Genomic DNA, 71,060 nt, shown 5'->3' on the forward strand with positions numbered 1-71,060 from the left:
CCGATTTGACACACTGAACTCTATTTGAGAAGTAGTTGGTGAACAGGATGTTTTTGTGCTGGTCAAGGGCAGTCAAGTCTGGGGTGAACCAAGGACTATATCTGTTCTTAGTTCTACATTTTTTGAATGGGGCATGCTTATTTATGATGGTGAGGAAAGCACTTTTAAAGAACAACCAGGCATCCTCTACTGATGGGATGAGGTCAATATCCTTCCAGGATACCTGGGCCAGGTTGATTAGAAAGGCCTGCTCGCTGAAGTGTTTCAGGGAGCGTTTGACAGTGATGAGGGGTGGTCGTTTGACCGCGGACCCATTACGGACGCAGGCAATGAGGCAGTGATCGCTGAGATCCTGGTTGAAGACAGCAGAGGTGTATTTAGAGGGAAAGTTGGTCAGTAGAGGGAAAGTTGATCAGGAAGATATCTATGAGGGTGCCCATGCTTACGGATTTAGGGTTGTATCTGGTAGGTTCCTTGATAATTTGTGTGAGATTGAGTGCATCTAGCTTAGATTGTAGGATGGCCAGGGTGTTAAGCATATCCCAGTTTAGGTCACCTAACAGTACAAACTCTTAAGATAGATGGGGGGCAATCAATTCACATATGGTGTCCAGGGCACAGCTGGGGGCTGAGTGGGGTCTATAACAAGCAGCAACGGTGAGAGACTTGTTTCTGGAAAGGTGGATTTTTAAAAGTAGAAGCTCGAACTGTTTGGGCACAGACCTGGATAGTATGACAGAACTCTGCAGTAGATTGCAAATCCGCCCCCTTGGCAGTTTTATCTTGTCGGAAAATGTTGTAGTTGGGGATGGAAATTTCAGAATTTCTGGTGGCCTTCCTAAGCCAGGATACAGACACGGCTAGGACATAAGGGTTGGCGGAGTGTGCTAAAGCAGTGAATAAAACAAACTTAGGGAAGAGGCTTCTGATGTTAACATGCATGAAACCAAGGCTTTTACGGTTACAGAAGTCAACAAATGAGAGCGCCTGGGGAATAGGTGTAGTGCTGGGGGCTACATGGCCTGGGTTAACCTCTACATCACCAGAGGAACTGAGGAGGTGTAGGATAAGGGTACGGCTAAAGGCTATAAGAACTGGTCATCTAGTGCGTTGGGAATAATGTACAGACAAGGGTATGCTAGGATGTGAGTACAGTGGAGGTAAACCTAGGCATTGAGTGACGATGAGAGAAGTTGTGTCTCTGGAGGCACCAGTTAAGCCAGGTAATGTGTGGGGGGTGGGACAAAAGAGCTAAGGCATGTTGAGCGGGGTTTGGGGCTCTACAGTGAAATAAAACAATAATAACTAACCAAAACAGCAGTAGACAAGGCATATTGACATTAGGGAGAGGCATGTGTAGCCGAGTGATCATAGGGTCCAATGAGCAGCAATAGGTGAGTCAGGGAGCCGTTCGGTAGTTGCTACTATGCTAGGCGAGCGGGAGACACGGCGATTCAGAAAGCTAGCGGACGGGGTCTAGCAGATGGGTCTTCGGCGACATCGCAACAGAAAAGCCTGTTGAAACCACCTCGGACGATTACGTCGGCAGACCAGTCGTGATGATCGACGGGCCTCCGTGTCGGAAATAAAGGGTCCAGGCCAATTGGCAAAAAGGGTATTGTAGCCCAAGATTTAGCTTGCTAGCCAGGAGATGGGCCTAGCTCGAGGCTAGCTCAAGGCTAACGGGTGCTTGCTTCGGGACAGAGGAGTTAGCCAGCAATAGCCACTCGGTTGCAGCTAGCTAGCTGCAATTATCAGGTGTAATGGTCCAGAGCTTGCGGCAGGAATCCGGCGATGTGGTAGAGAAAAGCAGTCCGATATGCTCTGGGTTGATATCGCGCTGTGCAAACTGGCAGGTATTGACCGAGCTGAAGCTGGCTGGTGTCCGAGCTCAAGGTGAAGACCGCTAGCAGTGGCTAACTGACTACTAGCTAGTAGCTAGTTAGCTGGCTAGCTTCTGATGGAGGTTCCAGTTATGAAGTATAAAAATAGCAGATCCGTACCACATTGGGTGAGGCGGGATGCAGGAAATTATATTCAGTTCGTAGATGGAAGGTGAGATTAAAATATATAAGAAAACTAAAAAACTGACTATTTACACGGGACAAGACAAACACATGTCCAACTGCTACGCCATCTTGAAAGCATAAATAAATTACATCAACTTTAACTGACATGATTTCATAATATCACAGCCATCATTCCTCAGAATACACCATCAAGAAACCCTTGAAACCATAAAGCCACAGCAAATTATTGGTAAACAGTCTGTGGGTGGCAATGGGGAACAAAGACCCCGTACTGTCCGGAATTTGGAAAACAGCAATAGATTGAGAAATACCCCCCCTCCCCACCACACACACATTTATATCCCCGAGAGGTGCACCATGCCATTTGTCCATATGCACTATGGCAATCCGCTCAGTGGTTCTTCACATAGTGCTGATCATCGCCTTGAATGGTAAGGCATGTTTATATTCTATAACACACTCACTTCCATTAGCACCGAACTGACTGCACCATGCAGACTAATATTGAAGTATAGTACTAGTTACGAAAAGTATATTTGACAAATGTTAATGCTTCTGCATACAGCTCTAAAGGCAGTTCATATTCTATTTGGCAGTAATGAATACTGACAAACCATTTGTTGTAAGCTGTGCAGATACAGTAGCAATGCAGAGCTATAGACAAAAACTATACCAAAAGTATTCTCTACTTTCTGTTCAAAGGCACTGAAGGGCGCAAGGTGCCGAAGGTGGGTATTGTTGGTGGAAGAGAGGCAGCTCGCAACTCTCGTCCATACATGGCTTCCTTACAGTCCCGAGGTCAACATATCTGTGGAGGAGTTCTGGTGAGAGAAGATTTTGTCCTCACTGCTGCTCACTGTGACGGGTGAGAAGTCTCTCAGAATCTCTCAAACGAATTTATTTCAATGTTGTTGTTTTTTTATATTTTACTTTTTTTGACAATAACCAAAAAGCATACATAGACAAAAACAATAGACAACTTAACAATGACATACATTTCAACAAAAGTGAATGACATCACACTTGCTCAGACCCACATTTTCCCACTGTATCCACACCCAATGTTGTTTCCAACGCTCTCAAGACTCTGCCTCATATGACTTCAGATTATGTTATGTTGTTTCTTTCTGTAGCCAGAATGTTTTAATATTTAAATAAAGCATGTGATTCTTCCATTCTCTTAACGTTGGAGTATCATTTGACTTCCAGTATTTAAGTAATAGCTTATTCAATATAAGTGACAAAAATAATACTGTCCAACCCATTGGGTATCTCATCGCACCCTCGAGGATATGCTATGTCTTGAAATATGCCAATAGACGGATTAAAAGTACCTTTACATTGTAAAACTTCTGACAGACAGCTTTCTAACTCCGCCCATAACTTTTGGACTTTATAGCACTCCCAGAAGGCAATAATGATTGAGTCATTGTTAAGACATGACTCTGCCATTGTGCTGTAATTTGTGAATTTTGTCTCTTGTATAATAAATTCTCTACATTAGTTTATACTGGATTAAGAGTACATTTTTGTTAACTGTAATTTTCGTTCGTTATGTTCCAACACTCCCATCATCTGGTGCCAATATCAGTTATTTTTAAGTCTTGGTTCCAATAGTTCATATTTTTTTTCTAAGCGATTGCCAGTTAGATAGGCTCTCTGCAAGGTTTTGTACATCTTATCTATCATACAAGTATCTTTTTCTGACTCAAATAGGATTCCCTCAACATTGCTCTGATGTCCAAAAGCTTTCAGGTGGACATTTTGTGATATAAAACTTTTAAGTTGCATATATTTGAAAATGTCTACATTGGTCAGTCCAAAATGCTTTTAATTCTGTCATGGAAATAATTGTATTTCCTATTACCACATAATTTGCGGTTTCTATGCCTTTAGTTTTCCATGTGGGCCAATTTAATTAATCGGTGAATTCTGAAAAGCTATCCAAGGGTTGTTCCATTGTTTTTAGGGAGTGATATTGGTTCTTGTAGAATCCGTTTCATGTTCTTCCATATTGTTATAGTGTTCTTAACTATGAAGTTGTTAATGTTCTTAGCTTTATCCTTTGAAAATAGACATGTGAATACATTCTGGGGATGAGCATGTGCATCTTCAATATGTACCCAATGTTCCTCTTTAGTGCATTTAACTATATGTCGCCAGTAAAAACCTTGTGTGCCGAGTTGATACAATTCCAAGTCTAGAAGGTTAAAACCACCCTCAGACTTAGGAAGATGTAAAACTTTCCTTTTTAATTTATGAGTTTTATTTTCCCATGAAGTGAATTATGACGGAGTACACTTTTTTTTTATATATATATATGTCTTTGGGGAGGTAATTGGTATTACTGAAAATAAAATTCAAAAACTTTGGGAACCATCCCTGTCTTGTGCCCCTTTCTAAAGCAAAATCATCAGATAATGTATCATTTGTGTATAATTTAGCTTTAGGATATTTATATAAGATTTTTATGACATTTATTATTTCAACTTGAAAGTTGACGGCTTCCAAAGTTTTTCATAGAAAAGACCATTCAAGACAGTCGACAGACTTTTCGGTAACAACAGCCATTATTGATAAATCTACATCTTGTTTTTTAGCATATCGTATACCGAAACATGTTTGTGTTTATTTGTAATAAAACTTGTTTGATTAATATGTATCAAGTCTGGTAAGACTTTTGCCATTCTGTTGCTTATGACTTTTGTTATTATTGTCACAATTTATTAAATGTATGGGTCTGTAATCAATCTGCAAGGGACACTCCAGATTCTCCTGGTTTTAATCTAACTGAGATAATTGTTAGATACATGGAACTAGAAAGCACTGAATTGAGTGACACGTGTTTTGATTTGATTATATAGGGGCGCTACATTGTCTCAGAGTGTTATGAACAATTCTAATGGAAAGCCATCTATACCTGGTGCTTTTCTCTGAGCCAATGCTTTAACATTGTCTAATATTTATTTTGTGCAGATTTCTAATTTTTGTCTGCTGATAGTTGCTTTAGAGTTGTTGAGTCTAACAATACTGTAGGATCAATCCAAATGTTATTACACCAGTCTGTCAAGGTAAATACACAAGTAAATTCTTTCATGTACTGATTTTCAGGCGTTACAGGGTGGTTCTTGGGGCTCACGACTTGTCAGAGGATGAAAATTCACAACAAAAATTCAATGTGGCTAAATACATTCCACACCCCAGGTTTGGGGCCAACCTGGAGTATGATATCATGCTTCTCAAGGTGAGTGATAACCAGGACATAGTATCACTATGGAGATTATTGTTGGCTAACTTCACTGTAGGTTTAAAATTCATAAAAAATACATACAAAATAATGTATATAATCATAGCCTATATACACTCAGTGGCCAGTTCATTAGGTACACCCATCTAGTTGCCTCCATAACAGCCTGAATTATTCGGGGCATGGGGTTCAATCGTTGCTCAGTTGGTATCAAGGGACCTAACGTGTACCAGGAAAACATTCCCCAAACCAGTACACCCCAGCCACCAGCCTGTACTATTGACACCAAGCAGGATGGGTCCATGGACTCATGGCGCTTATGCCAAATCCTGACTCTGCCATCAGCATGATGCAACAGGAACCAGGACTCATCGGACCAGTCAAAGTCTTTCCACTCCTCAATCGTCAAGTGTTGGTGATCGCATGCCCACTTGTTTTTATCTGATAGGAGTGAAACCTGGTGTGGTCGTCTGCTGCAATAGCCGTGACAAGGACGTATGAGTTGAGCTTTCTGAGATGCCGTTCTGCACACCACTGTTGTACTGTGCTGTTATTTGTCTGTTTGTGGCCTGTCTGTTAGCTTGCAGGATTCTTGCCAGTCTCCTTCGACCTCTCTCATCAAAGAGCTGTTTTCACCCACAGGACTGCCGCAGACTGGATGTTTTTTGTTTGTCACCATTCTCTGTAAACCCTAGACACTGTCGTGTGTGAAAATCCCAGGAGGCCGGACATTTCTGAGATACTGGATCCAGCGTGCCTGGCACCGACGATCATACCACACTCAGTCGCTTAGGTCACTCGTTTTGCCCATTCTTACATTCAATCGAACAGTAACTGAATGTCTCAATGCATTTCTGCCTGCTTTATATAGCAAGCCATGGCCACGTGACTCACTGTTTGTAGGAGCAATCCATTTTCGTGAACGGTGTGGTGTACCTAATAAACTGGCCACTAAGTGAATATTTACAACATAGCTGAATACATACAGATTATGTATACAGTGTGCTATCTCTGTGATCTTTCTTAGTTGAGAGGGAGGGCCACCCTGAACAGAGCAGTGCAGCTGATCCCGCTGATGAATGGTTCGATGGCTGAGGGAAGCCTGTGCACCACAGCTGGCTGGGGGGACATAGATGATAACGGCACCCCACCAGCCAAGCTGCAGGAGGTCAACGCCACCATCATATCACCCAGAGAGTGTGGCCGCCTGTGGAGTGGTGTCAACATCTCCAGGCGCACGGTGTGCGCAACAGGCCCCAGAGCTTTTCAAGGCTTCTGCTCGGTATGACTGCACTGTTACAGGCTATAACTCTCTGCAATTAGTTTTCCCTGGTCAGGACAGGCTATTATTGGCTATAACTAGATTAGAGTTTCTCTTGGTCAAGGCACAAACTATGATACATGACTCAACCGTTTTTCTGTATCACAAAGGAGAATGAATTTAAATGCATTGTTTGCTATTGCAGGGGGATTCAGGAGGTCCGTTGGTGTGTAATGGGATGTCAGCGGGCATCGTCTCTTTCTCGGGGCAGATGTGTGCCAACCCTAGTACCCCTGATGTGTACACACGAGTGACTTCGTACAGCCGATGGATTCAGAGGGAGTTAGCTAGAAACCCTTAAGGTTTTGGGCATGTAAACCGCCAGTTTGTGCTTACACAAAATCTCACTATATGACTTATTAGGATTTAATTTAGAGCAGGGTTGCCCAAAGTCTTTGTTGAAGTGCTAAAGATAACACTTTTCTCTGATTGCGTGTTCCCTTGTTGCTATTCTTATTAAACGTCACTAATTTCAGCTTGTGTCTCACTTTGGAGTACTTGAGTTCCCTAAACGATTTAGTAAAAAACAATGGTTCAACATTGGTCCATATATCATTTCTTGCCTTGGTGTTCAAAGACTAAAAACAATCTCCACTGATTTTTTTGTTGATGTAAGGTAAAAACAACACAATGTGACAATAGGACACACAGACTGTCTACTTAATTTAGGTCATTGGTCACTCACCTGGTCTGGCTGGTCAAGCAGTAGCCTCTGGATAAGCTGACCAATGTTGCTGAAGTTTGGACACACTATTGGCTCCAGGTTCCAGCACATCTCCATTATAGTGTACCTGAGGAGAAGTCAGTGTCAGAAACTGCAGGTTGTCAGATTATGTCATTGATTGCTGTAATTGATTAGTTCATCATTCCTGCTTCATTTTCTGTCTCAAAGCATAATGTACTTACATCTCTGGAAGGGCAAAGTCTGGTCATTAGACATGTGGCATCCCATCTTTGATAATCTTGTAGAATCGGGTGTCCACCACAACATTAGGGTATGGGCTCTTACCTACAAAAGACAACATCAAGACATGCACTTCAAAATGTTTCTTTGCTCACTCACATATGTTGCTTCATCCAACAAAAGACAGAATTTTGCCATCTTTTGATAGTGTAACCCACCCAGAGAGATTTCCCCACAGCAGTATGTCATCGGACCAGACTTCACTTCAGTGGAAGACGGGCCTGTGAACACAATAAAGATCAGTACCCTACACACCACAGAGATCAGTACCCTACACACCACAGAGATCAGTACCCTACACACCACAGAGATCAGTACCCTACACACCACAGAGATCAGTACCCTACACACCACAGAGATCAGTACCCTACACACCACAGAGATCAGTACCTTACACACCACAGAGATCAGTACCCTACACACCACAGAGATCAGTACCCTACACACCACAGAGATCAGTACCCTACACACCACAGAGATCAGTACCTTACACACCACAGAGAGCAGTACCTTACACACCACAGAGATCAGTACCCTACACACCACAGAGATCAGTACCCTACACACCACAGAGATCAGTACCCTACACACCACAGTATAAGCATTCAAGGACAAGAACCTTTCAATGATTTATTTATTTATACAGCGTCCTACAGCATAGGTCTACCTGCAACATACCTCTACAACTTTCAGGTGTCATCTGTCACTCATAATAATTGATGTGCCACTGTTTCACCCAGAGGTTCCACCCAAGTAGCCTACCATTTGTTAAACCATACATTTTTTGTTAAACCAACAGGGTCTTACCTTTGATCAATATCGGTGGACTGTTCACTAAAACGAAACCTGAGGTCACCACCACAATGACAACAATTCCCATTGTTCATTGCTCTCACGTTCACCTCCCTCTCTACTTTCATCACCCCTCAAGGTTCTATGGGGGCTGTAGTTTTTTCTCTCATGGAAGTATCCTCCCATTTTCCATAGGTTTCGCGAGGTTTGTATGGGCGGCAGTGTGCATTTCTCTGCAGGAAGAATTGAATATTTTTGGGATGAAATTCGTGTACAGGTAATTTAATATTTTTGATAGAGAATATAGGCCATCGGTGTATAGTTTATTTATCGGGGACATGGACCCACATTTACATTTGTGCCGAACAACAGTATTGTAGAGTTGGCATAAAGACAATGATTTTTGATAACATATTACGACCAAACAGTGCCAGTGGCGCGTATTGTCCATGTCTCATCAGCAGTGTATGCGATATGTTAGATCTTGAAACATTGACGATTCAATTTTGAAACAATCGTTGCGACGAATTCAAATAGGCTGCAATCATTTCTGCATGTTTGTCTGATACAGTGGAGGCTGACGTATTTTCTTGAAGTTGAATAGCACATCTCTTGATCTCTCATAGCCAACTTGCAATCTATGACTTTGTTGTTCCTGAATAACGATTGTGTCGGTTCAAATAGTGACATAATGAATTACTATAGATTATGACATTTTGAGTAAAGATATATAACTGCGGCAGTTTTGTTCCTTTAAAAAATAAGTGCATTCTGCATTGATTGCAGTGACCTCCATCGATGCAATGCATACAAGGAAATGACCAGGAAGTTATTCAGACATGCTAAGCTATTGGCTGCTCTCTTTGTCTGTCTCAACCACTGCTTTACAGCTCAGTCGCTTTCCAGACTAGTATTATTTTTCTGAAAATGGCTGTTTCTCTCACAGAATTTCTGAGCATCGTTGTCTGTTTGTTCCTTCAGCAGTATTTGAATTTTTGGAGGGATGTCCAAGAAAAGGGGCAGGTATGTGTAAATATGTAGTTTTCTATAATTATGTTATCATAACATTAACACTTGGAGATTTTCCTCTTTCAAGACTGTTAGAGAAAGCTGCACGTAGGTAGGCTACACTTACAAACAAATATGATTTGCTTAACTATCCCCCAGAAAGCGGAGTAGCGGGGAGCTGAGTGATTCCACAGTGATGACCCCTGACCCCAACAGTCTCCTGGGAGTAAGAATACAGCACAACTGGAGGGAGAAGGGCAACCAGAGCAAATGGAAAGGCACCGTCTTGGACCGTCTCAGTGTCAACCCCTCACTATTTATGGTCAAGTACGATGGGTTTGACTGTGTCTACGGCATCGAGCTATTCAAGGACGAAAGGGTGTCTAATCTACAGGTCCTGACAGAGAAAGTTGGTGAGTGATGTGATGGGTTCCTTTTTTAGTTCAGGCGTCACATCTTTTCAGAGTAATGCAAAAACGTCATTTGGTTTGCACAAGTTATAACATATTGTTATTCTATATCTGATACTGCATGATCAGACAGAAGGGACACAGTGGCTATGTGATGTTGGTCTCTGCCTTGATGACATTTATCTGCTTCCACAGTCAACAACAAGATCAAGGTTCCTCACGGGGCGGAGGAGTTGGTAGGCAAAGCGGTGGAACACCTATTTGAGAAAGAGGATGGAGAGAAGAACGAGTGGCGAGGCATGGTCCTCTCCAGGGCTCCCATCATGACTAACTGGTATTACATCACCTATGAGAAGGACCCCGTGCTCTACATGTACCAGCTGTGGGACGACTACGCCGATGGAGATCTCAGGATCTTACCTGAAGCAGGTACTGACCATTTCTCAGCTTCAGCATCATCTCCACCTGCAGCAGTGTTCAGATACTTCTCCCTAAAGAAAACAGGAGGGTGGTTATAGAGTAGAAATTGTTTGGTCTTTACACACTAATTATAAGATGATGGTGACTTTAGGAGTGTTGTGGACAATATTTTCTGTGTTTGTTCTTACTCGTCCTACATGACTTGTCGAAATGACAAATATTTCTATATTTGAATACATATAAGCATGTTGGTTAAGATAGCATCTTTTGATAATGCCCCAAAGTAGATTTGAAGAACAGACCCCTAGCATTGATGTTATTCATTGTTTTTCTTTCTAGAAAATAAGCACTTGCTTCCGGCTGACCGAAAGCCCGGCGAGGAGACTGAGAGCTTAGTGGGGAAACAGGTGGAGTATGTTACTGACAAAGGTGTGAAGCGAACAGGCCTGGTGATCTATCAAGTCCCTGCCAAGCCTTCCGTATACTACATCAAATACGACGATGACTTTCACATCCATGTCTACGACCTGGTCAAGACCACCTAGAAGGACACTTGATTGCTCACTCCATTGCTTACTTTTCACGTATCCTCCTCACTCTCTCTCCATCTCTCTTAAGGCCCTGGACGTTATAACAGTTAGCTTTATTATTCAGGAAGTGCAATCTTTTAATCCACATTTAAAACTAGTTCTATGGTATGCACTGCAGAACTGTAGCAATGCTATTGTAGGCCACTAGGAGGAGAGTGGGAACATGTACACTTGGAAGGACCTATTTAAACCTCCTCACTTCTTCAGTTACCCCATTTGGTTGTTGTGCTGCACAGTAGATTCACATCTTGGACAGTCCAGGAGTGCACCTTGCCCTACAATGACAGACTTACTGTAAAGTGCAATAACGACCGCGTTTGAATTGTCTCCCACATCCTGATGCTCAATTATCTTTATTCAAAGCTGAACTGAATTATATATTATAAAACTAATAGTAAAATCTGGCCCCGATAGCCATTCATATGTGGTCCTTGAATGACCAAACAGCAAGCATGATGTATAGGTGAATATTTGTAGAGACTAGTTTGAGCTGTAGTGTTCAGTGAAGCCTTTGAAGGAGAAATGCAATAAGCTGTGATGCCCCTGAAAGTCTCATTTTTTTGTTGTTTTTAAATACTGTCTTTATTAATAGGCAACTATGTTTGATTTATGTGTCAGTCAGTTCATAGACAATCATTCCTTGATGAACCCACAGTGCTATCATTGGATTCATAGTACTGGGTTGCACTGGCCTAGGAGTACTGATGGTTCAATCACTAGTTTGAACATCCAAAAATTATTCATAATGCTGAATCAAGACTTGTTAGAAACAAGGAATACAGGTCTTCGTAAAGTTCAGGCAAGTTTTTCCTGACCAGACAAACCTGATTAATTTGTAGAGATTGGGAAAAGGCCTTAACAATACCTGACCAGGTTCAGAATCCCAACATCATCAGACTATGATTAGCTCGAGTGGAATAGAGGCAGTGCTTTACACTACATTCTGATCTTGAATAGAAAACAAACATAAAGTGCCTTCAGGCTGATCATGTCGCCATACTGTATATATTTGCTACCCGCTCACAATTTTATTCCATTTACTGTTAAGACCACTATTTGGTCAGTATTAGTCAAAGTAAAAAATGCTTTAATGAAAAAGTGTAAAATGCTGCATACCAGGTTTTTGCTATTGTCTGTTTGTATAAGAGGATATGTGCAATGTTTGGCAGTTAATGCAGTATAAGACTATTTCCTCCAATCAAACATCCATGACCGTTGATTAGTCTCATTCAAATGTTGATATTGTAGGGTGCACTTTAAATTACTCACATAAATATGCTAAAGATTTGGCACATTGTCTTTTTCTGTCAAGATACTTTTTTTGTGCAAGAACAAGTGGCATATTGCAGCATCGGTATATCATAATGTTAAAAACGCATGGAGAAAAGAAAAGTTATAACACGCATACAGTATTTAATCTAACTTTTGTGTAGTGTATTGTAAATGTATGCTGTTGTGATTACTCCTGTTATATTGTAAATATCCCATTGAAATACCAGCTTGAAAGTCTATCTAGAACTCTCACCTAGAGAAATGCAGCGAAGACTGCATTCAAAAAGCCTGCAGCCTGGCTGGCTTCACTTTTTAATCTTATTTTAAAGGCTTGGGAGCTACAGTACATAATGTAATCCCAGGAAGTCCAAAACACCAATGTTTTGGCTAGAAGTATTTAGATTTAGTCTCCTGTCCTTAATCTCACTCCAGGGCATACAGTGCATTCATTTACACAGTGCATTGGTCCATGGTGTTCGTAAGGTTCATTCTATTGATTGTCAGATTTGCATGCATCACTTGAATGCAGCCTTGAGTGCATTCAAGCATATTGGTTATTTTGACAGTTGCAGAGGTAAAAAATCTTGTGGGAGTCTTTGCAGCCCGATTTTACTAAAATGTTTATGTAGAAAATGTGACTGTAAAAAAAACATTGTCAATGCTTCTTTGCTACTTGTATCACCACCAGTTGTGCTGTGGTGTTTCTATGTACAGTAAAATGAAACTCCAAAAGATTGTGCACTCTTCTGTTATCCTCCATCTTTCATTCCTCCCAGGTCTGGAAATGTAGCAATTACCAACCCATTTGTGTCATTATTTTCATCATGAGTAATAAAGTTAGGTTTTTTTGCATATCCTTTTCCTCTGCCATTTTTCACCTATTCAATATAGGAGGTACAGTATGATTTACAGTTCTTTCATTTAAATTTGACTGAACTTTTACCAATGTACAAATTGTATCATGTAATACAGACATGACCTTACACCCAAGTACCCCCAACATTACATATTTTAGTTGTGGCCCCAGACAAGCACACCTGATTCTACTTGTCAACTAATCACCAAGGCCTTGACAATTTGAATCAGGTGTTTTTATCCGGGGCTACAACAGAAATGTGTGCTGTTGGGGGGTACTCGAGGACCGGAGTTTGGAAACGCTGTCTTACAGTATACATAAAACAGGGTTCTCCAACCCTGTTCTTGGAGAGCTACTGTCCTGTAGGGTTTAACGCCAACCCTAATATAGAGCACCTGATTCTAATAATTAGCTTGTTGATCAGCTGCATCAGCTTAGTTACAACTGGGGTAGTGTTCAAGGATAGCCTCCAGGAACAGGGTTGGAGAACCCTAACCTAAACATATTCAGTTCAACAGACAACATATCACACCAAATGTCTCCCCACTGACATGTTTAGATTTATTTTACACTCAGAAAATGGTTAAATATCTATATATACACACACACACACACGACATTCTTTCTGTATAAAATATGTGTTGGATCATGATGGGATAGGTTGGGAATTGGGTCAAAGCCAGAACAATATATTATCGGTCTTAAATACAAATCGAAAATGAACAATGTATACACACACACAAGACATGATAGCACTAAACATGTCCATCAGGATATGATTACATTTCTCTCTTGGGTGCAGGTCTTGCTGTGGTACCCAAGTTCTGTCATAATTTGACTAAAAAAGTAGGGTAAAGAAGATTGTCATCTGCTCGTGTTGACAAATTGCTGTCAACACAACAAAATGCAAATATTGAGTCCTGGCATTATCAGCAACTAGACTAAACAAAAACATAATTGGCCTAAACCTAATTCCACAAATGTTACTGTACCACTGCATTTTTTGTAGTTGATGTGCTATGCAAAGCAAGCAAGTGACTTTTACAGGAGGGCTGTATGTATTTGCACCAGTTACTCCAGAGGATTTGGTTGTGATTACAAAACAGAAATTTGGTTCTTAAATGTCTGCTAGTTGCATGATGTCACTCATTTGGTGAGGTCTTTCAGGTACTGCAAGCCTTGGTTGGTGTAGTCACCCACTGCTGTAGGGCCCGATGAGAGAGCAGATATGGAGGACTGCACCCCTGGAACACAATAAGACAAAAGCTCTTTAACATAGCTCAGTTTTAGACTTGGAAGTCCTTTATGAATCAGCGGTCAACCATTTCTTACCCGAGTTCCACGCTTCAACAGGGGCGAATCCGATTTTAGGGAAAGCTGGAAGCTAAAAGAAACAGTGTACATTTTACCTCCCTCACATATTCTCACTTACCTCATACGCCATAGCGCATTGTTCTGTCGGTCAGAACCAGCTAAATCAGTACAATAATGGCATATTTACCTCAAAGCCAAAGTACTTCACCCACTCATTCACTGCAGGGGGAATGGCAGCTTTAGCTTTTCCTAGGACCTCGGAGCCCTGCTCATTTCCCCCTAATAGTCCAGAATCATAGGCAACATACAAAGCACCTCCTGCAATGGTCACCTTAGTGGCCAACCTGTAAGAGAAAAAGATAGAAACACTGGGATGAAACAACTTTATGGATGGTAAGAAGTGCCTCGTTTTAGATGACAGAAATACAGTGTTAAGCTGACTACTCATATGCACATAGTCAATTCATAGCAACATCATGGTGGATAAATTATCATGATGCAATTTGTTGTAGCTTATCGAGCTAGCTAGCAAACAAGCTGCAGTTTGTGTTGTTAGTTAGGTAACATTACATCTAAACTCAGAGGCGCAACATCACAAGACCTTCGTGAATGCTTATGAAACAGACCAAGCAGATGCACATTTTACAGTGAGTGGCCTTTATTGTCCCCAGCACAAGGTGCACTTCTATAATGATCATGCAGTTTAATTTCTGGGATCTTTTATTTCAGCTCATGAAACACCGGAACAACACTTTACATATTGCGTTTATATTTTTGTTCAGTGTACAGTACCAGTCAAAAGTTTGGACACACCTACTCATTCAAGGATTTTTCTTTATTTTTACTATTTTCTACATTGTAGAATAATAGTGAAGACATCAACACATATGGAATCATGCAGTGAACAAAAAAAGTGTTAAACAAATCAAAATATATTTTATATTTGAGATTCTTCAAAGTAGCCACGCTTTACCTTGACAGCTTTGCACACTCTTGGCATTCCCTTTTTGATTATTATTTTTTCTTAACTTTAGTTAAGTTAGTAAATATTTTCTGAACTCCATTTCTTGAACTGCATTGTTGGTTAAGGGCTTGCAAGTAAGCATTTCACGGTAAGGTCTACACCTGCTGTATTCGTCGCATGTGACAAATAACATTTGATTTGATGGCATGAACAGTTAGACCTGATTACGTGTTTCTGCACATGAGCTTATCTTGCCAATGTCGCCATAACGTTGCCTACGAGCGTGACCTGTGATTTCTATTGGAGAAGCAGTTTCATACTGTACCGTCGTTGGTTACATGTAACTAGCTAGATGGCCAGGAGATCTGACCCGCTTACAGCTGCACTTAGGGTTTGAACATTAAAATTCATCGTTTGCGGTATGGTTTTGGGAAGCATAAGGAGCGTATTGTTCATATAAGCAAAAAATATATATATAAAATTGATAAACACCTTGATAAGAGTAGGGCTCGCGTTCCCACACGGCCATACAGTGCATTCGGAAAGTATTCAGACCCCTAGACTTTTTCCGCAATTTGTTACATTACAGCCTTATTCTAAAATGGATTACATACATTTTTTCCCTCATCAAATCTACACACAAAAACAGGTTTTTAGAAACATAAGCATTCAGACCCTTTATTCACTACTTTGTTGAAGCACATTTGTCAGCGATTACAGCCGCAAGTCTTGTTGGGTATGACGCTACAAGTTTGGCACACCTGTATTTGGGGAGTTTCTCCCATTCTTCTCTGCAGATCCTCTCAAGCTCTGTCAGGTTGGATGGGGAGCGTGACTGCACAGCTATTTTCAGGTCTCTCCAGAGATGTTCGAACGGATTCAAGTCCGTGCTCTGGCTGGGCCACTCAGGGACATTGAGACCTGTCCCGAAGCCACTCCTGTGCCGTCTTGGCTGTGTGCTTAGGGTCATTGTCCTGTTGGATGGTGAACCTTCATCCCGGTCTGAGGTCCTGAGTGCTCTGGAGTAGGTTTTCATCAAGGATCTCTCTGTACTTTGCTCCGTTCATCTTTACCTCGATCCTGACTAGTCTCCCAGTTCCTGCCGCTAAAAAACATCCCCACAGCATTATGCTGCCACCACCATGTTTTACCATAGGGATGGTGGTAGGTTTCCTCCAGACACGACGCTTGGCATTCAGGCCAAAAAGTGTCAACTGTAATACCTTATATAGACAGGTGTATGCCTTTCCAAATCATGTCCAATCAATTGAATTTACCACGGGTGGACCCCAATCAAGATGTAGAACCATCCCAAGGATGATCAATGGAGACAGGATGCACCTGAGCTCAATTTCAAGTCTCATAGCAAAGGATCTGAATAGGGATCCTTTTTGTATTTTTATATAAATGTATAAAAATTTCTAAAATTCCTGTTTTGACTTTGTCATTATGCGGTATTTTGTGTAGATTAATTTTTCCCCCAATCATTTAATCCATTTTAGAATAAGGCTGTAACGTAACACAATATGGAAAAAGGAAAGGGGTCTGAATACTTTCCGAATGCACTGTATCTCCATGTTATGACTTGTTTATGGAAAACAGACCGAAGACAAGAGGCGACCACCTGTGCTAATTAGCTGTCTAGCATGCTCCGAACATCTGTGTGTAAGCATAACTCTGGAAGTGTAGTTTCGTCAGATGGATGGGTTGGTTGTTTAGCAACAAAAGCAATGCGTACACAACTATGGGGCAAAACAGATGGGGTTGGCTTAGATTGTTGACAACATGTAAACTATATGTTTATTTAAAACAAATACATTTGCACAATGAGCATTTGTTGTCTCAAATACATTGTTACAGTTGTTGGTTAGCTAGCTAGCAAATTTTTGCATCGACATGAAATCAGTCAACACCTCAAAACAAGACATGGTATCAAGAACAAGACGAAACTAGCTCAAAACAAGCCACTTACGATTCCCCACGTGGCAGTTTCTTGTAATTGTTGCTAGCTATCTGGCCATCCAGTATCACAACACACAGACTTCTGCCCCATTGAAGCGTGTGCATCATTCCCCCCCATTTATAGCTTTATGGATCTGTGCAAAACTACTTTTTTTATTTGAAGGATTCTCGCTGATGAAAGATAAGGGTCACATGTTTGTTCGAAAGCCTTATCGCAAGCGATGATTGATGTTTCTAAACGGTAAAACACTGCATCGGGTTTGTAGTTCACGAGGCAGTTGTGGGCGAAGGTAATGGCTGAGAATTGTAGGGAGAAGGAATACAAAAGCTCTCCCTCGCCCTCCATTTGGCAAATCTGACCATAACTTTATCCTCTTTATTCCTACTTACAAGTAAATACTCAAAAAGGAAGTACCAGTGACGCGCTCAATACAGAAGTGGTCCAATGAAGTGGACGGTAAACTACAGGATTGTTTCACTAGCACAGACTGGAATATGTTCCAGGATTTATCCGATGGCATTGAGGAGTTTACCACATCAGTAACCGGCTTCATTAATAAGTACATCAACAACATTGTATGTACAGTCACTGTTGGAACATATCCCAACCTGAAGCCATGGATTACAGGCAACATTCGTTCTAAACTAAAGGCTTGAACTGCCGCTTTCAATGAGCGGGACACTAATCCAGTCGCTTTTAAGAAATCCCGCTACGCCCTCTGACGAACCATCAAACAAGCAAAGTGTCAGTACAGGACTAAGATAGAATCCTACTACACTGGCTCTGATGCTCGTCAGATGTGACAGGTCTTGCAAACTATCACGGATTACAAAGGGAAACCCAGCCACGAGCTGTCCAGCTAAATACATTCTATGCACACTTCGAGGCTAGCAACACTGAACTATGCATGAGAGCACTAGCTGTTCCAGACAACTGTGTGATCACGCTAGCCATAGCAGATGTGAGCAAGACCTTTAAACAGGTTAATGGCCAGACGGATTACCAAGACGCATACTCAGAGCATGCGCTGACCAGTTGGCCTGTGTCTTCACTGACATTTTCAAGTAGTTACCCGAAATATCTGCATTGACCCTTTTTGCACTAATCTCTTTTGACTCATCACATATGCTGCTGTTACTGTTTATTATCGATCCCCTATCCCTACCTTACGGTAACTAACTCACTTTTGTAGATCGTGCTGGTCCGTACAATTGACCTTATTTTAGCGCCCCAAAAAAGTAATACTTCCAGATCAACTGTAATATCAATTCCATTGTAAATGCACAATTTCTCCCCTTTCCAACAAAAATCAATGATGAGACCTTCATGAGGCCCATCTCTACATGATTCAAGAAGGCAATGCGCTCTGTCGGGTCTTTTTAAAAATGTCGGGTGGAGAAGTAAAACCTATTGCGTGATAGTGAAATGGAGAGATATGTCGTGTGTGGAAACAGCTTTTTTCACCTGATCTGTCCAATTTATCACCTCTAAAATGTAAATAAAACACTATAAAGAGTTCATATAAATGTGTCATTCCATTCCTATTGAAGGTTTGTGTCGAATTTGAATCGGGTTTTTTGGGCAGTGCTCAAGTTATCTTCAGAAGTAAACTGCAGCTTTTTAGAGTCATGATGGCTTGCAGTGATGACGCAAAAAATGACTAGGTAACGTTATCCCCCTTACCCTGTCCCTTTCTTATTTTTAAACTGTGAGAGAAGCGCTGCACCTGGTAGAGAGGCTGTAAGACAGAGAATTAGTTGCTTTACGTTACGTCACGACACAATTTAACGTACAGCGTCGTAAGGGTCCGTTTTTCAACTATTCTCCAATACTATTGATACATTACCATGTCAATCAACGCATGACAAGAAACGTAGTTCACACCCCAGATGTTGATGTCAACAGGGTCATTAGTTTTCTTTGCAGCCTCGTTTGCGCAAATTTGTACGGAATAGGGTTAGTCGCCGTTAGTAGGTTGTGTTGTTTCGCTAGCTAGTTCACGACAACAGAGTAACTATAACTAGCTACCCAAGTTCAAGGCAAATTTCAACCTGCTTCAAGCTTGCCAGATTACTTGTTAGCTAACGTTAGCTATACTAATGTTTCTCGTGAGTATGAAATGGAAAACTTACTTTAGAACAGGTAAAATCTTGCCAGCCATAGTGTCACGGGTATATCAATGTATATTTTTTTATGAACGTTTATTTAGTTGCAACAGCAAGCATGAAATGAATGAGCTCGACCACGAATAGCAACCGGCTACATTGAAGGGCAAACCCTGTGACACAAGATGTGTGTCAATAAAGTTTTTTTTTTTAAACATTCCGAGAGTAGCTGATTCGCAAAGATATGAAAGACATCAAAATAAATATATTTAGAGACCGTCATTTTCCAAGCGATTTATATTTATCCTACAAATAAAATATTTTTTCTAGATTTCGACGAATAATGGATTGAATAGGTTCGTGCTATTTGACGCTGCGGACCGGCTGCTGATCATGAGGAGGGGAGGGAAGGGGGATGAGGATTTTTTTGTTTGTTTTGTTTTGTCCATTTCAGAACACAAAAAATTACAATAAAGCTCTATCAGAGCGATACAGTAGTGAATGAATTAAATTTTTTTTTTTCCCCATCGACCAACTGGGTGCAAACACATGCTTACCAACTGAGCTACAGGGAAAACAAATGCATAGTGCATGCATAAAAATAATCCAGGCACAATAAAATCAGAAACAATTTATGACAGTGACAATAGACCCATCTGCATAGCTTGCTGTTTGGGTTTTTAGCTGGGTTTCTGTATAGAACTTTGTGACATCTGCTGATGTAAAAAGGGCTTTATAAATACATTTTATTGATTGATATTAAATAATAATAACAATAATAATCATAATGTTCTAATTTTATATAATGTTATAATTTTATTGCACTTTATGATGGAAATGACAGGTTGTGTCGTTGGTGAAACCTACTTGATTTCACTTATCATTTAGCTGGCTGCATGAATCCAAATCCAATAATAATACCTCGCCCTAAAAAAAGGATACAGTATGAGGGTCGGTTTTATGATACTTGGATTTAGGGCACAATGGTAGGCTGTCTCAAGTACAAAAGACTCCGCCTGCTTCAAGTTGAATTAGATAAGCCTCTTATAAAGGACGTTTTTTTCACCAACAAAAATGTGTCTATGAATTGTTATTGCTTATCCCGTGAAGTTTCTGAAGTGCAGAGAAGCCTGAGAGTATAAATCTAAATATCTAACGAGGGGATTTTTAAAAAGTTGTTTGGCTCACAACAAATAGTAGTTGCATGAAACCATTGAGTTGGTTATAGCAGTCGCAAGATGAAGGCTTTTACTAAACTCTTAATAGTTGGTGTTATAGGTGCAGCTTTTGTTGCTTTCCAATGGAGTGGACCCACTTTTGATCCAGGTAAGATATGTATTTAGCTTCACAATCCTTGACAAGTCTGTGCAACCTTTTGTTGGCTACAGGCCATTATGATCACATAATTCGTAGGTAGGCCGTCATTGTAAAATAAGAATTTGTTCTTAACTGACTTGCCTAGTTAAATAAAGGTTAAATTAAATTGAAAATGAAAATGACAGCCCCTGAACCAGTATAACCTCAGTGGGTAGTTGTCAGCACTTCAGACAGTTGTGACACATTACAGACACATGATATGCTATTGATTTATGAAACCTCAAATCCTCGTAATAATTCAGTTTCACATAAATTGCACATAAAGGCAGTATGCTGTTTTATTAATTTGTCAGATGAATACAGATGGAACCAGGCTTGTGACTTTGAGACAAAAAAATACGAGCACATTAATTATACAAAACACATCCCAAGACATTATGGTAGATGAAGGCTGCTAGAGAAGTGTTAAGGTTTGGCAACAAAACTACACAATCAAACTGATATAGTTGGATTCGGGGCTAAACCTCGAACAGGGAAAGGTTCAAATGGTAATAACATCTCACGTGTGTAAGCCACACCGTGCCCCACATCACCACAAGTACAGTATTGTATTTGTCAAAACTGAATGAAATCACACTTTGGTTTGTAAAAAAGGTACTGTGATAGCCCTTGATTGTGTGTCTAATTGTTTATCAATTTCCTGATGGTGAGTCTCTTGTGACCTTATAAGAGGACCTTCTGTTTTTAGAGCATATGATATCCTCACATGATCAAATTGGATTGAATGATGATCCAGTTCATGAAGTTCCACTGTTTCAAAGTGAATCTAATGCATTTTAGGTAATATGATGTTGGCCTTTCCGGTTTTGAAATGCCTTGCTGCAAAGTTATGTTTAAATTGTATATCATTTGCGAGAAGCTTTTTTATAAGTACATTGGAAATGCCCCTCACTACCAGTGGTGTGTATTCATGGGGGCCAAGGGAAGCCCCCCCCTTCATAATTTTCCTTCAATTCGCAAGAGGGTGAATGTATGCACAGGGGAAATCATCAGAGCGAGCGAAACAGCGCCCTCTATCTCTCTACGTGTAGGTCATCTATCGGATGCTGTCTGGTCCAAACGAGTATGACATTGTTGCCGCCCTTAGCATTGAAAGCAAGGGAAGACAGCGAGCATTTGGCATCCCTTGACAAAAAAAGTATAAAAAAGATGTACCAATCGGTGTTGATCTAATCTGAGCGAGCTCAACTGTGAATGGTCCTGGCGCACCAAAAAAAGGTGGATTTGGCATCACTCCTATTAAATCCCATTGAGAGCATAGGTCATTGACAGAACAATTTGAATCGTTGCATCTCCTTGTGTTGTTGTCCTCATGTAGCTAAAATTGTCCCTTTCCTAAATTAGCCATGGATGGAGATAGGGATTTGGACTTTTTTAAATTCTGGTTTTGTTTAATTCTCCGTACTGGCCAATGATTATAATTTATTCTAATCCATCCATTAATTCCTACATTGTTGTGCCCCTGGCCTGAGAGGGTGGAAGTTCAATATGTAGCTAGATCTAGAAGGCTGATGTTAACGAGCTAACGTTGCCCATGAATGGAAGTTAGGTTAGCGAGCAAGCATTTTAGCCAGCCTAGGACAACAAAAAATAAAAGAGTGTACTGCATGACAAAGTGATGGACCGTTTCGTCAACATGAAAGAGGGCAGCATGGCATTGGATTTTCTCAACAAGTAGGGTGAGTCAACATGTTTTTCTACTTGCATGAACGCGCACGCACACACACACACACACACACACACAAACACACACAGAGAAATCAGAACCATGGACAGCCACGTCATATTAATCTTACGTTGATTGGACTAAATCGTTTTTGGTATATTTTAGTTGTCACTGTACTAGACTAAGCAGAGGGGATTTGATGATGAGGAAATGATGCTGGAATAGTGGAGGCAGTGCCTGTTTTCTTTGCGTGACTTGCGGTAACTCCGTGGTTCTAAATCAATAGAGTGGTCTGAAAATGTCGCAAACATTAACTTGCTTGACCATGCTGTAGGTCATGTAACTGTCTGTTACTGTACATGCAAATTGCTTTCTGGACGGGGCAGAGGTTGTTATCCTGTTTTGTGAAAAAACGAATGTGGGGTTGAATTTATTCTGCCACTGTCTTCTTACTGTCTCCGCCTTAAGACCTATATATCACGGTTCGAAAGGCGTAGAAATTAAGCTTTTAGAGCAAACAACGCAATTATCACAACACATACAGTGCATTTGAAAAGTATTCATATCCCTAAACTTTTTCCACATTTTGTTACTGCCTTATTCTAAAATTGATTAAATTGTTTTCCCTCATCAATCTACACACAATACCCCACAATGACAAAGCAAAAACAGGTTTTTAGAAGTTGCAAATGTATAAAATAAAATAAACGGAAATATGACTTTTACATAAGTATTCAGACCCTTTACTCAGTACTTTGTTGAAGCACCTTTGGCACCGATTACATCCTCGAGTCTTCTTGGGTATGACGCTACAAGCTTGGCACACCTGTATTTGGGGAGTTTCTTCCATTCTTTGCAGATTCTCTCACGTTCATTCAGGTCGAATGGGGAGCGTTGCTGCACATTATTTAATCTATTTTAGAATAAGGCTGTAACGTAACAAAATGTGGTAAAAGTCAAGGGGTGAGAATACTTTCTGAATGCTCTGTAGGCATTATTTTAATACTTTTTTGAATATTCGATGAGGGTTGTTGACATCAACCGCCTTTATTCAATGGAGTGATGCTATGCCACTAGCGTCATGCTGTGAATATGCAAATAAGAATTTGTTCTTAACTGACTTGCCAAGTTAAATAAAGGTAAAATAAAAAATCTTGAGACAAATCCGACATAAAGTGTTTTTTCTCAAGGTTGCGGGGATGTCACGTGTTCTACTTATCAGTACGTAACAACCTATGCATTATGAAACTTCTATTCAATTAAATAAACCATGTTGTTGACCAAGTTCGACACTCTCATCGACCTCCATACAAATCTCCTTTCTTTGTGGGCGGAAAAACGCCATCTGCTGGAAGGAGACAGATTTTCCGCTGAGATGGGCCTCTCTTCTTCCTCTATGGTGGTGTGAGCCGAATCAGGCTGAAGTGGTACTCCCCAAGCAAGCAGCGTGACATCCTTTTCATGTTCAGTAAAAATGTTTCTCACCACAAATTAGCCTTGGGTTTGTTTCATAACCAGAAAGCAGCAAACTCTGACACAATCTAACAATGAACTTGATTCATACATTTTTAAAGTACTAATTCTCTGTGGCCCATAATCAATGTTCCCACTGTTACTACTCATGTAGATCCAGGGTGGTGCACATACCTTTCAGGGGGAAAGTGCTCAAACTGAAAAAAGGTAATAAAAAATAACTTTATAATATGAATTATCTTCTAACTCAATATATAGTGCATTCGGAAAGTATTCAGACCCCTTGACTTTTTCAACATTTTGTTACTTTACAGCCTAATTCTTAAACTTGTTTTTTCCCGTCATCAATCTACACACAGTACCCTATAATGACAAAGCAACAACAGGTTTTTAGATAAATAAATAATAAAACAATTATACATTACATTTACATAATTATTCAGACCCTTTACTCAGTGCCTTGTTGAAACACCTTTGGCAGCGATTACAGCCTTGAGTCTTCTTGGGTATGCACACCTGTATTTGGGGAGTTTCGCCCATTCTTCTCTGCAGATACTCTCAACCTCTGTCAGGTTGGATGGGGAGCGTTGATGCAAAGCTATTTTCAGGTCTCTCCAGAGATGTTCGATCGGGTTCAAGTCCAGGCTCTGGCTGGGCCATTCAAGGACATTCAGAGACCTGTCCCGAAGCCCCTCCTGCATTGTCTTGGCTGTGTGCTTAGGGTCGTTGTCCTGTTGGAAGGTGAACCTTTGCCCCAGTCTGTGGTCATGAGTGCTCTGGAGCAGGTTTTCATCAAGGATCTCTCTGTACTTTGCTCCGTTCATCTGTCCCTTGATCCTGACTGGTCTCCCAGTCCCTGCCGCTGAAAAACATCCCTACAGCATGATGTTGCCATCTTCATGCTTCACCGTGCAAACTCCAAGTGGGCTGTCATGTGCCTTTTACTGAGGAGTGGCTTCCGCCTGGCCACTCTACCATAAAGGCCTGATTGGTGGAGTACTGCAGAGATGGTTGTCCAGAGGAACTCTGGAGCTCTGTCAGAGTGACTTGGTCACCTCCCTGACCAAGGCCCTTCTCATCCGATTGCTCAGTTTGGCCAGGCGGACAGCTCTAGAAAGAGTCTTGGTGGTTCCAAACTTCTTCCATTTCAGAATGATGGAGGCCACTGTGTTCTTGGGGACCTTCAATGATGCTGACATTTTTTGGTACCCTTTTCCCCTGATCTGTGCCTCGACACAATCCTGTCCAATTTCTTCGACCTCATGGCTTGATTTTTGCTCTGACATGCACTGTCAACTGCGGGACCTTATATAGACAGGTGTGTGCCTTTCCAAATCATGTCCAATCAATTGAATTTACCACAGGTGGACTCCAATCAAGTTGTAGAAACAAGTTAGGATGAACAATAGAAACTGGATGCACCTGAGCTCAATTTCAAGTCTCATAGCAAAAGGTCTGAGTACTTATGTAAATGGGGTGTTTATGTTTTTTATTGTTATTACATTTGCAAAAATGTCTAAAAACCTGTTTTTGCTTTGTCATTATGGGGTATTGTGTGTACATTGATGAGGGGGAAAATGTATTTAATCCATTTGAACAAAATAGTGGGAATAAATCTAATTAGCATGTTACATTGCATAAGACAGGTTACTTAAGGCAAAAAATAGACTCCTATGGGTCTCCCAATCACAGACGGATGTGATGCCGCCTTGGTTCGAACCAGGGACTGCAATGACACCTCTTGCACTAAGCTGTGCTTTAGACCGCTACGCCACTCGGGAGCACTGTTTTGTATGGTATTCATTTGTTGATGTCCATCATCCATTTCATATGATATGTTACGAATTACAATTCGTACAGTATTTGCAATAAGTATTATACACTGCTCAAAAAAATAAAGGGAACACTTAAACAACACAATGTAACTCCAAGTCAATCACACTTCTGTGATATCAAACTGTCCACTTAGGAAGCAACACTGATTGACAATACATTTCACATGCTGTTGTGCAAATGGAATAGACAACAGGTGGAAATTATAGGCAATTAGCAAGACACCCCCAATAAAGGAGTGGTTCTGCAGGTGGGGACCACAGACCACTTCTCAGTTCCTATGCTTCCTGGCTGATCTTTTGGTCACTTTTGAATGCTGGCGGTGCTTTCACTCTAGTGGTAGCATGAGACGGAGTCTACAACCCACACAAGTGGCTCAGGTAGTGCAGCTCATCCAGGATGGCACATCAATGCGAGCTGTGGCAAGAAGGTTTGCTGTGTCTGTCAGCGTAGTGTCCAGAGCATGGAGGCGCTACCAGGAGACAGGCCAGTACCTCAGGAGACGTGGAGGAGGCCGTAGGAGGGCAACAACCCAGCAGCAGGACCGCTACCTCCGCCTTTGTGCAAGGAGGAGCAGGAGAAGCACTGCCAGAGCCCTGCAAAATGACCTCCAGCATTCCACAAATGTGCATGTGTCTGCTCAAACGGTCAGAAACAGACTCCATGAGGGTGGTATGAGGGCCCGACGTCCACAGGTGGGGGTTGTGCTTACAGCCCAACACCGTGCAGGACGTTTGGCATTTGCCAGAGAACACCAAGATTGGCAAATTCGCCACTGGCGCCCTGTGCCCTTCACAGATGAAAGCAGGTTCACACTGAGCACGTGACAGACGTGACAGAGTCTGGAGACGCCGTGGAGAACGTTCTGCTGCCTGCAACATCCTCCAGCATGACCGGTTTGGCGGTGGGTCAGTCATGGTGTGGGGTGGAATTTCTTTGGGGGGCCGCACAGCCCTCCATGTGCTCGTCAGAGGTAGCCTGACTGCTATTAGGTACCGAGATGAGATCCTCAGACCCCTTGTGAGACCATATGCTGGTGCGGTTGGCCCTGGGTTCCTCCTAATGCAAGACAATGCTAGACCTCATGTGGCTGGAGTGTGTCAGCAGTTCCTGCAAGAGGAAGGCATTGATGCTATGGACTGGCCCGCCGTTCCCCAGACCTGAATCCAATTGAGCACATCTGGGACATCATGTCTCGCTCCATCCACCAACGCCACGTTGCACCACAGACTGTCCAGGAGTTGGCGGATGCTTTAGTCCAGGTCTGGGAGGAGATCCCTCAGGAGACCATCCGCCACCTGATCAGGAGCATGCCCAGGCGTTGTAGGGAGGTCATACAGGCTCGTGGAGGCCACACACACTACTGAGCCTCATTTTGACTTGTTTTAAGGACATTACATCAAAGTTGGATCAGCCTGTAGTGTGGTTTTCCACTTTAATTTTGAGTGTGACTCCAAATCCAGACCTCCATGGGTTGATAAATTGGATTTCCATTGATTATTTTTGTGTGATTTTGTTGTCAGCACATTCAAGCAGGGCGGAAATCCCAGGGGGGACGGGGGGGACACGACCCCCCCCCCCCATCCTGGGAAAAATATGATTTGTCCCCCCCAATATATCACTGAAACATAACTATGTAATTTAAATAATATTAATAATACGCAATGAAAGCAATTGTGCTGATTACAGACACTTAATAGCGCGTTTTTAAGTTTCAAAAGATTGCGACCCCCCCGCCCTTTGCCTCACAATAGTTTGATCCACTGCCAGTTCCTTAGCTTGCTATGTAACTGCCGTGAGGTTCATCCAGTCAATCACGCACACACACACTAGCTGAATATGCAGAGCTAGCGCGCAAATATTAACTATTAAGCTAGCTAGTACCTATTCCATTTATGTGGCGTCGTCAAAGATGGAATCAGCATGCAGATGATGTAAGTTAGTGCTTCAAAGTCCCTGTGATAAGGTTAGCGATAAACTGAAGTCCAAAATGAACAGAACTACACTCTCTTCTACCATTGTCTTAAATATATTTAATGGTCTGTCACGTCCTGACCAGCAGAGGGCGTATTGCTTAGTCTAGGTCAGGATGTGGCAGGGGGGTTTGTGTTTGTTAAGTGTTGGATTGATGATTGGGACTTCCAATTGAAGGCAGGTGTGTATAGTTGCCTTTGATTGGAAGTCCTATATAGGTGTGTGTGTTTGTCTTTGGGGTTGTGGGGAATTGTTCTGTGTTTAGCCTAGTGCCTTACCAGACTGTCAGTTTGTCGATCGTAATTATGTTTGTTATTTTGGGTGTTCATTTTGATAGTTAATAAAAGTCAAGATGAGCCTGCACATACCTGCTGCGTTTTGGTCCTCCTCTTCTCTCCAGTACGACATTTTTAAGGATGAGTACGACTTATTTTATGACATGGTCTCGTTGCAAAAGCTAAATTGTCGCAAGGGAACTTTTATTTATTTATTTTATTTCACCTTTATTTAACCCGGGTAGCAAAGATTATAGCAAACACCACTGAAACTGAATTGGTGCTCGCTAGCTTTGCAAATTCAGCTATTGTTGGAAGCCAGCCAAAATGAAACAAACTATTAAAATTACAAAAGGTTGCAGCATATGTTGTGTAAATGGTGAACTCATACAGCTGTCAACTCTTGTCATTTTAATCCGTTTCACATTTGCTAGCAACCTTTTAGATCGAAGCCCATATAGAATGATTGAAGATGATAGAAGCCCATCTCCTACTGTAAATAACCTTCACACTGTGTGTGTAGCCAGCCAGCCAGCCAGGTAGAAAAATGGCAGAAAAATAAAAGACGGACATCAGAGTATTTTTCAATACACCAAAACGCATAGTAAGAACCCTAGTAGCCTAATATCTCAAAGACTAGTTGATAAAATGTTCATAAGAAAGAAATGAAATTCTAATGGAAATGTTTCACAATGATGTCATTAGGCAGAGCAGGCAACTGATGGCACACAGACAGCAGAGTTGGGGACAGACTGGCAGAGACAGGGAGTCTCAGGTAAGTTTGTTGAGTCTTTGTTTGGCAACATTATGAAAGGTTCTCAATTTTTTTGACTTGTAAAATAGGAACATAATTGGAAAATGCCATGGATACCCCCACTCTCAACTTAAACTGGTGACTGAACTAAGATTTGTTAAAGGCAATGGTATTGCTGTTGTGATTAGTTGTGTAGTTTTGGGTACCGGTAGTTAGGAGTACGGCAAACACCTTATTTCTTTGGTTCCTCAATATACATTTACCATATTACAATGTAGGCTATGTGTTACAGCACTACTTTTGGTGTCCCCCTCAGGAATTGCTCTTGAGAAAATTTCATGTAATTGTCCCCTCCAAAGTGGATATCAGATTTTCGCCCCTGCATTCAAGTATGTAAAGAAAAAAGTATTTAATAAGATTATTTCTTTCATTCAGATCTAGGATTTGTTGTTTAAGTGTTCCCTTTATTGTTTTGAGCAGTATATGTTACGAATTCAGTTTTTTGGGGGGGCTAACGTTAGCTAGGTGGCTAGATGGCTAACACTAATGTTAGCTAGATTGCCAACGTTAGCTAGGCTAGGGTTAAGGTTAGGGTTAAGGTTAGGAGATAGATTGAAGGGTTAGCCAACATGCTAAGTAGTTGCAAAGTTGCAAAAAAATTGTTAGTAGTAGCTAAAATGCTAAAGTTGTCCATGATGAGATTTGAACACAAACCTTGTTTGGGTTGTGTTAGGGCTTTAACCAACTATTTGTTAGCATAACCTATATAAAATAACAGAGAAGCTATGCCACAATATTAAGTATATAAACTATAGATACTTGAATACTGCTATATGTTAGAGAAAGTGTCTCATGTGATGGTGGGTCATGTGGACAGAATGATGATGCTTTAAAACAGGGTTTTGCAAGAGCTTTTTGCTGAACAACAGCAATAACAAGATAATGGGTGCAATGTAGGGGTTTTAGAGAACTGTGCATTATGTAACAAGGTGTAGGCAGCTGACGTAGTGATAGGAGGTTGTGAAACCCATCACAAGGGGAGCATGTGAGGAACAGGTAGAGTGGAGAAACAACAGTATAAGTAAATCACTGGAAATTGAGTGGTTGCTGACTCTTGAGTATACACTAAGAAGATAAGATCCAACGCCAGGCAACATGTGATGCGTCACGAGGTTGGGACCAACCTGCACGCCAACGATAGGCTGGAGTAAGTCTAAACCACACCCAGTCTCTACTCTGACAGGCCCAGCAAGGAGTGGGAACTACGTCTGTCAAGAAGTATTTAAAGAAGAACTTGTGATGACATTTCAGCTCTCTGTCTGCCCTGCGTGGTGTTACAGAGAGACCGTATATACGAACATCATATTTTCCATTTGTACTATCATTCTATTTACTTAAAGATGAATTAAATAATCATTGCAAAACTAAGTTGCATGGTTTGTTTATATCCTAATACCAGATTCGAATTGACGCGACCCAACAGTTGCTAGACTTTCGCGTTATACGCCCACCCCGAACAACCACCCACCCACCCCGACCAACCACCACAGCCTGGTCTCATAGACTAGACGTAGCATAGTAAACAAAAATCCACGATACTCAAATTATTATGATATATTATGTTTGGTATGGTTGCATAAGACAGAAGGTTACTTAAGGCAAAAATGAAAGGAGGGTGGTTGGTCGGGGTGGAACACAAACATCTAGCAAACCAAAAGTTGCATCTTCGAATCTCTTCACACACAACTTCAGTGTTTTAGCTAATTAGAAACTTTACTACCTTTTAGTTACTTTGAAACTACTTAGCATGTTAGCTAACCCTTCCCCTAACCATTAACCCTTTAATCTATCTCCTAACATTAACTCTAACCTTAACCCCTAGCTTAGCTAACGTTAACAATATAGCTAACATTAGCGTTAGCCACGTAGCTAATGGTAGCCACATCAAATTGTAATTCGTAACGTCATATGAATCGTAATTCGTAACATGTCATATGAATTGTAATTCGCAACATACCATACGAAATGGATGATGGACATCCACAAATTAATATATACCAGTGGAGGCTCCTCAAAGGAGGAAGGGGAGGACCATCTTCCTCAGGGAATTTCAGATTTGTTTTTTAAATAGTGAAACATTAAAAAAGTTATCATTTTTAGACAAAACTATACTAAATATATTCACATATCACCAAATAAAACACACTGTTTTTCAATCAAGGTCTATAGTAGCCTCAACAGCACTCTCTGTATGGTAGCACCATGTTGTAGACAGAGGACAGCTAGTTTCCGTTCTCTGGTTACATTGACTTCAATACAAAACCTAGGAGGCTCGTGGTTCTCACCCTCTTCCATAGACTTACACAGTAATTATGACAACTTCCGGAGGACGTCCTCCAACCGACCAGAGCTCTTTAAGGAATAAGCATGAATAGGCATATTTTCCACCCAATCAAAGAATCAGGGAATTAATCTAGTACTGAAAGCATAAGCTACAGCTAGCTATAACTGCAGTGCATACAATGTGGAGAGTAGTTGACTGAAAGAGACAGAAAGACAATAGTTGAAGAGTTTTGAACAAATAATTTATTAAAAAATGAAGGAGACACAAGAGAGAGAGAGTTAACTATATTTCATTGTATTTTTTTCCCACTTTCACCCTCACTTACACTATCGTTCAAAAGTTTGGGGTCACTTAGAAATGTCATTCTGTTTGAAAGAAAAACACTTTTTTTGTCCATTAAAACAACATCGAATTGATCAGAAATACAGTGTAGACATTGTTAATGTTGTAAATGACTATTGAAGCTGGAAACGTCAGATTCTTTAATGGAATATCTACAAAGGCGTACAGAGGCCTATTATCAGCAACCATCACCCCTATGTTCCAATGGCACGTTGTGTTAGCTAATCCAAGTTTATCATTTTAAAAGGCTAATTGATCATTAGAAAACCCTTTTGCAATTATGTTAGCACAGCTGAAAACTGTTGTCCTGACTAAAGAAGCAATAAAACTGGCCTTCTTTAGACTAGTTGAGTATCTGGAGCATCAGCATTTGTGGGTTCGATTACAGGCTCAAAATGGGCAGAAACAAAGCACTTTCTTCTGAAACTCGTCAGTCTATTCTTGTTCTGAGAAATGAAAGCTATTTCATGCAAGAAATTGCCAAGAAACTGAAGATTTCGTACAATGCTGTGTACTACTCCCTTCACAGAACAGCGCAAACTGGTTATAACCAGAATAGATAGAGGAGTGGGAGGCCCCGGTGCACAACTGAGCAAGAGGACAAGTACATTAGAGTGTCAAGTTTAAGAAACAGATGAGTCACAAGTTCTAAACTGGCAGCTTCAGTAAATAGTACCCGCAAAACACCAGTCTCAACGTCAACAGTGAAGATGCGACTCCGGGATGCTGGCCTTTTAGGCAGAGTTCCTCTGTCCGATGTGTTCTTTTGCCCATCTTAATCTTTCCCTTTTATTGGCCAGTCTGAGATATGGATTTTTCTTTGCAACTCTGCCTAGAAGGCCAGCATCCCCATTTACATCATTAACAATGTCTACACTGTATTTCTGATCAATTTGATGTTATTTGAATGGACAGAAAATGTGCTTTTCTTTCAAAAACAAGGACATTTCTAAGTGACCCCAAACTTTTGAACAGTAGTGTACTTAGCTAGCAAATGCAGCTAGCTAGTTTAGCCTACTCAAACATCCGACTCAAACAGAGAGGGATGATATGTTAGCTAGCTAACTATGGCTATCCAACACTGGAACTCTTCCAAGTCAAGGTAAACTTTTGGTTTTATTAATTTATTACCACTGGGGCCTGCCTGTGTAACTGCTAAACTGCTTGCTGTACCGCATGATTGTAGTGGGTTTACTAATGAGTTAGTTCTACTAACTACGTTGATTATGACAGTTTACTTGCATAGTTAAATAAAGGTTAAATAAATAATTAATTATGATGTTAGCTAATATGGTGACAACGAGGTACTGTAGGCTGTGTGTAGCGGTTAGAGGTTATGATTTGAAGGTTTGGCTTGGAAAGGATTTCTACCTGGTCACAGACAGCTGATTAATCAAACAATCAAATGTATTTATGAAGCCCTTTTTACATCAACCAATGTCACAAAGTGCTATACAGAAACCCAGCCTAAAACCCCGAACAGCAAGCAATGCAGATGTAGAAGCACGGTGGCTAAGAAAAACTCCATAGAAAGGCAGGAACCTAGAAAGGAACCAGGCTCTGAGGGCTGGCCAGTCCTCTTCTGGCTGTGCCGGGTGATTATAACAGAACATGGCCAAGATGTTCAAGCGTTCATAGATGACCAGCAGAGTCAGATAATAATAATCACAGTGGTTGTAGAGGGTGCAACAGGTCAGCACCTCAGGAGTAAATGTCAGTTGGCTTTTCATAGCCGATCATTCAGAGTTAGAGACAGCAGCTGCGATAGAGAGAGAGAGAGTCGAAAACAGCAGGTCCGGGACAAGGTAGCGCAGGTCAGGGTTCTATAGCCACAGGCAGAACAATTGAAACTGAAGCAGCAGTATGACCAGGTGGACTGGGGACAGCAAGGTGTCATCAGGCCAGGTAGTCCTGAGGCATGGTCCTAGGGCTCAGGTCCTCCAAGAGAAGAGAGAAAGAGCGGATTAGAGAGAGAGAGAGAGAATTAAAGGGAGCATACTTAAATTCACACAGGACACTGGAGAAAACAGGTTAGATACTCCAGGTATAACAGACTGACCCTAGCTCCCCGACACATACATGATTGCAGCATAAATACTGGTGGCTGAGACAGGAGGGGTCGGGAGACACTGTGGCCCCATCCGGCGATAACCCCAGACAGGGCCAACCAGGCAGAATATAACCCCACCCACTTTGCCAAAGCACAGCCCCCACATCACTAGAGGGATATCTTCAAACCACCAACTTACTACCCTGAGACAAGGCCGAGTATAGCCCACGAAGATCTCCCCCACGGCACGAACCCGAGGGGGGCGAAAGTGCCTTTCCGTTCACCTTCACAACCCTGGGCCAGACTACACTCAATCATAGGACCTACTGAAGAGTTGAGTCTTCAATAAAGACTTAAAGGTTGAGGCCGAGTCTGCGTCTCTCACTTGGATAGGCAGAGCATTCCAGAAAAATGGAGCTCTATAGGAGAAAGCCCTGCTTCCAGCTGTTTGCTTAGAAATTCTATGGACAATAAGGAGGCCTGCGTCTTGTGACCGTAGTGTACGTGTAGGTATGTACAGCAGGACCAAATCGGAAAGATAGTTAGGAGCAAGCCCATGTAATGCTTTGTAGGTTAGCAGTAAAACCTTGAAATCAGCCCTAGCCTTAACAAGAAGCCAGTGTAAAGAGGCTAGTACTGGAGTAATATGATCACATTTTTTGGTTCTAGTCAAGATTCTAGCAGCTGTGTTTAGCACTAGCTGAAGTTTATTTAGTGCTTTATCCTGGTAGCCGGAAAGTAGAGCATTGTAGTAGTCTAATCTAGAAGTAACAAATGCATGGATTAATTTTTCAGTATAATTTTCGGACAGAATGTTTCTGATTTTTGCAATGTTACGTAGATGGAAAAAAGCTGTCCTTGAAACAGTCTTGATATGTTCGTCAAAAGAGAGATCAGGGTCCAGAGTAACGCCGAGGTCCTTCACAGTTTTATTTGATACGACTGTACAACCATCAAGATTAATTGTCAGATCCAACAGAAGATCTCTTTGTTTCTTGGGACCTAGAACTAGCATCTCTGTTTTGTCCGAGTTTAAAAGTAAAACATTTTCCGCCATCCACTTCCTTATGTCAGAAACACAGGCTTCCAGGGAGGGCAAATTTGGGGCTTCACCATGTTTCATTGAAATGTACAGCTGTGTATCGTCCGCATAGCAGTGAAAGTTATCATTATCTTTCCGAATGACATCACCAAGAGGTCAAATATATAGTGAAAACAATAGTGGTCCTAAAATGGAACCTTGTGGAACACCGACATTTACAGTTGATTTGTCAGAGGACAAACCATCCACAGAGACAAACATATCTTTCCAACAGATAAGATCTAAACCAGGCCAGAACTTGTCCGTGTAGACCAATTTGGGTTTCCAATCTCTCCAAAAGAATGTGGTGATCGATGGTATCAAAAGCAGCACTAAGGTCTAGGAGCACAAGGACAGATGCAGAGCCTTGATCTGATGCCATTAAAAGGTCATTTACCACCTTCACGAGTGCAGTCTCAGTGCTATGATGGGGTCTAAAACCAGACTGAAGCATTTCGTATACATTGTTTGTCTTCAGGAAGGCAGTTCCTGCTTTTTCACAAATTTTGGAGAGGAATGGGAGATTGGATATAGGTCCATAGTTTTTTTAATATTTTCTGGGTTAAGGTTTGGCTTTTTCAAGAGAGGTTTTATTACTGCCACTTTTAGTGAATTTAGTGAACATCCGGTGGATAGGGAGGCGTTTATTATGTTCAACATAGGAGGGCCAAGCACAGAAAGCAGCTCTTTAAGTAGTTTAGTTGGAATAGGGTCCAGTATGCAGCTTGAAGGTGTCAAGAGATATAGTATTACAAAACTTGAGTGTCTCCCTTGATCCTAGGTCATGGCAGTGTTGTGCAGACTCAGGACAACTGATCTTTGGAGAAATATGCAGATTTAAAGAGGAGTCCATAATTTGCTTTCTAATGATCATAATCTTTTCGTCAATGAAATTCATGAATGTATCACTGCTGAAGTGAAAGCCGTCCTCTCTTGGTGAATGCTGCTTTTTAGTTAGCTTTGCGACAGTATCAAAAATACATGTTGTATCGTTCTTATTCTCCTCAATTAAGTTGGAAAAATAGGATGATCGAGCAGCAGTGAGGGCTCTTCGATACCACACGGTACTGTCTTTCCAAGCTAGTCGGAAGACTTCCAGTTTGGTGTAGCGCTATTTACATTCCCATTTTGTGGAAGCTTGCTTCAGGGCTCGGGTATCTGTATACCAGGGAGCTAGTTTCTTATGACAAATGTTCTTTGTTTTTAGGGGTGCGACTGCATCTAGAGTATTACGCAAGGTTAAATTTAGTTCCTCAGTAAGAGCCACAATATTAATCCCATGGGACAAAACTAGGTCCAGAGTATGACTGTGGCAGTGAGTAGGTCCGGAGACATGTTGGACAAAACCCACTGAGTCGATGATGGTTCCGAAAGCCTTTTGGAGTGGGTCTGTGGACTTTTCCATTTGAATATTAAAGTCACCAAAAATGTGAATATTATCTGCCATAACTACAAGGTCCGATAGGAATTAAGGGAACTCAGTGAGTAACGCTGTATACGGCCCAGGAGGCCTGTAAACAGTAGCTATAAAAAGTGATTGAGTAGGCTGCGTAGATTCCATGACTAGAAGCTCAAAAATACAAAAACGAAGTCATTTTTGGGGGGGTAAATTGAAATTTGGTATCGTAAATGTTAGCAACACCTCCGCATTTGCGGGATGCACGGGGATATGGTCACTAGTGTAACCAGGAGGAGAGACCTCGTTTAACACAATAAATTCATCAGGCTTAAGCCATGTTTCAGTCAGGCAAATCACATCAAGATTATGATCAGTGATTAGTTAATTGACTATAACTGCCTTGGAAGTGAGGGATCTAACATTAAGTAGACCTATCTTGAGATGTGAGATATCACAATCTCTTTGGATAATGACAGGAATGGAGGAGGTCTTTATTCCAGTGAGATTGCTAAGGCGAACACCACCATGTTTAGTTTTGCCCAACCTAGATCGAGGCACAGACATGGTCTCAATGGGGATAGATGAGCTGACTACACTGACTGTGCTAGTTGCAGACTCCACTATTCTGGCAGGCTTGCTAACAGCCTGCTGCCTGGCCTGCACCCTATCTCATTGTGGAGCTAGAGGAGTTAGAGCCCTGTCTATATTCATAGATAAGATGAGAGCACCCCTCCAGCCAGGATGGAGTCCGTCACTCCTCAGCAGGCCAGGCTTGGTCCTATTTGTGGGTGAATCCCAGAAAGAGGGCCAATTATCTACAAATTCTATCTTTTGGGAGGGGCAGAAAACTGTTTTCAACCAGTGATTGAGTTGTGAGACTCTGCTGTAGAGCTCATCACTCCTCCTAACTGGGAGGGTGCCAGAGACAATTACACGATGCCGACACATCTGTCTAACTGATTTACACGCTGAAGCTATGTTCCGCTTGGTGACCTCTGACTGTTTCATCCTAGCATTGCTGGTGCCGACGTGGATAACAATATTCCTATATGCTCTACACTCGCCATTTTTAGCCTTATGCGGGCACCATCTTCAGATTAGCCTTAACATCGGTAGCCCTGCCCCCTGGTAAACAGTGTATGATTGCTGGATGATTCGCCAATGACTAGGGTTTTCAATTTGTCAGAGCTAATGGTGGGAGGCTTCGGCATCTCAGACCGCGTAACGGGTGGAGGAGAGACCAGAGAAGGCTTGGCCTCTGACTCTGACTCGTTGCTTAATGGGGAGAACCGGTTGAAAGTTTCTGTCGGCTGAATGAGCGACACCGGTTCAGTATTCCTACAGCATTTCCTTCCAGAAGTGCGAGGGGATTTATAATACTATCTGTACTTGCTGTGGGCACAGACGCTGTTTCATCCTTTCCTGCAATTAAATTACCCTTGCCTAACGATTGCATCTGAAGTTGGGCTTGCAGCACGGCTATCCTCACCATAAGGCGATCGTTCTCCTGTATATTATCAGTACAGCGACTGCAGTTAGAAGGCACAATGTTAATGTTACTACACAGTAATTAAGAAGTAAAAACTGTAAAGTTGGCAGGTAGCAAAGTAACGTTGGCAACATGTAAACAAGTCCACAAGTTGTGACTGGAAATGACGATGCTGACTAGCACAGACTGGAATATGTTCCGGGATTCCTCCGATGGAATTGAGGAGTAGACCACATCAGTCATTGGCTTCATCAATAACTGCATCGATGACGTCGTCCCCACTGTGACCGTACATACAGTGGGGGGAAAAGTATTTGATCCCCTGCTGATTTTGTACGTTTACCCACTGACAAAGAAAGGATCAGTCTATAATTTTAATGGTAGGTTTATTTGAACAGTGAGAGACAGAATAACAACAAAAATATCCAGAAAAACGCATGTCAGAAATGTTGTAAATTGATTTGCATTTTAATGAGGGAAATAAGTATTTGACCCCCTCTCAATCAGAAAGATTTCTGGCTCCCAGGTGTATTTTATACAGGTAATGAGCTGAGATTAGGAGCACACTCATAAAGGGAGTGCTCCTAACCACAGCTTGTTAACTGTAAAAAAAGACACCTGTCCACAGAAGCAATCAATCAATCAGATTCCAAACTCTCCACATGGCCAAGACCAAAGAGCTCAAGTCAAATCTTGGGTGAGAACCTCCTTCCCTCAGCCAGGGCATTGAAAATTGGTCGTGGATGGGTATTCCAGCATGACAATGACCCAAAACACACGGCCAAGGCAACAAAGGAGTGGCTCAAGAAGAAGCACATTAAGGTCCTGGAGTGGCCTAGCCAGTCTCCAGATCTTAATCCCATAGAAAATCTGTGGAGGGAGCTGAAGGTTCAAGTTGCCAAACATCAGCCTCGAAACCTTAATGACTTGGAGAAGATCTGCAAAGAGGAGTGGGACAAAATCCCTCCTGAGATGTGTGCAAACCTGGTGGCCAACTACAAGAAACGTCTGACCTCTGTGATTGCCAACAAGGGTTTTGCCACCAAGTACTAAGTCATGTTTTGCAGAGGGGTCAAATACTTATTTCCCTCATTAAAATGCAAATCCTTTTCTAACATTTTTTACATGCGTTTTTCTGGATTTCTTTGTTGTTATTCTGTCTCTCACTGTTCAAATAAACCTACCATTAAATTATAGACTGATAATTTCTTTGTAAGTGGGCAAACGTACAAAATCAGCAGGGGATCAAATACTTTTCCCCCACTGTACATACCCCAACCAGAAGCCATGGATCACAGGCAACATCCACACTGAGTTATTAAAGGCTAGAGCTGCCGCTTTCAAGTAGAAGAATTCTAACCCGGAAGCTTATAAGACATCCCGCTATGCCCTCCGACGAACCATCAAACAGGCAAAGCGCCAATAAAGGACTAAGATCGAATCATACTACACCGGCTCTGACGCTCGTCAGATGTGGCAGGGCTTGCAAACCATTCCAGACAACAAAGTGAAGCACAGCTGAGAGCTGCCCATTGACACGAGCCTACCAGACGAGCTAAACTACTTCTATGCTCGCTTCGAGGCAAATAACACTGAAACATGCATGAGAGCACCAGCTGTTCTGGAAGACCCCGTGATCACACTCTCCGTAGCCGATGTGAGTAAGACCTTAAAACAGGTCAACATTCACAAGGCCGCAGGGCCAGACAGATTACCAGGACATGTACAGCGAGCACGCGCTGACAACTGGCAAGTGTCTTCACTGACATTTTCAACCTCTCCCTGTCCGAGTCTGTAACGCCAACATGTTTTAAGCAGACCACCATAGTGCCTGTCCCCAAGAACACTAAGGTAACCTGCCTAAACGACTACCGACCCGTAACACTCACGTCTGTAGCCATGTGCTTCGAAAGGCTGGTCATGGCTCACATCAACACCATTATCCCAGAAACCCACCCTAACAGATCCACAGATGATGCAATCTCTATTGCCCTTTCCCACCTGGACAAAAGGAACACCAATGTGAGAATGCTATTCATTGACTACAGCTCAGTATTGAACACCATAGTGCCCTCAAAGCTCATCAATAAGTTAAGGACCCTGGGACTAAACACCTTCCTATGCAATTGGATCCTGGACTTCCTGACGGGCTGCCCCCAGGTGGTAAGGGTACGTAACAACACTTCCACCACGCTGATCCTCAACACAGGGGCCCCTCAGGGGTGCGTGCTCAGTCCCCTCCTGTACTCCCTGTTCACTCATGACTGCATGGCCAGGCACGACTCCAACACCATCAGTAAGTTTGCCAATGACACAACAGTGGTAGGCCTCATCATTTACAACGACGAGACAGCCTATAGGGAGGTCAGAGACCTGGCCGTGTGGTGCCAAGACAACAACCTCTCCCTCAATGTGATCAAGACAAAGGAGATGATTGTGGACAACAGAAAAAAGAGGACCCAGCATGCCCCCATTCACATCTACGGGGCTGCAGTGGAACAGGTTGAGAGCTTCAAGTTCCTTGGTGTCCACATCACCAACAAACTAACATGGTCCAAGCACACCAAGACAGTCGTGAAGAGGGCACAACAAAACCTATTCCCCCTCAGGAGACTGAAAAGATTTGGCATGGGTCCTCAGATCCTCAAAAGGTTCTACAGCTGCACCATCGAAAGCATCCTGACTGGTTGCATTGCTGCCTGGTATGGCAACTGCTCGGCCTCCGACTGCAAGGCACTTACAGAGGGTAGTGCGTACGGCCCAGTACATCACTGGGGCCAAGCTTCCTGCCATCCTATACTAGGTGGTGTCAGAGGAAGGCCCTAAAAATGGTCAAAGACTCCATCCACCCTAGTCATAGACTGTTCTCTCTGCTACCGGAGCGCCAACTCTAGGTCCAAGAGGCTTCTAAAAAGCTTCTACCCCCAAGCCATAAGACTCCTGCACACCTAATCAAAGGGCTACCTAGACTATTTGCATTGCCCGCCCCTATCTTTTACACCGCTGCTACTCTCTGTTGTTATCATCTATGCATAGCACTTTAATAAATCTATCTACATGTACATATTACCTCAACTAACCGGTGCCCCCGCACATTGACTCTGTACTGGTACCCCCCTGTATATTGCCTCGCTATTGTTATTTTACTGCTGCTCTTTAATTACTTGTTACTTTTATTTCTTATTCTTATCCATATTTTTTTTGAAACTGCATTGTTGGTTAGGGGCTCGTAAGTAAGCATTTCACTGTAAGGTCTACACCTGTTGTATTCGGAGCGTTTGACTAATAACATTTGATTTGATTTGATTTTGACTTGATTTGATCAATCTACACACAATACCCCATAATACCAAATCGAAAACAGGGTTTAATTTTTTTTTTGCAAAAAGAATTGAGCTCAGGTGCATCCTGTTTTCATTGATTATCCTTGAGATGTTTCTACAACTTGATTGGAGTCCACATGTGGTGAATTCAATTGATTGGACATGATTTGGAAAGGCACACACCTGTCAGTAAAAGGCACACGACAGGCCACTTGGAGTTTGCCAAAAGGCACCTAAAGGATTCTCAGACCATGAGAAATAAGATTCTTAGGTCTGATGGAAACAAGAAACTCTTTGACCTGAATGCCAAGCGTCACATCTAGAGGAAACCTGTCACCATCACTACGGTGTTGCGTGGTGGCAGTATCATGCTGTGGGGATGTTTTTCAGCGGCAGGGACTGGGAGACTAGTCAGGATCGAGGAAAATATGAACGGAGCAAAGTACAGAGAGATCCTTGAAGAAAACCTTCTCCAGAGTGCTCAGGACCTCAGACTGGGGAAGGTTCACCTTCCAACAGGAAAATGACCCTAGGCACACAGCCAAGACAACGCAGGAGTGACTTCGGGACACGTTTCTGAATGTCCTTGAGTGGCCTAGCCAGAGCCCGGACTTGAACCCGATCGAACATCTCTGGAGAAACCTGAAAATGCTACCAAAGTTCTAAAACACTCGACCACTGCTCCTCCCTTCCTATAGGCAGAAACTCAAACAGGAGGAACCCGTGCTAAGGACTATTCAAAGCTGGTCTGACCAATCGGAATCCACGCTTCAAGATTGTTTTGATCACGCGGACCATTTAACCACTGTAAGGTGACTGGGAATATGGCCGAATGCAAACAGTGTAGTTATTCCCTCCATAAGGCAATCAAACATTCAAAACTGGAGTCACAATTCAACTGCTCAGACATGAGACGTACTGTATGTGGCAAGGTCTACAGACAATCACGGACTACAAAGGGAAAAGCAGCCACGTCGCGGACACCAACTTATTAATTCCAGACAATCTAAACACCTTCTTTACCCGTTTGAGGATTACACAGTGCCACCAACGTGGCCCGCTACCAAGGACTGTGGGCTCTCCTTCTCCATGGCAGACGTGAGTAAGACATTTAAGCGTGTTAACCCTCGCATGGCTGCCGGCCCAGACGGCATCCCTAGCTGCGTCCTCAGAGCATGCGCAGACCAGCTGGCTGAAGTGTTTACGGACATATTCAGTCTCTCCCTATCCCAGTCTGCTGACCCACATGCTTCAAGATGGCCACCATTGTTCCTGTTCCCAAGAAAGCAAAAGTAACTGAACTAAATGACTATTGCCCCGTAGCACTCACTTCTGTCATCATGAGGTGCTTTGAGAGACTAGTCAAGGATAATATCACTTCCACCTTACCTGACACCCTAGACCCACTTCAATTTGCTTACCGGCCCAATAGATCCACAGACGATGCAATCGCCATTGCACTGCACACTGCCCTATCCCATCTGGACAAGAGGAACACCTATGCAAGAATGCTGTTCATTGACCTGTAGCTCAGCATTCAACACCATAGTACCCTCCAAGCTCATCATTAACCTTGAGGCCCTGTGCAACTGGGTCCTGGAATTCCTGAGGGGCCGCCCCCCAGTTGGTGAAGGTAGGAAACAACACCTCCACAAAGTTGTGTGCTGAGCCCCCTCCTGTACTCCCTGTTCACCCACCATGACTGTGTGGCCACACACGCCTCCAAATCAATCATCAAGTTTGCAGACGACACAACAGTAGTAGGCTTGATTACCAACAATGACGAGACTACAGGGAGGAGGTGAGGGCTCTGGGATTGTGGTGCCAGGAAAATAACCTCTCACTCAACGTCAACAAAACAAAGGAGATGATTGTGGACTTCAGGAAACAGCAAAGGGAGCACCCCCCTATCTACATCGACGGGACCGATGTGGAGAAGGTGGAAAGCTTTAAGTTCCTTGGCGTACACATCACTGACAAACTGAAATGATCCACCCACACAGACACTGTGGTGATGAAGGTGCAACAGCACCTCTTCAACCTCAGGAGGCTGAAGAAATGTGGCATACCACCTAAAACCCTCACAAACATTTACAGATGCACAATTGAGAGCATCCTGTCGGGCTGTATCACCGCCTGGAACGGCAACTGCACCGCCCGCAAACTGCAGGGCTCTCCAGAGGGTGGTGCAGTCAGCCCAACGGGGGCAAACTACCTACCCTTCAGGACACCTACAGCACCCAATGTCACAGGAAGGCCAAAAAGTTCATCAAGGACAACACCCACCCGAGCCACTGCCTGTTCACCCCGCTATCATCCAGAAGGCGAGGTCAGCACAGGTGCATCAAAACTGGGACCGAGAGACTGAAAAACAGGTTCTATCTCAAGGCCATCAGACTGTTAAACAGCCATTACTAGCACATTAGAGGCTGCTTTCCTATAAACATAGACTTGAAATCCCTGGTCACATTAATAATGGGACACTAGTCACTTTAATAATGTTTACATATTTTGCATTATTCATCTCATATGTATATACTGTATTCTATTCTATTCTACTGTATCTTAGTCTATGCAGCTCTGACATTGCTCGTCAAAATATTTATTTGTTCATAATTCCATTCCTTTACTTATATTTGTGTGTATTGTGTGTATTGTTGTGAAGTTGTTAGGTATTACTTGTTAGATATTACTGCACTGTTTGAGCTACAGTAGAAACACAAGCATTGCGCTACACCCGCAATAACATCTGCTAAACACATGTATGTGACCAATAAAATTGTATTTGATTTGAAAAATAGCTGTGCAGCGATGCTCCCCATCAAACCTGACAAAGCTTGATAGGATCTGCAGAGAAGAATGGGAGAAACTCCCCAAATACAGATGTGCCAAGCTTGTAGCATCATACCCCAAGAAGACTTGAGGCTGTAATCGCTGCCAAATGTGCTTCAACAAAGTACTGAGTAAAGGACCTGAATACTTATGTAAATAATGTAAATGTGATATTTCATGTATTTTTATAATTGTTTGCAAAAAAATCTATAACCTGTTTTTTCTTTGTCTTAATGGGGTATTGTGTATAGATTGATGAGGGAAAAACGATTTAATCCATTTTAGAATAAGGCTGTAACGTAACAAAAGGTGGAAAAAGTGAAGGGTCTGAATTCTTTCCGAATGCACTGTATATGTTATACCACCAACCAAAACGGCACTTGGCAAGTGGGAGGGCAAGTGGGAGGGCAAGTGGGAGGGCAAAGGGGCATGTTGACAGGTTGACTCCTATCTGTGCACGTGCCTGTAAAGATTCCACATTGTACATTATTACACACTAAGTCCTAGACAGACATGAAGATCCATATCATCATGATAGTTGGATGCCAGGAAACTGTCCATCAGGTTTAGGATTCAGCACATACTTTACACCACATCAGTTGCACGTTTTCTTGATCGGCCTTACGTCGACATTAAACAGTCCCCATTCTATCCCCTTGTCTTTGTTTTTCCCTTTTGAATTGCATTTAGACAAACTAGAATGTAAGATGTAATGACTACTGTAATGACTTTCAATATGGCTGGTTTTCAGAGTCGTTAAAGGGTGCCCGGGTCCTGGTGACTGGTGCCAGTGCGGGAATAGGTGAACAAATGGCATATCACCTCGCCGGCTTTGGTGCCCAGGTGGTTATTACAGCCAGGAGGGAAAAGGTTCTACAGCAGGTCAGTAACACTTCAATTAGGTGTTTTCGTCAATGTCTATGTCTCTAGCCATTAGTTCTCCCACTTAACTCTATGACAGTGCCCTCCAGTGGGTGGTGAAGACAGCCCAGTACATATACTCGAAACGGTGCCTGAGGAAGTCTTGCATCCTCATCATGGACCCCACACACCCCAGCCACGAGCTGTTCACTCTGTTACCGTCGGGTAGACGTTCGGAGCATGAGGTCTGTTACTACCAGGCTCAGAGACAGTTTGTATCTACAAGCCATCAGGAGGCTGAACACTTGAGCTGGACTGACCACCTGCACTGACTCTCCACTCCTTAGCGCACATGCACTCACTCACGCACACATCCACACAGACATACACACACTATCATACACGTTCATGCTATACACACATCACAACTGCTGCTACCAGACTCTTATGTATTATTGCTAATGCTACACAATTTAAACACTTGCCCCCAATTCCCCCCTTCCCTGATACGTGTAAATATTGGACTATAAATGTTGCCTTCCTATATTATACTTCTGCTAAACTGTTTATTCTATTCTACTGAGCCATTTACTTTGTTTTTATTCTTATCTTTTATTATTTCTTATTGCGTTGTCGAGAACGAACCTGCAAGTAAGCATTTCATTGGACGGTATACCATGTGTATCCTGTACATACAGTACGTTAATAAAACTTGATTACTTAATGTTTTTCATGATTATGCAAACACTCACTTGTATTGCAGGTAGCAGAGAAATGCCAGGTGTTGGGGCCCCAGAAAGCTCTATACATAGCTGCAGACATGGCCAATCCGTCTGACCCAGAGAGAGTGGTGAAGTTTGCTGTGGACAAGCTGGGAGGATTGGACTACCTGGTGTTGAATCACATAGGACCCAGCCCATTCACTATGTGGGATGGAGATGTGGAACACACTAGATGGTTAATGCAGGTGGGGTAACTTAATCACAAGTACTGCTATATCACATATATCACTATGCTCTTATCCAGAGCACCTTACAGTGGTGAGTGCATACGTTTTCATACTGCCCCTAACTATTTCTTCCTGCTTTATTTCTTTTTCACAGGTGAATTTCCTCAGCTATCTGCAGATGGCAAAGACAGCTCTGCCTACCCTTAAGCAGAGTAAGGGTTCCATTGTGGTCGTCTCCTCCTTGTTAGGTAAATGAGAGCTCTTCTCTCTACACAAAGTGTTCTAATGCTGCTTTTCGACTGTAACACCAGTGTTAAACTAGTGTATACACCCTTATGTTATGCTAGTGAAATTGTGTTACCATAGCCAGGGCTGAGTGAGGAGCAGAATCAACAATCTCTGCATCATCGAAACATTTGCTTTATGAGAAGGTGTTGATGTCCACAGTTAGCCATTGTTATGTAAACGCCAGCTGAAAAGTACCGGTGGCCTGGCTTTGGCCCCAAGTCAGAGCAGATCCACCGGAGACATGACCCAGTGAGACACGGGTGCCGGCCCGCATAGATGGAAACAGAAAAGTCTGATGCTTTTGGGTAAAACACTGCAGTAAATTCTATATGGAAATGCACCATTAAGTGACCATGAACCTATGATTGGCTAGTGTTTTGGTCCTTCAGGAAAAATGAGCAGTCCGTTTGTGGCTCCCTACACGTCCACCAAGTTTGCCCTGAACGGCTTCTTTGGGACGTTGCAGCATGAGCTTGCCATGCAGAGGAGCAACGTGTCCATCACCATCTGCATCCTGGGCCTGATCGATACAGACTCAGCTATGGAGAAAGTCAGGTGAGCTATTTTTGATACCAAGTTCAGTCAAGTTTAATATTACAGTATGTAAACTTAAACCCGGAATACAGTCAATGATTTAATGATTGACCTGATGGTTGTTACATGCAAATACAAGTATCGTTGGGCACATTTCAAATAGTCACCTTTGTTTGTATTACAGGGGCATGACCAACATCCAAGCCTGGCCGGCCAGTGAGGCGGCTCTGCACATCATCACTTCTGGAGCCACGCAACAGACAGAGTCTTACTATCCCTGGTTCTGGTACTATGTCTGTCTCATCAGAGACTGGTTCCCCTACTTCAGGGACATGTCTTTACGTAACTTGTATAAATATTAACCATTTGCTTGAAATATACATTATGATAATATCGCTTTTACATTTTTCCCTTTTTGGTTTACACTTATTTGTTGATAAAAAAAATGCTGTTACAGCCAACTTCTCTGACATTGATAATTTAAACACAGTTCTTTAAATGATAAACAGTTCAGTATATTTTAAGATTTTCATGTAAAACTGTGTTACTTCTTGGTCTTCTTCTTTGTATAATTGGTTGCTTTTCTGTGGTACATTTCTGCATGTTTATGTCACAATTTGAACTTTGTCCATCCCCTCTCTCATTGCTTTTGAATGATATCCACATGTAATCAACAGTATTGGGGAGTAGTGAACTACGTACATGTAGTTCAACTAGTTATTTAATTACATTTTGCAGTAGCTTGGTGGTAGTTGAACTAAATTCAAATCTTGGTAGTGTTTTTAGTAGTAAATTACTTTTTTTGCCATGTAGCGATGTTGCTAACTACACACTACTGTTTTTACAAAAATAAATAAAATATGGGTGAATTAGGCAAGCATTCTTTCCCAGCAACATACTTGCCCAATTCTCACTTGAAACCCTTTTTGTGTGCCTAATTCTCACTTTTTGTGTTTAATAGGCTATATTATCAATTCTTAACATCCGACTCCAGAGTGATCTGTTCTTGCAATTTGTAGTCTATGACATTTCAGATTTACATATGATAATTTATCGCAAAGTAGTTTGGATGTAGTGATCTACTTTTCAAAGTAACTTCAGTTAACCATATCTTCTTAAGCTTAGCTTTAGTGTACCTTAACTGCTTCTAGTGTGAAGTAATTGGTAGCTTCGTAAGCTATATTTTCAGAGTAGCTTCCCCAACACTGGTAATCAATAAGGGGAGAGGAAGGTTCATGTCAGGTAGTGTGTAAGTACCTTTTCATAGCCTGATCAAGCAGACTGACTGCTGCACCCACGTTTAGTTTCTATGAGTCATAGCATGATCAGACTGGTTCCACCAGGATACCTTTTTTATTGCCTCAATGAACAATCCCCATGTCAACCACTCGAGGGCAGTGGCTGCTAAGAAATTAAGCAGAACCTAGACATGAGGCATTTTAGATTCAAACATGCTCATAGTAAATCTGGCATGATTGTTTTTTTATCCTCAAATCAAAGTTTATTGGTTTAGCAGATGTTATAGTGGGTGAAAATGCTTATGTTACTAGGTCCTACCAATGCAGTAAAATGTCAAACAAGTACACAAATAATTAAAATGTGAAAAAAAAAAAAAAAGAAATCAAGAACTTCGGGACGAATCCAATTAACAACCCAAATAGTACTGTAAGAGTAACCAAAATACACTGGAAGAATTTACACAAGAAATACTAAGAATGATATGTACAGCAATAGATATATTAGAGTGAGCTACTGTATGTCTGTAATAGAGTATTTAAATACTCTGTGTGAAACGGGAAGTGTCCAGTGGTTTAATGTCTGTATGACATGGAACAGCATCGTTGGCTTAGAGAGAGAAAGAGTGTGTGTGTGTGTGTGTGTGTGTGTGTGTGTGTGTGTGTGTGTTTATGAGTACGAGGTGTGAGTGTGTGATAGCCTGTGTGTGTGTTTTTTGTGTGAGTGAGTGCATCACATAGTAGACAGCTAGTGATGGCTGTTCAACAGTCTGATGGCCTGGTAATAGAAGCTGTTTTTTACTCTCTTGGTCTTGACACTGATGCACCTGTACTATCTCCGCTCGGGTGGCCTTCCCCAAATCCCCCTACCATGATATACCCTCAATGGAATAAAAGTACTGTAGTGTACTGTAATTTGCATAAATCCATACTTCAGTAGTACAGTATTGTTTATTAATCCTTATTGTAATGCTTGCTTTCCCAGAGATGTATATGATTGGGCTGGACTCTAGTGTACTCAATGAGCCTAGTGTTCTCTAGGGTGTAGTTTCACTTACTTTTTTCATCTTTAGTATATTTAAATTGTAAATCATAGCGGACACCCCCCACCACTACCACCCACCTTCCAGCTACTACCCCACCACTCCATGTCCTAGCTTGTCACAGTAGGCTGTGTGGAATTCTGCCGGGAGGGGGAGGTCCCTGTTGTGTCCTGATGTCATTGTTCATCAGCCCAGCGGCCCTTCAGGCCTTTTACCAACTCAGTGTAATCCATCTTGGTGGTCCATTGTATTTAAATACTGCACCTCAGGCGCCATCCCTACAAGAGACTAGGGAGCTCCATGTAACCTTGGGGTGTTGAAGTGAAGGTTAAAACATGGTGGGGCTGGTAGATTACATAATCATGATGTACTATTTCCCTGTGTAATGGAGGTGGTTCAGTGAACCTTGCTTGCATGCGAAGTAACCTTGCATGAGACCTGTAGTCTTGGGTTAGCTCCTCGGGCTAATGCTTGGGCTTTAGGTCAGCTCAGCTCAGCAAACACAGTATTGTGGCGTGCAGCAGCCCTAGGATTCGAACCCAGTCCGTCCAACCTGTCTATGATATTCCTTTGAGTTGGCTGATTGATTAGAAGTGACCACCTCTGTCTTGACATGTTCGATCACATCTTAAATCAGTATTGTATTGAAACAGATTGGTCCACTTAGAAATCAAGTCATTCTCCGAGGTTCCATTTGATATTGTGAGAAGATAGCATGGTACTTCTAAAGAATGTTCAACTAAACAGAATCACACACACACATGTTGGGGCCTCTTGGGGAAGGGGGCAGGCACCGCCTGGGATAGCAGCCAGTAACACCTGCAACAGATTAGTGCTCCTAATGTTTGGTAATAAATCCCCTCACCCTCGTCTAGCATCTCCACCAAGCATGGAGCCCACGCATGGACACACACACACACACACAACATGCGCACGCACACACACACACACACACACACACACACACACACACACACACACACACACACACACACACACACACACACACACACACACACACACACACACACACACACACACACACACACACACACACACACACACACACACACAACATGCGCACGCACACACACACACACACACACACACACACACACACACACACATACACATACACATACACACACAACATGCGCACGCACACGCACACGCGCACACACACACACACACACACACACACACACACGCACACACACACACACACATGCACACACATGCACACACACTCAACTTAAAACACACACCAAAGAGACATGCACTGAAGACACACCCAGTCCAGCCAGGTTCTCAGACGTGATCCTGACATGATGTGTTGTTAGAGACTACAGTAGGACAATGTTATTGACTGTGTGCCTTGGATACTTTTTTTGCATCAGACCAGCTGTATTTTGGTATTTGGACAGTTATATATCTTGACAACTTTATTGTTGACATGCAAAACATTCTGGAACTATATCAACAATGGAGTAATGAAACAAATACCAAAATATAGTTTTGGGGTGGAATTTTCCTTCAAGTCACTCTAGTAATCTGATGAAATAAAGGCCAATGGATACAATCATCGCTCTCGCTTTAATCAACCTATTATTCACCTAATATGTTTCTCATGGCAAGGAACTGCATAATACATTCCAATTTCATGCATACATTACTATCATCCACAATATGAGTATGAGACCAACAAAATGTGATTTGATTTTTGATTTGATGTAGGGTCTTTGTGCTGTCTCGTGATTTGCACCCTGCTGTAATGTCATGGAAATTATTTGTGGAAAATGTGTGGCCCAGCAAGGCAAATGACAGAAAACATAATTAAGGAAATGTTTCTACTCTGTAGTTAAAGGCAACACGTCAGAGAACATGTGTTTGAATTTGGAGATTTGTGCCACCAGGCAGCTGAGATAGCAGAAATGTCATGCCATAATCATCCATCCATTAAAACAGTGTGGCGCACCACAACCATCAGCTGCTGATCTCAATTTATGGTATTGCCTGGCCCTGGGTGTTTGAGCACAAAGGACACCAGTCCAAAAATCTTCATCCAGTCGCCATCATGGGAAGAATGGCTTTGGATGGTTAGTCAATGCTCTGAAGTGTGTGTGTGTGTGTGTGTGTGTGTGTGTGTGTGTGTGTGTGTGTGTGTGTGTGTGTGTGTGTGTGTGTGTGTGTGTGTGTGTGTGTGTGTGTGTGTGTGTGTGTGCGCAAGCAAAAGTGTGTGTGTGGCATTTATCATACATAGCCTGGAGAATGGGTGGCCCACTGGTGAGAATAGTACTCATGAATCTCCTCTCTGTTGGGAAAGGAAGGGAGGATGATGATGTGTAAATCACTAGCAAATGCTGATGTACAGCGAAGCATCTCCTCTATCTCTGGTGGAGGTCCTATTTTCTCCCACATATCTAACCTCTGCACGTGGGTCTAACATGCTTATGGTGAGGTACTGTAGCTGTTGTATGTTGGGGGTGCTCTCTGCTTGCAGCATCAGCCTTAGACACATTTGATAGCTTTTATATGTTGCCTTCAGTGTTGATTCAGTCAGTTCATACTGTGAGAATGTACTTTCCCCCCAGGAAGCATATGTTTGGTCTAGGTTTGGGACATAACTCAGCTTTGCAGGTGTAATGAGAAAACATTTGACGATGGTATGTACACTACTTGTTATGTAAAAATACAGACTACATGAAGTGTTAGTTGATGTTGTATAAATTAGTGAAAAAATGACATTTACATAGAAGACAAAAATTTTTTTATTTTAAGATATGATCAAAGAAAATAAAAAGATGAATCAAATCTAAAAGCATGTTAGAGACCACACCAAACCAGGCCTTTGTGTTGTGGTGAACCAGTCATGTTAAGGAATGTTAAGCCTTTCCAACATGAAGCCTGTGCAAACAGCTAAAAGTATTTGGCGAACAGTTTGCCTTAGTAATAACAAAGAGAGGATGAGAGAAAGGAGACAATATGAATGGTGAATAAAAACAGTGTGGCTGAGCCGGAGATGTGCCCCCTAACCTCCCTCCCCCAGCCCCATTCACAGCAGCACAATGGTTGACACCTGTGTCCTTTCAGTCCTGGCACTATTATTGTTTACATCACTCACTGGGAGAAAGAGGGGCCAGAGGTGCTGTGAAGCAGGCCAACCCTTGTCCCCCTGTCTCTCGCCCAGAAGACAGGTCCCTTCCTTTCTCTCCAGCTCCCCCTCTAATTGTATGAGCTAGCCCCAAACACAAGGGTGGATGCAGTGAGAAGGGAGAAAGGGAGGAAAGGAGGAGAGAGAGAGTTGCTTTGGCCCATTCTTCTCTATCGGCTCCAATAAGAGGGTTTAAGATGAGGTCAAAGAAACTCCTGATTGGGGGATGGTTGTTTAACACATGCTTGGAACTGTTGGGGGGGGAGTCTATTTTTTCTATCTTTCCCCCATCATTTTTATCTTAATTTCCACCCTGTACTCAGTCATGCTTTACACTTCACTCTGTGTGAAAAATACATTGAACAATTTTCTCTGACTGGCCTCCCAATTAAAATGCTGTGGTTGGATGTCATGTGTTCCAATTTAGACGATTTTGGAATGTTTTCAGGCTCCCCAACAAAGGCATCGTTCCGATGACGTGTTATGATAGAATGTGCAATCAAACAGTTTTGGTTCTACATTGGAGCTTAATTATGTTCTGCGAACAATCATGTTGATGTACTGTCGTTGGTCGTTTCTCCTTCTTTAACTGATCTGCATGGCTGCTGTAGAGGGAGAGCGCGCTAGAGAGAGGCTGAGGTAGCATGGGTGGTTGGGTGGGGGTCAGATGAATTCTTCTTTTTTCATAGGGGAGAGAAAGACCAATTAACAAAGGATAAGAAGTGAACCGTAAACACCCTCAGCATGGCCCAACAAACTTACAACAACAAGAGCCCCCCCCCCCAACTCGGTCACTCTCTCTCTCCCTCGGTCACTCTCTCTCATCCACTTCCCCCACAAAAGGAAGGCTCAGAGCTTACAAAGTGCCAATTAATACTGAATGTTTGCCCCTCGCACCTCCCTCTCTGAGCCACTGACAGCTATGGTGTTTGGGTTAATACCAAAGGCCTGCAAAGAATTATAATTCTCCTCCTTGCCCCATCCCCCCTCTCCCTCCCTCCATCTCCTATCCTTTTATTTTGTTTCCAATGGGGTGCTGTTACAGTTCAATGCATGTTCAAAGGGTGATATAAAATGACTTTCCAAAGAATTTCATTTGGGGAGAGAAGAGGGGCAGGGGTGGGGTGAGGGAGGGAGGGGAGAGAAACAACGAGAAGAGAGGGGGAAAAGTCTTCCTCTGGCCCGTCTGCCTGTGTTGCAGCATGGGTTATTACTAATGTGCCAGGGATTTCTCACCATGCTGTAAACACACAAACAGGCATCAGGCACGTATTCATGCACGTGCACTGCATGTGTACACATGTATACACACAGGCACGCACACATACACTGAACAACCTGTGGATTCAGTTTTAAACATGCAATTAAATGTTCCTCTCTATTACCATTTGAAAATACCATTGTACATTCTATGATATCTATAACTGCAGCAGAATTGTTTAAAATGTTTTATTAATAACTGGGTCACGAATTTAGACTCTGCTTCTGAGTTTACAAGCATCATTCATTTACGTGCAAGCGTAATTATAGGCCTATTTGTCCAAGAAATGCACTCACATTTTCTCTCTCTCTCTTTCTCCATCAATCACACTTACACATATTGTATGCAAAACAACAACTCGCACAAGAGCCCAATTTACACACAGTAGCCAACACAAAGGCTACAATAGGCCACTAACACACTCCCAAACGCACACTCTCCCGCAGTCACCACATACCTTCCTCCCCGGTGGAACCTGGGGTCTCTTCTGAGATGAAGATAGAAGCTTGGGTCATTTATTAAAGGGATGGCCGTGGCACCAGTGTTTTTCTTCCCCCGTACAGCCATAAATCAGCCAATAAAAGTGGCGAATGGGGAGGGGTCAGAGGGGTTAAACCCAGGGAGAAATGGAGACCCTCAGATTCTATAAGGAGAGAGAGCTTCTGCCTGTCCCTCCTCACTCTCTCCATTCCCCAGCTCTGCACTGGCTTGGCTGCCTCAACACAATTTATAGCTGTTAGAGACTTAGGTTTCCCGAACCCCCTCAGAAAAGACGATTCCAGTCTTTAATGTGCTTGGTTATGGAATATGGATGACATGGCATGGATGGTCATGGATTTTTTGGGTTAGATGGTCATGGATTTTAACGTACCTTTACCTTAGAAAGTAAATTGGTATATCGTTAGCATACAGTACAAATACATTTAAGCTTGTTTTAAGATGGAGGAAACCCTACCATACTGATATTGTGTCCACTTTGTGGAAAAATAATGAGATGATGGTAGAGAACCAGTCTTGGTTCCCTTTATTTACCTTTAAATAAGAGGTGGAGGGTAGACATGACATGCTCTGACATGATTCTACTGGTTCCATCTCACAGGCTCAGGCCACATCCCTTCCCAGGGGTCTCAATGCTCTGCAGACTCACTGGAATGAGGGATGGTGGGAGACATGTGACTCTGTGTGGACTCCATTTTAGAAAATGAGCACTGCAAAAGAAGAAGGGAAAATACTATATAGGACCTTTCCATACCCGAATGTCAAACAAAACACACACTTTCTGATTTCAAGGTATAGCAAAGCATTCCATATCTAAAGATGTATTTGCAAACAGGTGCTGCTCTTCCCATTGTGTTGCTATGCTTTCAAGGAGCACTCAGGCCCATTGCTGCAACATCTGAATCACAGAAACTATAATTTATGCTCAGGACAAGAGAAAAGTGCACCACAAGGTCAGTGATGTGGCTCCGTCAACTTGGGGTCGTGAGAAAGCAGGGAGGTGCACGTGCCTGGAATAAGATGAACGTCAAAAATCCCCGAAATGGACCCTAGTGAGATGAATCACTCCAGCCAAACTGCACAGGTCTCTCTCTCTCTCTCTCTCTCTCTCTCTCTCTCTCTCTCTCTCTCTCTCTCTCTCTCTCTTCTCTCTCTCTCTCTCTCTCTCTCTCCCACCAGGCCGATAGGAATTTCCCCAGGCTTCGGAGCGGTGCAGAGGGTAGGGTGATGTGATCGGTGCGTGTCTGGAGCTGGGGTGACCTTGGCAGAGCAGCCATAGGGCCTGGCCCTTATTAAAGGGAGACTCGGCGGCTCACAGGATCCCTGAGCTGTAACTCACCGCCGGTTTGGGACGGTGTGGAGGTACGGGTGAAACAGAGGTCAGCCAGAGAAGGCTTGTCCTGTCTCTGTCCATGGCGGGAAGGGGTGGGGGATGGAGGGAGGGAGGGTCTCTCAGAATTGCTTAGAATAACCTCCTCCCCTTTTCGCCCTCTCTTTCCTCCCTCTTTCTCCTCCTCCTCCTCCTCCCAGGGGTTATCTCCACAAATCCTCCCATGAGAGATAGGTTCACCAATAGGCCTACACGTTTTTACCATTCGTACCATTTAGCTGGGCTATTGGCGGCTACTGGAGGATTGCAGTGGACAATCAGAATCAGTCATATTGATTCAACATCATAAAAGTTATGCAGCTGGAAGATACAGGGCTAGATTAAATCCTGTCAGTTTTGTTTAGATTGGATGTACTGTACCGTTAGTAATATCAACAGGTCAAAGGTCAGACAATTCACAAGTCAATGAATGTGCAAACTGTATATTGGGGATTTTGATAGTCTTTTCCTCACTGCAAGGGTGTGTAATGCAAATGACCAGAAAAGGCTAAATACTGTAACCTGATCTGTCCAGCCTTTGAGTTTGTCAAATGTGATGATTTCTTACAAGTTGTCGAGTAAGAGTGGAGAAGTGGAGCGTTGTGTAGTTTGATGATTGATGAGGCTAAGATAATTGGCTATGGTGAAGAGCTGTCAGATGGAGACACCATGTCACCTCGCAGCCCAAGGTAGAGAGCAGGGAAATGGAAGTGATTACATCTAATATATTGAACATCTGGGAGCGATTGCCTCAGAAGACGAGTTTCAAAGAGAATAGAAAAAAAGAACGAAGCAACAGTAATTTGCACAGGATTTACAAATCCCTGAATCGAATTTTGGGAATCTCTTTCACATCTTGTTCCATTCCCTCAAGAGCCTTGCTCATAACATGCACGCACACACGCATAAACAAGCCTCACCACATGTATACAGTACATATATGCACGCACACACACACACACACACACACACGCAGTTACGCATGCATGCACACAAACACACAGACACACTTTCAACTCTGTTAAGTTGAGAGGGGGAAAAGTACATTAAAGCCTATATTAAAGTTGAAATAACCACAAACGAATTGAAAGCTGACAGTCCATTTAATGTTTCAACTCAACTTTCAACTCCATGGTGGTGCAGCTCCTTGTCTTCTCTGTGCAATCACAAGCCACCCAGGAAACGATTCACTGTCAATGTTGAGCCTAAGCCAGGTCAAAAGTGATCAAAGGCGGTGGAGGAGAGAGGGTTATCTGGTCCCAATTACGTTCAATCATGGGAAATTGGCAAATTGCACAGAGAGATCTGCATGAGGAGAACATGAGCCCAGATAGCAGTGGAGGTCCATGGGGATTTTACAGACTTCAGAGGACAGAGGGAGGATGATAGCTCTAAATTGTAATCCCCTCCTTCTTTTCATTTGGTATTTGTTTGTCTGTCTGTCGGTGTAATGCGTCACAGTATCTTTATAGATGTTGATCGTTTGATAATTGTGGACACATATATTGACAGCTAAGAAAATCTTAAAAGTCTATTATAATGTAACAAAAGGTATACAGACTATTCATTTAGTTAACAATTGTATCATATTACATTTTCCACTACATTAGTGCAGATAAATAAAGGAGACAACCAAACAGACATAACAAAGGATATTTTTCTCTCTGGGTTTCCACTGTGCTTTGTGAAATGGCCTCAGTGGTTTGTCTTCCCTTCTGACTGGATGAGAGAGCTCACCAATGAATGCCAACAAAGTGACTCTCCACTGTACCCGACTATCCCCTCATCCCCAACCTCCCCAACCCTATCCTCCCCTCTCTCTGCCTGCCTCACCCACCCCCCTCTCTCCCTGCTACCCCACGGCTTGCTGTGACCCATCTTGCACCTCCCTGAGCCCACAACAGACACTTCATGTGTGAAGAAGGTCAGGAGTTCAGGGCCGGCTCCATCCCTCTCTCTGCTGTGAAGAGGCCTGCGGGTTTATAATTATCTGGCCGTTGGCATTCAGCGCAGGTTCAAGTGTAGTGCAAGCACTGGCACTGGCGAGGTGGGATGCGCTTGGCTAAACACTAGTGATTAGTTGTCCCTAATTGGCAGCCCATTTTTCCTTTTTACCAATCCTCTCCCCCAGTTCGAAGAATCACACAAACCCAGGAGCTGGGTGAATTGTCCCGTCCATGCTCTCTGCCCAGATTTTTGCTGTCAGCTATCTGCTGCTACATGACCATCCTCCAGCACCTCTCCTGGTCCCCTAGTCAGAACAAAGAGAAAGACCAACATCATCTGGACAGACACATAGTGGATTCAACCATCAACTGGCTCACATCTCATGTACTGTAGACACGTCCTGTACTGTAGACACGTCCTATACTGTAGACACGTCCTGTACTGTAGACACCAGTGGAGGCTCCTCAGAGGATGAAGGGAAGGACAATCCTCCTCAGTGAAATGTCATTAAAAAAAGTGAAACATTTAAAAAAGTTATCGTTCTTAGATTAAACTATACTAAATATATTCATATGTCATTAAATAATTGATTAAAACACACTGTTTTGCAATGAAGGTCTATAGTAACTTAAACAGCACTCTCTGGGGTAGTGCCAGAGGACAGCTAGCTTACGTTTTCGTCTGGCTACATTGACTTCAATACAAAACCTAGGAGGCCCGTAGGCCTCACCCCCTTTCATAGACCTAAACGGTAATTATGACCACTTCCGGAGGATGACCTCCAACCAATCAAAGCTTTTGCATTATGAACTGACATGTTGTCCATACAATCATAGGATTAGGATCAGAGAATGAACCTAGTGTGTTGTATTGGGGTTGTGCTGCAGAGCATTATGGGAGGTTTATGTGTTCAGAAGCTTGGTGAGTTATTATTGGATAGAGATTGACAGTGAAAAGTGATAGTTGAGCATTTTTAGTATATTATTCAATTCAAATTAGTTTCTTCAAATTACAGGAGATGGAGGAGGTAGATTATAAATTTTTTACTTGGTTTAATAACTTTATTTCTGTGTCCAGTTAGTGCAATTTATTTAAATTTAGTAGCAAGTAGCAGTAGCTAGCTAGCTACCAGCTCAAGCATGCAGTTTTCGCTGCCAGAATGGCAGAATGGCCAACGCTACCAAAAATGTTGTGGATTTTTGTTGGAGAACCCCTTTCACTCTCTGGGGTACATGGAAAGGGGGCAAATTAAAACCGAGGGTTGATCTCTGAGATTAATTTCATGAAGAAGGATGAAAAGGTGAGGGGGTTCAATACCAATTGATATCAAAAGTATAGCTAGTTAACAGAGAGTCTTTCATCAAGCTGCTTGTATTGCTGGCCTTGCCTGCTTTTTGGAAATTCTGATCCTTGGGCGAAAGGGGGGTACAGTGACTTGAAGAACATTGATCGTTCAGCTAAACAGCATAACAAAAGCAGGAAACAAAAATGCCCACATCAGATTCAAGCTTCTGGGAAAAGCTGCATCGATCATTTAATGGACGAAGGTCTGCGTATTCAAACTGTGCAACATGAGAAAGTAGGAAGAAACAGGGATGTTCTCAAGCGGCTTATCAACACCACTGCATTTTCCGGCATGCAAGAATTGGCTTTTAGAGGACACGATGAGAGGGAAAGTTCCACTAACAAGGGCAACTACAAGGAGCTTGCAGAGGAAATTGCACATTACGATGCTTTACTTGCTGAACATATGGAACTTTGACTGCCTTTTCTGGGATGTCGAAATTAATTCAGAAGGATTTGATAGCTTCCATCACATCATCCGTTAAAAGTGAGATTAAAGAGAGGGGTTGACGCCGCAATTTTTTTCACGTGCGCTCAAGTAGGCTTTCCACTTTCCTTCTGTATTTATTTAGCAAAGGTGATAACAAAAAAATCACTCCAGACAGACACAAGCAAAAACTCATTACATAAATAAGCATTTCACTGTAATGTCTACACCTGTTGTATTTAGCGCATGTGACAAATAAAATGTGAAATGTTGCAGCAGCCTCGGCTACACCTAAACGTTACATTTTAGTCATTTAGCAGACACTCTTATCCAGAGCGACTTACAGTAGTGAATGCATACATTTCATAAAACATTTTTTCGTACTGGTCCCCCGTGGGAATCGAACCCACAACCCTGGCATTGCAAACACCATGCTCTACCAACTGAGCCACTGTAAGGGCAGTCGTGAGAGAGAGTAGACCAAGGTGCAGCGGAGTTAGTGTTCATCATTGAATATTTAATAAAGAAAGAACACTATACAAACAAAACAAGAAAACTGACAGCCAAACAGTCCTGTCAGGTGAAAACACTAACAGAAACAATTACCCACAAAACCCAAAGGAAAAACATGCTCCTTATGTGTGACTCCCAATCAGCAACAACGAGCTTCAGCTGTGCCTGATTGGGAGCCACACACGGCCCAAAACAAAGAAATACAAAAACATAGAAAAAGGAACATAGAACGCCCACCCAATGTAACACCCTGGCCTAACCAAAATAAAGAACCAAAACCCCTCTCTATGGCCAGGGTGTTACAGCCACACGGGACCCGTTAGAGATTGGACATGCTGTATGGGATGAAAACGAGACAATTTTTTCAGTCTGATCAACTGTAGTCGACTAATAAGAGCATCTGCATCCAGCCTATGCGTCCTGTCCATCTGGTCAGGGTAAACTAAGTGGTTGCGTTATGTACAATTGAAGTCGGAAGTTTACATACACCTTAGCCAAATTCATTAAACTCAGTTTTTCACAATTCCTGACATTTAATCCTGGTAGAAATTCCCTGTCTTAGGTCAGTTAGGATCACCATTTTATTTTAAGAATGTGAAATGGAAGAATAATAGTAGAAAGAATGTTTTATTTCAGCTTTTATTTCTTTCATCACATTCCCAGTGGGTCAGAAGTTTACATGCACTCAATTAGTATTTGGTAGCATTGCCTTTAAATTGTTTAACTTGGGTCAAACGTATCGGGTAGCCTTCAACAAGCTTCCCACAATAAGTTGGGTGAATTTTGGCCCATTCCTCCTCACAGAGCTGGTGGAACGGAGTCAGGTTTGTAGGCCTCCTTGCTCGCACACGCTTTTTCAGTTCTGCCCACAAATTTTCTATGGGATTGAGGTCAGGGCTTTGTGATGGCCACTCCAATACCTTGACTTTGTTCTTCGGCTTGCAAGCCTCCCACTTTTTCCTCCAAACATAATGATGGTCATTATGGCCAAACAGTTATATTTTTGATTCATCAGACCAGAGGACATTTCTCCAAAAAGTACGATCTTTGTCCCCATGTGCAGTTGCAAACCGTAGTCTGGCTTTTTTATGGCGGTTTTGGAGCAGTGGCTTCTTCCTTGCTGAGCAGCCTTTCAGGTTATGTCGATATAGGACTTGTTTTACTGTGGATATAGATACCTTTGTTACTGTTTCCTCCAGTATCTTCACAAGGTCCTTTGCTGTTGTTCTGGGATTGATTTGCACTTTTTGCACCAAAGTACGTTCATCTCTAGGAGACAAACGCGTCTCCTTCCTGAGCAGTATGACGGCTGCGTGGTCCCATGGTGTTTATACCTGCGTACTATTGTTTGTACAGATGAACGTGGTATCTTCAGGTGTTTGGAAATTGATCCCAAGGATGAACCAGACTTGTGGAGGTACGCAATTATTTTTTCTGAGGTCTTGATTTTCCCATGATGTCAAGCTGTAACGGCTGTCTGTAAGAGGGAACCAAGGTGCAGCAGAGGATGTGTTCATCATTAGAATTTTAATTCAAAAAAGCAAGAGAACACTACAAAATGAACAAAAACCCCTCTCTATGGCCAGGGCGTTACAGTACCCCCCCCCAAAGGTGCGGACTCCGGCCGCAAAACCTGACTCTGAAGGGGAGGGTCCGGGTGGGCCTTCTTACGGCGGCGGCTCAGGTGCGGGACGTGGCCTCTGCTCCACCCTTGGCGTCGCCCTCTTAGGTGGCGCACCTGGCCGCGCCGAAGGTCTGGTGGGCGACGCTGACTGCGCCCGGCTGGCGGGCGACCCTGGTTGCGCCCGGCTGGCGGCCGGCGATGGTTGCGCCCGGCTGGCGGGCGACCCTGGTTCCGCCCGGCTGGCGGGCGGCGATGGTTGCGCCCGGCTGGCGGGCGACCCTGGCGGCTCCGACGGCACTGACCCAGGATTCACCAGGCTGGGGAGACATGATGGATGCCTGGCCCTGGGCACAGGCACAGGACTCACCAGGCTGGGGAGACATGACAGAGGCCTGGCCCTAGGCGTAGGCACAGGACTCACCGGGCTGGCGGGTGTCCCTGGCCACTCTGGCAGTTCAGGGCAGTCTGGCCACTCTGGCAGTTCAGGGCAGTCTGGCCACTCTGGCAGTTCAGGGCAGTCTGGCCACTCTGGCAGTTCAGGGCAGTCTGGCCACTCCGGCAGTTCAGCGCAGTCTGGCCACTCCGGCAGTTCAGCGCAGTCTGGCCACTCCGGCAGTTCAGCGCAGTCTGACCTCTCTGGCGACTGTTGACTGGCGGGCAGCTCTGACGACTGTTGACTGGTGGGCAGCTCTGACGACTGTTGACTGGCGGGCAGCTCCGGACAGGTGAGACCCACTGGAGGCCTAGTCCTGGGAGGTGGCACAGGACGGACCAGGATGGGGAGACCCACTGGAGGCCTGGTCCGAGGAGGAGGCACAGGATAAACCGGGCTGTGGGGGAGCACTGGAGTTCTGGTACGGACACTCTTTACCCATACTCCAGGCTGAATGCCCACTTTGGCCCGGCACGGGCGGAGAGCAGGCATTGGGCGAACTGGACCCTCCCAGCGCTCTGGAGACACAGTGCGCAACGCCGGCGCAGGATAACCTGGACCGAGGAGGCGCACTGGAGACCAGATGCGCTGAGCTGGCACCATCCGCCCTGGCTCGATGCCTGCACTCGCATGGCACTTGCGGGGGGCTGGTATGTAGCGCACCGGGCTTTGAACACGCACTGGGGACACCGTGCGCTCCACAGCATAACACGGTGTCTTACCAGTACCACGCTGCTTCCGGTAAGCACGGGGAGTTGGCTTAGGTCTACCACCTGACTCCGCCAATCTCCCCGTGTGCCCCCCCAAAACATTTTTTGGGGGCTGCCTCCCGTGTCCGTTGCGCTCCCTTGCCTTGTACCAGCGCCTCTCAGCTCTCGCCGCCTCGATCTCCCACTGCGGGCGGCGATACTCCCCAGCTTGAGCCCATGGTTCACCTTCGTCCAGTAATTCCTCCCATCTCCAGGAATCCTGAACGATCCTCTCCATCTTCTCCAAAGTCCATGAGTCCTTCTCCTGGTGCCTCTCCTTCCTCTGCTGCTTGGTCCGTTTTCGGTGGGTAATTCTGTAACGGCTGTCTGTAAGAGGGAACCAAGGTGCAGCAGAGGATGTGTTCATCATTAGAATTTTAATTCAAAAAAGCAAGAGAACACTACAAAATGAACAAAAACCCCTCTCTATGGCCAGGGCGTTACACAAGCAAAGAAGCACTGAGTTTGAAGGTAGACCTTGAAATACATCCACAGGTACACCTCCAATTGACTCAAATGATGTCAATTAGCCTATCAGAAGCTTCTAAAGCCATGACATAATTTCCTGTAATTTTCCAAGCGGTTTAAAGGCACAGTCAACTTAGTGTATGTAAACTTCTGACCCACTGGAATTGTGATACAGTGAATTATAAGTGAAATAATCTGTCGGTATGTCACACCCTGACCTTAGAGAGCCGTGTTTTGTCTCTATTTGGTTAGGTCAGGGTGTGGGGTGGGCATTCTATGCATTCTATTTCTTTGTTTTGGCTGAGTATGGTTTCCAATCAGAGGCAGTTGTCTCTGATTGGGAATCATACTTAGGCAGCCTTTTCCCACCTGTGTTTGTGGGTAGTTGTTTTCTGTTTTGTATTTTGTACCTGATGGAACTGTTGGCTTTTCGTTTTGTTATTTATGTTTGTGTGTTTTCTTTGTTTAATAAATCATGAGCACTTACCTCGCTGCGCTTTGGTCCACTTCTTCATGGCCCACTTCTTCATTAAAATATGATGATTTTTGAAACACGCTTTGTCGTCTCCGTGCGTTCTGCGCCTATACTGTGGGTCTCCCATCCTCCTCAATTTTTCAAGTCACCAGCCTCCACTGGTAGACACGTGCATGTCCTGTACTGTAGGCATCATCTCACTGTTAGGTAACTAAGGCGTGTAAAGACATGCTTTGCTTAACACAGGCAATGCTTCATCCCATGTGCCACAGTCATGAAGCATTTTCTTTGTGGTCAAATGCAGGTATGCAGCCTTTCCAAGTTTCTGCATCATGGCAAAAGAGTGGAATTGTTTTGACAAGAATGTATGGAGTGAGTTTCAGCCCGATTCACACGCCAGACAGCTTTGAGTTTAGGGGTAATCATAATAAGGTGTGATAACTTTACAATGTCTTTGTACTGTAAACATACCAGTGTCTGTGTGAGTGAAGAGTTTTGACTGAGATTCTCTCTGGAAATGCATCAGGGTTCATTCCTCAAAGGAAGTACTTCTATCAAAGACCAAAGGGACAAAGGGAGGGCCACAAGGCCCTAAAAGTTTATGGCCCTCACAAATAGTCTGCTGGGTCAAAGTAACTGACATTTGGAGAGCATGTGGCCATGACATTGTTGCTTGTGTTTATATATATACCATTAAATAATCGTTCAATGAATCATTAGAAAATAGGGGAAACTGTCAGAAATCTAAATGATTGAAAAGCTATTAGGGATAGAAGATACTACTAAGAAGAACGATCACTGAAGTGTTAAGAACTATTCCAGGACTGATGATCTACCACAGATATGCACCATAATCTTGAGCAGCAACTGAATTCGATCTATCCCATACAAAGGTGAATGGGTACACCTTCCATTTACATTGGCCCTGATAGTCCTTTGATGAATGATGCTTGATTAATCTATCGCTCAATGTGATAGATTAATGTCTTCATGTCTTCATATTACTCACCCATAAACCAGATCTCTGCGAGATCCATCACCAACACTGCTCTGAGAAATGAGAACCAGAGAAGGACCAGCCACTGAACAAATACTGTAGGGGACAGAGAGAGCATCAGAACAACAGCAGTGGGGCAGATGTGGAGGCTGGACAGTAGCCAATACAAGCTCACTATACTTTCCTATTCATCCCTTCATCTCCACACAGCCAAACAGGGAGAGAGCTGGGGAGAGACCAAAATGGAAAGAGGGATCAGATAGATGGGGTAGAAAGAGAGAGAGAGAGAGAGAGAGAGAGAGAGAGAGAGAGGAAGAGGAAGAGGAAGAGAAAAGAGGGGAGGGATAGAGGGATAAGAGAGGGTAGAGAGAGAGAGAGAGAGAGAGAGAGAGAGAGAGAGAAGAGGGGAGGGATAGAGGGATCAGAGCATAGAGAGAGAGAGAGAGGGAGAGAGAAGAGGGGAGGGATAGAGGGATAAGAGAGGGTAGAGAGAGAGAGAAAGAGGGGAGGGATAGCGGGATCAGAGGATAGAGAGAGGGAGAGAGGGAGAGAGGGAGAGAGAGAGAGAGAGAGGAGGAGGGATAGAGGGATCAGAGACGGTAGAGGGAGAGAGATACATTGAGGGGTTACTAAAGATTCCCTGTTTCTTCATCCCAGAACATCCTCCTAAGCTCACAGCTTCATGCAGTTGTGACTGCTTATTCACAGATCAGTCCATCATACTACAACCTATGCTGAAAAAGTGAAGCTCATGAAATGAGGAATGATTCTATTATACAAACATCTTTCTTCCAGAATGTACCACCTTGAATAGACTATTATCTTTTGACATTTTAGTGGAAACAAGAACTTGCTCTTCAAACCTTCCATAACAATCTATATTTAACAAACTCGCAGATGGTTGGAATAAGATCCAGCTTGAGGATCCTTTTTTTCTGTGTGAGGAAGAAGTCGAGATGTGCCATTTTCCAAGAGTTCCACGTGAGATGAGACATTGACTTTTGACAGGTGTTTGTTTGAATATCAAACAGACCGATGGAGGCCTACAGATGGCCAACAGATTGCATTCCAGACTGGGCCTTCATTCTAGGACTGGCCAGTGGGGGAGCAGAGAGAGTAGTCTCGTCTCGATGGCTCTCTGGGGCTCTGGACGTAAAAACCTCTCATCATCACCATCATCCTCAGACAGAGGCTGTGTCAGGCACCTGAGACCATGTTTTTCCATCAGCGCTGAGCAGGGATCAGGTCAGTGTCCATCATACGGTACCTACTGTACCTCCACCTCTAGCACTGCTCCGCTGGACGTCTAGCTGCAAAGGGTTGCCTGGAAACCTGGAGACTGTTGATGACCGCTGATTGTTTTCAAATGGAAACAAGGCATTGCGAAAATATGTAGTTTATTTCCTTAGGAAAGAGACGGATTGTGTCATAAACTTGGATTGTGTCCTAAAATTATAATCAAGAAAGTGTATATGTGAGGTTGGAGTATAACTGACTACCATCATGACAGTAGACGATACAAAATAAACCAGACTTCAGAAATAATTCAGTCCGACAATGACTTGTCCTATAATGCCACATAACAGAACAGAGATAAGATGTATTAAGTACTGTTGTTATTTCTTTAATGGAGGGACTATCATCCAGAGTATAGCTTTCCTTTGAACGATGCTAACCTAACTCCGACCCAGCTTGACCTCTGACCTGTGGCTTTGAGCTTTATCTGACCAAATTATCTGACCAGTTGGTCCAGAGAAAGTGCCCTCAGCTCGAGACGCTTCTCTGTTTTATCTCTGTTGTTGTGTGGTATTAGGTAACCAAACACTAAATCACCAGCTTGTTAGCATTTGGTAACAACAAAGCTAAAGAAGGGTTTTTGTTTCAGGTGTTTGGTATTGCAGTTTATTTTAATTGGGACTGTTATGGGTAAACATCAAAGACTTACAGTCAAGTAAATGAATCTATGCATTATTTCTAGGATATTAAAATAAGGAAACAAAACATTCTAGGGGATCATGATCTAGGTATCATTAGTGAGGAAAGTGTTAAAGGGAAATTTCAGTCAAAAACGCATTATCATGATTATGTGGCCGGTGACACTTTGGTTTTTGAAAATCCAATATCTTGAAAACTTCACTGCTGACATGCAAAACATTATTGGACTGTATCAACAGTGGACTAATGAAAAGAATACCAAAATATAGTTTGAGTGAAATATACCTTTAACACCTGGGGAGAGGAGAGATATAGTGCTCCTATATGTGTCTAAATGTTCCACAGCCCAGGCTCTGGCCAGCTGGCTGGTTGGCTGGCTGTCTGTCTAGAGAGGTGCAGCCCAGTCCGGTGAGTCATTGGGTAGTGGGCGCAGGCTGCCAGCAGGTCCATGTGGCGTGATAGTGTGGCAGGCAGTGGACCTAGGGAGTGGGTGAGGCCTGAACACACATCCAGACACTGGCCAGCACAGCAGACGGCCCATGAGAGAGCACAGCCAATGTCAACAGGCCCAGGCCACAACCTCAAGCCCCTGGGCCCTAGCCCACGCTCCCATCACCTCAGCCCAAGACAGATACAGCCAACACGGGGAGTGAGCTCTGCACAGTGGGGTCTGTATCGAGGATACAGCAGAGGCAAGGTGCATGCTGCTTCTGTGGGGAGGCAGAGAAAACACTGGGCAGGACACTAACTCTCATGGGTCTCTGGGTAAGAGTAGTCTTGAAAGCCAGACTCTTTCAAATAGAGAAGCTTTAAGAGAAGTTGAATCTGAATTTGCATGCATAGCTTAAGCTAAGCATAGTGCATGTCCTCTGTGTCAGAAACTCTTTGAGGAACTGAACAAGCAGAATAAATGCGAGAAGGGAAAATAAATCCCCCCTCGGTTCCATTTTTCGTAAGATGGAGAGAAGTTTTTGAAAGGCAATCCAAAAGCATCTGCACTCTTAAAAGTCAACACAACTTACACCAGATGTGCGTTTGGCTCCAGGGCCAAGTCTTCACCGGCAGCCAGGCTTCTCTCTTTCCCTGGGGGTGGCAGCATACATAATGGCATAACTGTTTCATGCAACAGGTAGCCTCATAGCCTTTTCCCATCGCTCCACTGGGAGGGCCAGAGGGAGGTAAGAGCTAGTCAGTCTGAGGAAATACTCTCCCTGTGAAGAACAAACCCAGAGAGAAAGACAGAGAGGAGAAAGAGAGGAGCTTCAACCCTGCAAGCTCCATTGTGACTGTCCCCTCATGCTGTTTTACAGTAACAATGACTTGCAGATTCAACTATGGACTACACCTCTCCTCCCCCGCCCCACCCTCACCCCGTCCCACCCTCACCCCGTGCTCGACCCCAACTCCAGCTGAGATAGAATGGAAGGTTATTTTTCTTAACCCCATTACAAGACAATAGAACTCCCAGGGAAAGGATAGGGGGCCAAATGTGTATTTTAATTCAGAAAAGATTGCCAAAGGGGATAGCCGGGCTAGGAATGCTTGACTCCCATCCCTCAAAGACCAAGGGGGGTCTTGAGGTAGTCAAGCAGAACTGTAAGGATTACTGGATTTTTACAAGGAGGCTTTTCATTTTATTCAGGAGAAGCTAAAGAAGCTTCCATGAGGTTTCCAGACTTTTTACCAGCCATGAATTGTTGTGAACTCTGACTTTACAAGGAATTATCTTTCGACATGCTGAAATGATGACTGAAATCGGAGAAACTGTTTAAATGCAACATGGAGGGGAATGTTGTTCCCCTGATGCTTCAATCTAGGGTCATGTCAGACATTGGCAAAAGTACTATCAAAATAGTTGGGCCAGGTACTTTCCTAGTTGCAAGTAAACCACAATATCCAGAATTCATAGTGATTTCAGGACGTAATACCGCTACATTTGTTTAATTAAACCAAAATCTATCTAGCTAGCTTTCATAATAGGCTGGCTAGACATTCCAAAGAATATCAATGTAATTAGCCGGCAGCTATCTGGCGATGTGATTTGTAACTTTGTCAGCTAAAGTTAGCTAACTACCGCAGAGGCTAATGTGACTAACGATATGTGTTCTATTTAGAGTTTGATCCCATCAATATCTGCAGTGGCATCAACATCAAGCTCAGCACCAGGAACTAGTGTAAGTCACCTGGAATCGTACAAAATCTACTAAATCATTCCACGACTCCATGATGAGCAAATAAATATACTGGAGCTAGGCATAAACATGGTCTGTGTCTTGTTGTCATAGTTGGTGTGTTTTACAATGAGGCTACAACTTCTACTGTAGTTCTCTCTGTATCATGGAGCTTAGTTGATTGTTCATGCAAGGCTTGAAGTCTAAATTGGAGAAAAATAGGTATTAGTAATGAGGGGATGGTGTGGGTGACTGACTGGGTGGCTATAGTACCTTGTTTAAGTGTGTAATGATAGGGGCAAAGTAGTAAAATGTCAGCTAATAACTGACTACTGTGTGTCCTACAGACCAATCCTGCTGCTGATGACGATGACCTGGACACCAGCTTTAGTAGTACAGAGCCTGTAGACCCATTGAATGAAAGCTTTCAGCATGGAATAAGCCCAATCTCAACATCACCTGACGTGGATACAAGCCATGACAGCCAAAGGTATTTATGAAAGCACAATACTCTCTTGAGAAAACAAAATCACCCATACAGTAAACTGTCTACAAGACAAGTGCTCCTCAAACCTTTCACAACCTTGCAGTCTTGCACCCTTGGCATGGGGAGAGGGGCTGTTAGTATACTATTATAGGGGTGAATATATTTTATTTGACATACATGATTTGTTGATAACTAGTAAATAGTAGCCTACAGCAAAATGTGCTTAAATCATTTCTAACTTAACAATTTCTGCTAGTTAGTTTTTGCTACCATGTGGGTTTTAGCTTGCTTGAGCCTGCTAACTGAGGAGTGTTAATTCACCTGTTTCCATACATGTTGCATTTTAAAACATTTATCTTACAAAGGAGTTGTTTAATCTAACTGCTTAACTATTTATCTGTACATGGAATTACTTTTTTTTACAAATTTTTTCTAATCTTTACAGGAAAATGCCACGGGCACTATCTGATGTGTGGAGACATTTCACTGCAGCTAATGTAGAAGGAAAGGCTGTGTACATTTGCAAATACTGTGCCAAATCATGTGTGAAGAATGCAACAAAGATGCAGAATCATCTGGCCAAGTGCATAAAGTTCCTTCAGCGTTCACAACAAGCAACCTCTGACAAAAGTCCCTCTACTTCTATTCGAGGTCAAATCAGACACCTTATCGATTGCAACAGCTGGAATCAGAAGTTTTTTGACTCAACGGAGGAACGTAGTCAGAGAAATGCTGATGAATGTCTTGCTCGAGCTGTGTATGCAACTGGTTCACCTCTGATGCTCACAGGCAATGTGTATTGGAAGAAATTTCTGAATGTTCTTTGCCCAGCATACACCCCTCCAACCAGACATGCTTTATCTACTAATTTGCTGGATGCAGAGTTCAACAGAAGAGTCAACTCATTTAATTAAAGTTCAATTCATAACTAAATAGTTTTTTTTATTTCTATTGTAAGGATTTAATAATTTGCAATTATGTCTACTTATCAAGGCACAAGGCGAGACCCAGATGCAGACACAGGAGGCAGATGGTTGGAGTCTTACAATGTTTATTAATCCAAAGGGTTAGGCAAAAGAATGGTTGTGGACAGGCAAAAAGGTCAAAACCAGATCAGAGTCCAGGAGGTACAGAGTGGCAGACAGGCTCGTGGTCAAGGCAGGCAGAATGGTCAGGCAGGCGGGTAGAAAAAGGAGAATGCAAAAAGCTTGAAAAACGCTGGTTGACTTAGAAACATACAAGACGAACTGGCACAGAGAGACAGGAAACACAGGGATAAATACACTGGGTGACACCTGGAGGGGGTGGAGACAATAACGAGGACAGGTGAAACAGATCAGGGTGTGACACTACTTATGATAAGGTAAAAGGTTTATGTTCCTATCTCCATATGATATGGTAATTATATCCAATGCAAAACAAATCTACATTTAAATGGTATTAATATTAATTTGCATGTATTTCTATTAATTCCCATATATTCCTGTTATTTCCTCCAAAGTTTCCACCTCTGAACATTCCCCAAAATGTGTGGGGGGGGGGGGGGGACATCTCGTGACATACAGTGCATACGGAAAGTATTCAGACCCCTTGACTTATATACACATATATATACTGCTCAAAAAATAAAGGGAACACTTAAACAACACAATGTAACTCCAAGTCAATCACACTTCTGAGAAATCAAACTGTCCACTTAGGAAGCAACACTGATTGACAATAAATTTCACATGCTGTTGTGCAAATGGAATAGACAACAGGTGGAAATTATAGGCAATTAGCAAGACACCCCCAATAAAGGAGTGGTTCTGCAGGTGGTAAGCACAGACCACTTCTCAGTTCCTATGCTTCCTGGCTAATGTTTTGGTCACTTTTGAATGCTGGCGGTGCTTTCACTCTAGTGGTAGCATGAGACGGAGTCTACAACCCACACAAGTGGCTCAGGTAGTGCAGCTCATCCAGGATGGCACATCAATGCGAGCTGTGGCAAGAAGGTTTGCTGTGTCTGTCAGCGTAGTGTCCAGATCATGGAGGCACTACCAGGAGACAGGCCCGTACATCAGGAGACGTGGAGGAGGCCGTAGGAGGGCAACAACCCAGCAGCAGGACCGCTACCTCCGCCTTTGTGCAAGGAGGAGCAGGAGGAGCACTGCCAGAGCCCTGCAAAATGACCTCCAGCAGGCTACAAATATGCATGTGTCTGCTCAAACGGTCAGAAACAGACTCCATGAGGGTGGTATGAGGGCCCGATGTCCACAGGTGGGGGTTGTGCTTGCATCCCAACACCGTGCAGGACGTTTGGCATTTGCCAGAGAACACCAAAATTGGCAAATTCGCCACTGGCGCCCTGTGCTCTTCACAGATGAAAGCAGGTTCACACTGAGCACATGTGACAGTCTGGAGACGCCGTGGAGAACGTTCTGCTGCCTGCAACATCCTCCAGCATGACCGGTTTGGCGGTGGGTCAGTCATGGTGTGGGGTGGCATTTCTTTGGGGGGCCGCACAGCCCTCCATGTGCTCGCCAGAGGTAGCCTGACTGCCATTAGGTACCGAGATGAGATCCTCAGACCCCTTGTGAGACCATATGCTGGTGCGGTTGGCCCTGGGTTCCTCCTAATGCAAGACAATGCTAGACCTCATGTGGCTGGAGTGTGTCAGCAGTTCCTGCAAGAGGAAGGCATTGATGCTATGGACTGGCCCGCCCGTTCCCCAGACCTGAATCCAATTGAGCACATCTGGGACATCATGTCTCGCTCCATCCACCAACGCCACGTTGCACCACAGACTGTCCAGGAGTTGGCGGATGCTTTAGTCCAGGTCTGGGAGGAGATC

The 71,060-nt window shown here is 43.1% G+C and overlaps 4 protein-coding genes and 2 long non-coding RNA genes across 9 annotated transcripts; 4 read left to right on the forward strand and 2 right to left on the reverse strand.

Moving 5' to 3' along the window:
- Nucleotides 1–2,316: 2,316 nt before the first annotated feature.
- Nucleotides 2,317–7,073, forward strand: LOC106613755 (complement factor D). Its single transcript, XM_014216331.2, has 5 exons — nucleotides 2,317–2,461; nucleotides 2,733–2,895; nucleotides 5,142–5,274; nucleotides 6,305–6,559; nucleotides 6,744–7,073. Exons 1-5 carry the CDS (start codon nucleotides 2,410–2,412, stop codon nucleotides 6,897–6,899), a joined length of 759 nt encoding a protein of 252 aa, XP_014071806.1. The 5' UTR covers nucleotides 2,317–2,409; the 3' UTR covers nucleotides 6,900–7,073.
- A 95-nt stretch (nucleotides 7,074–7,168) lies between these two features.
- Nucleotides 7,169–8,484, reverse strand: LOC106613758 (uncharacterized). The gene is made up of 4 exons (XR_001330550.2): nucleotides 8,370–8,484; nucleotides 7,721–7,783; nucleotides 7,505–7,607; nucleotides 7,169–7,389 (listed from the first exon to the last, which is right to left on the reverse strand). It is a non-coding gene; the product is annotated as an uncharacterized lncRNA (long non-coding RNA).
- A 26-nt stretch (nucleotides 8,485–8,510) lies between these two features.
- Nucleotides 8,511–12,906, forward strand: LOC106613756 (spindlin-Z). Of its 3 annotated transcripts, none has more exons than XM_014216332.2 (5): nucleotides 8,511–8,631; nucleotides 9,336–9,377; nucleotides 9,522–9,775; nucleotides 9,968–10,201; nucleotides 10,532–12,906. In XM_014216332.2, the coding sequence occupies exons 2-5, from the start codon at nucleotides 9,358–9,360 to the stop codon at nucleotides 10,735–10,737; spliced, it is 714 nt and encodes a 237-aa protein (XP_014071807.2). In that variant the 5' UTR covers nucleotides 8,511–8,631; nucleotides 9,336–9,357; the 3' UTR covers nucleotides 10,738–12,906. The 3 variants fall into 3 exon arrangements, with proteins under 3 accessions (XP_014071807.2, XP_014071808.2, XP_014071809.2); XM_014216333.2 differs by having other exon boundaries at nucleotides 8,538–8,631; nucleotides 9,301–9,377; XM_014216334.2 differs by having other exon boundaries at nucleotides 8,549–8,631; nucleotides 9,339–9,377.
- A 542-nt stretch (nucleotides 12,907–13,448) lies between these two features.
- Nucleotides 13,449–19,467, reverse strand: LOC106613757 (MICOS complex subunit MIC13). The gene is made up of 4 exons (XM_014216335.2): nucleotides 19,284–19,467; nucleotides 14,412–14,568; nucleotides 14,243–14,294; nucleotides 13,449–14,154 (listed from the first exon to the last, which is right to left on the reverse strand). The coding sequence occupies exons 1-4, from the start codon at nucleotides 19,310–19,312 to the stop codon at nucleotides 14,057–14,059; spliced, it is 336 nt and encodes a 111-aa protein (XP_014071810.1). The 5' UTR covers nucleotides 19,313–19,467; the 3' UTR covers nucleotides 13,449–14,056.
- An 826-nt stretch (nucleotides 19,468–20,293) lies between these two features.
- LOC106613760 (hydroxysteroid 11-beta-dehydrogenase 1-like protein) lies at nucleotides 20,294–47,025 on the forward strand. 2 transcript variants are annotated; one of them, XM_014216336.2, is made up of 6 exons: nucleotides 20,294–20,582; nucleotides 44,220–44,350; nucleotides 45,093–45,296; nucleotides 45,433–45,526; nucleotides 45,956–46,121; nucleotides 46,285–47,025. In XM_014216336.2, the coding sequence occupies exons 1-6, from the start codon at nucleotides 20,495–20,497 to the stop codon at nucleotides 46,460–46,462; spliced, it is 861 nt and encodes a 286-aa protein (XP_014071811.1). In that variant the 5' UTR covers nucleotides 20,294–20,494; the 3' UTR covers nucleotides 46,463–47,025. The 2 variants fall into 2 exon arrangements, with proteins under 2 accessions (XP_014071811.1, XP_014071812.1); XM_014216337.1 differs by lacking the exon at nucleotides 20,294–20,582 and adding an exon at nucleotides 28,572–28,629.
- A 17,629-nt stretch (nucleotides 47,026–64,654) lies between these two features.
- On the forward strand, nucleotides 64,655–68,225 carry LOC106614003 (uncharacterized). Its single transcript, XR_001330594.2, has 3 exons — nucleotides 64,655–64,879; nucleotides 67,684–67,743; nucleotides 68,088–68,225. It is a non-coding gene; the product is annotated as an uncharacterized lncRNA (long non-coding RNA).
- Nucleotides 68,226–71,060: the final 2,835 nt, after the last annotated feature.

This window comes from Salmo salar, chromosome ssa10 (genome assembly GCF_905237065.1).
Source record: "Salmo salar chromosome ssa10, Ssal_v3.1, whole genome shotgun sequence".
Lineage (NCBI taxonomy): Eukaryota > Metazoa > Chordata > Actinopteri > Salmoniformes > Salmonidae > Salmo > Salmo salar.

Excerpts from the sequence above, each read along its gene's own strand:
- LOC106613755 (XM_014216331.2), top strand. The coding sequence starts at position 2,410 with ATGGCAATCCGCTCAGTGGTTCTTCACATAGTGCTGATCATCGCCTTG. Across the intron at positions 2,462-2,732 it reads GCTGATCATCGCCTTGAATG|GCACTGAAGGGCGCAAGGTG; the intron begins GTAAGGCATGTT and ends TTCTGTTCAAAG. Across the intron at positions 2,896-5,141 it reads ACTGCTGCTCACTGTGACGG|GCGTTACAGGGTGGTTCTTG; the intron begins GTGAGAAGTCTC and ends ACTGATTTTCAG.
- LOC106613756 (XM_014216332.2), top strand. The coding sequence starts at position 9,358 with ATGTCCAAGAAAAGGGGCAG. Across the intron at positions 9,378-9,521 it reads ATGTCCAAGAAAAGGGGCAG|AAAGCGGAGTAGCGGGGAGC; the intron begins GTATGTGTAAAT and ends ACTATCCCCCAG. Across the intron at positions 9,776-9,967 it reads GGTCCTGACAGAGAAAGTTG|TCAACAACAAGATCAAGGTT; the intron begins GTGAGTGATGTG and ends CTGCTTCCACAG.
- LOC106613757 (XM_014216335.2), bottom strand. The coding sequence starts at position 19,312 with ATGGCTGGCAAGATTTTACCTGTTCTAAA. Across the intron at positions 14,569-19,283 it reads AAGATTTTACCTGTTCTAAA|GTTGGCCACTAAGGTGACCA; the intron begins GTAAGTTTTCCA and ends TTTCTCTTACAG. Across the intron at positions 14,155-14,242 it reads TGTTGAAGCGTGGAACTCGG|GGGTGCAGTCCTCCATATCT; the intron begins GTAAGAAATGGT and ends ATTGTGTTCCAG.
- LOC106613760 (XM_014216336.2), top strand. The coding sequence starts at position 20,495 with ATGAAGGCTTTTACTAAACTCTTAATAGTTGGTGTTATAGGTGCAGCT. Across the intron at positions 20,583-44,219 it reads TGGACCCACTTTTGATCCAG|AGTCGTTAAAGGGTGCCCGG; the intron begins GTAAGATATGTA and ends GCTGGTTTTCAG. Across the intron at positions 45,527-45,955 it reads GGTCGTCTCCTCCTTGTTAG|GAAAAATGAGCAGTCCGTTT; the intron begins GTAAATGAGAGC and ends TTGGTCCTTCAG.